At 32.3% G+C, this 72,089-nt stretch overlaps 3 protein-coding genes across 4 annotated transcripts; all 3 read left to right on the forward strand.

The window, feature by feature from the left end:
- The first annotated feature begins 46,104 nt into the window (after positions 1 to 46,104).
- On the forward strand, positions 46,105 to 48,701 carry LOC118435352. Its single transcript, XM_035851334.1, has 2 exons — positions 46,105 to 48,571; positions 48,636 to 48,701. The coding sequence occupies exon 1, from the start codon at positions 46,390 to 46,392 to the stop codon at positions 48,355 to 48,357; it is 1,968 nt and encodes a 655-aa protein (XP_035707227.1). The 5' UTR covers positions 46,105 to 46,389; the 3' UTR covers positions 48,358 to 48,571; positions 48,636 to 48,701.
- LOC118435263 lies at positions 48,499 to 49,809 on the forward strand. Its single transcript, XM_035850990.1, has 6 exons — positions 48,499 to 48,571; positions 48,636 to 48,845; positions 48,933 to 49,253; positions 49,331 to 49,545; positions 49,659 to 49,744; positions 49,788 to 49,809. Exons 1-6 carry the CDS (start codon positions 48,499 to 48,501, stop codon positions 49,807 to 49,809), a joined length of 927 nt encoding a protein of 308 aa, XP_035706883.1.
- A 16,271-nt stretch (positions 49,810 to 66,080) lies between these two features.
- On the forward strand, positions 66,081 to 68,493 carry LOC110848873. 2 transcript variants are annotated; one of them, XM_022096211.2, is made up of 5 exons: positions 66,081 to 66,131; positions 66,189 to 66,258; positions 66,339 to 66,397; positions 66,845 to 67,405; positions 67,798 to 68,493. In XM_022096211.2, exons 4-5 carry the CDS (start codon positions 66,860 to 66,862, stop codon positions 68,419 to 68,421), a joined length of 1,170 nt encoding a protein of 389 aa, XP_021951903.1. In that variant the 5' UTR covers positions 66,081 to 66,131; positions 66,189 to 66,258; positions 66,339 to 66,397; positions 66,845 to 66,859; the 3' UTR covers positions 68,422 to 68,493. The 2 variants fall into 2 exon arrangements, with proteins under 2 accessions (XP_021951903.1, XP_021951904.1); XM_022096212.2 differs by having other exon boundaries at positions 66,350 to 66,397.
- The last annotated feature ends 3,596 nt before the right edge of the window (positions 68,494 to 72,089 follow it).

The raw sequence follows: 72,089 nt of genomic DNA on the forward strand, positions 1-72,089 counted from the left end.
CCGGATTATTTACCGGTAAAAATAAATTATTAATTTTCCAACCTACGCTATAGATAAATCGTCCCATTTTGACTCGTCCAAAGTCCCATTTGCTACTTCATTCGGCGGGACTTCGTTAATAGCAAGAGCACCTAATTTGACAATTCCCGAGTAAAATAGGATAGCAGCGCCTAAAATGATTAAAGAATAATAAATTTGTGCAACTTAAAAATTTAAAATTTTCTTGATATCAAAATTAATTTGAAAATATTTAAAATTTTCCATTTTACATTTTAAATACTAAAACTTAAGTTAGTTTATTTTTATTTAAAAAAATAACTTGTTGGAGCGACTTCGAAGATTTTAGATAATTTAAAACTTTAAGAATTTTTCAACTTAAATTTAATGTTAATTTAAAATTTTAAAATTTAAAGCTTAAAAGTCCTTATTTTTTATTTCCTGAAAAATTTGAAACTGCTAGAGTCATAGCGCATTGAAGATTGTGTATCTTTTTTTTACCAGCTACCGTTTCGCGTCCCATGTTGACCAATTTCTCGGTCGCGGCGGCCGTAACGTTCGGCGAAGGCGGGCCCATAGATCGACCAATATTTTTTGCAGAAGCGGCTGCCTTAGTGATTTCGTCATTGACTTCTTTAACAGTTGCGGCTTCGTCTTTGTACACAATTTCGGCGCCCGACATGACCGCCATGGCTTGCGTGAGGGCGCCAATAACGGCGCCGGTAAATCGTTTGTCCGCGTCGGTAGCTTCGAGGAGGTCGCACCTACAAAAAAGTAGAATTTTTGTGTGAAAATTTAAAAAATTCTGAAAATATTGAGCGCATTCACGTCTATCTTCGCATATCTCACAAATTGAGCATTGCAACATGACTTGTCTAGTTTTGCGAGACATGCGAGATTTTGCAAAACCTTTGCTGGAAAACCATTGTTTTTTTTTGTAAATTTACCCATCAATTGGGCATATTTTTATTTCGCAAAATTATTTCGCAAAGTCATCCTCACCATCACCAGCAAGAGAAATTACAGAAATCCAAAAAAATAATATCAAAATATGTGTTTTTAGTAGATTGGCGAGATTTGCGAAGTCGTTTTGTGAGAATCTCTTCACGACATGAATATTTTGATCTTCGCAAGTTTGCTAAATGAGCATACCCCGGACAAATATTTTTTTATCCTACCCTACTCGTGTTGAGCTCAACATGAGTAGGGTAGGATAAAAAAATATTTGCCCGGGGTATGTAAATGAGTTGGGTTGCGCAATAAAACGTTGTCGTGAGTACGCCCATTTTGTAAAATTTGATATCTTTTTTGTTCAGAATTTTGTTTCCAAAATTTGAATCTTGTACAATTCAGAGGGAATAGAGTATATTTTAAATTTTGGAAATTACTAAAATATTTTTTTTAATTACCTTCCAAGTTTAGGGTTAATCACTGATCTACCCAAATGAATTTGGAAATTTTGGAAATTATGAAAATATTTTTAAAAAAAAAAATTGTAGCCCTACTTGCCATTGTTGATCTGTCTGCTGATAAATTACTTCAAGTAACTGATAAATTACTTCAAGTAACTGATAAATTACTTCAAGTAACTGATAAATTACTTCAAGTAACTGATAAATTACTTCAAGTAACTGATAAATTACTTCAAGTAACTGATAAATTACTTCAAGTAACTGATAAATTACTTCAAGTAACTGATAAATTACTTCAAGTAACTGATAAATTACTTCAAGTAACTGATAAATTACTTCAAGTAACTGATAAATTACTTCAAGTAACTGATAAATTACTTCAAGTAACTGATAAATTACTTCAAGTAACTGATAAATTACTTCAAGTAACTGATAAATTACTTCAAGTAACTGATAAATTACTTCAAGTAACTGATAAATTACTTCAAGTAACTGATAAATTACTTCAAGTAACTGATAAATTACTTCAAGTAACTGATAAATTACTTCAAGTAACTGATAAATTACTTCAAGTAACTGATAAATTACTTCAAGTAACTGATAAATTACTTCAAGTAACTGATAAATTACTTCAAGTAACTGATAAATTACTTCAAGTAACTGATAAATCAAAAATTGGAAATAAAGCTTTACAAAAAATAATTTCCACTAAAAATTTCAAACTTTACAAAAAATGAGCTTAATAAAATCCAACTTTAAGATGGAATAAGGTCGTCGTAGATTTTTAATCTCACCCAACCCCAATTCAATCAATGTGTTTAAATACAGATTTTTAAAATGACATTAGTTTCATGAGTTTTGAGATAAATATAACTTTTCATACTTTAATATAAAGCTAAATTTTGGTACTATCAAGTTTCATAAAATTCATTTGCCATTTATTTCAGAATAAACTTCCTCAAAAATGAATTTATATTTTTTAATCGATCGTTTTCTAATATCAAAAATTAACTTTACATTAAACTAAGAAAAGTTACATTTATCTAGAAACTCATGAAACTAATGTCATTTTCGAATTTAAAACATATTTAAAAATATAGAATTGGGGTAGAGTAAGATTCAAAATCTATGTCAAATCATCATTCTAACAGGGTTCGGAAAAACCCAGGGTTTTAATCCAAAATTATAAAACCCATGGGTTTTAATGGGTTTTACCATGTTAATTGGGTTTTATTTGGGTTTTAATGGGTTTTATTAGGTTTTAAGTAATCACTTAACAAAAATAATTCGGAATTTGTATCTATTCTGAAATTATTTTTGTTCTATAACACTTGAAATCTGTTATTCTATAGGATGGAGTCAATTGTTGATTTGTTCCGGATTTTCATATATTAGAGTAGTAATGAAATAAACTGCTTAAGTGAAGATAAGGTAACTTAAGTTAACGGCTTCTTACGAATAGGAGATGTATTTGACCTTTAGAATGTAGTTTTAAGGTAAAATTCAATTAAAACCCAATAAAACCCATTAAAACCCAAATAAAACCCGCTTAACATAGTAAAACCCAGTGGGTTTTATTCATTTACAACCCATTAAAACCCAGGTAGGAATACCCTGCATTCTAAACAAATTGGAAAAATTGTATACCGCCTAAAAATCAGAATGTCCCAATTTGTCTAACTAACCAGTAATCAGGACCTCCATCCGGAAATATTCTCCCGATGGGATGCTTATACGGCAAAGTTGGCATGATAACGGGCGGGATATCGCCTCCCAACGTAAAATCTTCGTAGTCCGCGGAATCGTCCGTAACCAATTGGAGGTCCTTCTTGCAAGGAACCATGTTGCTTTTCCCGCACCGAATAAAACCGAAACTTAGCGCTTTGTTCACCCGATTTCCTCTCGGCCACCACGTGTCCCACTCAATTGTAGTGGCGGTAGGATCGACGAGAGATGGTCTAGACAGATTTGAACAAAAATGGGGCATTAGTAGAATATAAATGTTAAATTATGAAGTTATTAATGAATATTGTACATGAGATAAGGCTAAAAATTGGGAACGCGTGAAATTTGAATTTTTGAATTTCTTTTGTTGAAAATTTGAAAAGTATAGAGTAAGATGGAAATTTTGAACTAATTTCTCAATTTTTAGCAGAATCTCGACCAAAAAACTTAGAACTTGGTGTGGCGGGAACTTTGAATTTATTAATTTTTTCCTAGAAAATCTAGCAAAAATCTGAAAACTAGGAACAGCAGGAATTTTGAATCTAATTGCTCTATTTTTAACAGAATATCCTACCAAAAATGACAACTTGTGGCGGGAAGTTTAAACTTATTGATTTCCAGTGTCAAAAAATGTAGTCCATATTTAAAAAATTTAGGTTGAACCAATTTGAAGGTACCGCCAGTAAATCTGGCATTTAGCGGGAAGTTCAAATTTTCTCATTTTCCTACCTGACATAAGCATAAAATATGCGGTACTGACTCCCACCAACATTTTTGAGTACGACGAACGTCTTCTTCTTATTACACTGTGGGAGAAAGTCTTCCCCTTCGCGGAGAACGATAACCCCCTTCCCGCCATCGTTCCCTTTCCGGATGAAAATTGGCGCGCCGTGTTTCTCCGTCTTGTCGTGGCGGTAGATCGAATGGTCGCTCACGACGTCTTGATGGACGAGGAGGTCATCCGCTACGGCGACATCGGTCAAACCCGCGGCAGGTTTTTCGACCAGGGCGATATAATCCTCCGTGTCCGCGGCGGCGGCAAGTTTGAATACGACCAAGAGGAAGATGAAAATCTCCTTCATATTTTTCAGTTTGCTGGAAAAATAATGAGCGGGAATTTTTAAAAATTTGATTGAATGGATTAGGCACTGGCAAATCTTTTAATACATTTTATGTACTTAAATTTTAGAAAACCCATTAAAGCCGTTAAATTTGAAAATTTTGAAAATATCCTGTCATAAAAGTTCGTCATTTTAAATTATTAATTTGACGAGCCTATTTTATCCTACGATAATCTGGGTCGGACCACTAACAATATAGAGCACAATTTTAACTTATTGTTAAAGAAATTTGCAAAAATTTGCAACAAATTTCCTTCCGAACTAAGCCGCAAATCTGGGCAATTCTGGTCAACTTATTTCGGTAGTAAAATCACTCGTTGCATTTGTCATTATTATTTAAGGTGGATATCTACAACAGATCAATTGATTAAGACTTTTTCTAAAATACCCTGGCATCAACTCATCACACAAATATTTAAGTATCATCGACCCATGCGCATAACATAAAGTACGCTTTTTAAGTGTACTGTCTACGGTAAATTATTTTTTAATTGAAAAGTTTTCATAAATTAAGCACTTTAGCCGTGGTTACTTGTGAAGACTACAAATGCAATCTACAAATGATAAATATATTACGATTTTCTAAAAATTCACAAACCGACTTCAAATCTAAACATATTTCATCAACGACTTTGCATCCAAACAAAAAAGTTAAACTTGCAGTTAATTTTTTATATAATTGATACACTCTGAAATTCATGAAATATCAGACGATTTCTTTTAAAAAAAGGTTTGAAAATATAAGCAAATATCATAAATTTCCATAAATTAAATTTTTATAAAAGTTAGACGAGATTCTAACCTAAATTTCATTTTGAACAAGTATTGCTTATTTCTCAAAAAAATATTCGGCTGTACAATTAGCGCTCAAAAATAATCATAATCTACAGCTGATTAATAAATTATTAATTTATCCAAAATTCTCAAACTGTTTTTTTTAATTCCATCCAAACTAAAAAGTTAATTTTTTATATGATGGATAATTTCTTTAAAAAACTTTGGAAAATATAAATAACTATCAACTCTATAAACGATTTTGTATTTCAAGTTCAAACAAATTTTGACATCAATTTCATTATGTATAAATTTCCATAAATTTGTTCAGGTATAAAATTTAAAAAAAAAAACCTTACATCTAAACCTCAGGATAAAATTATCGATTTTCCAAAATTCTTAAACTGGAATCAACTCGTTACATAAATATTTTAGTAACGATTTTTTAACTAATTTTTTATTAATTAGTTTGTAGTTAATTTTTTTATACATTGGATACACTCTTATTTCATAAAATTCATGAAATATCCGACAATTTCACGACAAGAACGTTCGAAACAAATCATTTCCATGAATTATATTTTTTAATTAAAGTTCAAAAACATGTTTTTTTAATTTCGTACATAAATTTCGCAAAAGTTCGGAAGTCAAATTTCCTTAGGAATGTGTATAAAAGTTCGCAAAAGTTTGTAAGCTTACAAACCTTACATAAAAGTTACAAAGGTTACAAGACTTTGACTTAAGTTTTCCGAAATATTCAACAAGTTCTTACCAAAATCCTTTACAAAAGCAGCATTTCTATCTGCATTTTATTTAAATAATACGAGTTTATCCACAAATTTCCCATCGGCGTCAAGTTACTAAAAAAATTTGCAAACACGCAACGATTAAGGATTTTTTTACTCATTAAAATTCTCCAAACGAGTTAAGCTAAATTTACTGCGACACTTTTTTAACACGAAATTCATAAGTATCAGGAAATCTATTGAAAAAAATTAATATGTACATAGCTTTTTTGGGTAAATTTACGAAAAAAAACTTATCAAATTTGTGTGATTTAAGTATGTATGTATAAAAGTTTACAAGGTATAATTTTTGAAGGTAAAATTTATTTGATCGAAATTTATCAGAATAAAATTAAAACTAGACATGCTACATTATAATTGATACGTTTTTATTACAATTTTTGAATTATTATTGAGAATTTCTTTCCAATTTATTTTCAACAATGATTTTGAGCCGATCTGCGTATTACATTACCGGCGTCAAGTTATTCATAAAGTAAGTACGAATTTTGCCGAAAATATTAACTGTCATCAAATCATTACATAAAGTATAATGTTTCACATTAAAATGTATTTACCTGAAATTTACCCAAGTTAAAGTTGAAACAGACATAATAGATCTTTTTTAATTGATATGCTTTCATAAGTTTTTTTTAAATATTATACAAGGTTTTAACACAAACGGTTAATAACGCAAATATTTAAATATTGGAAAAGTTCTTAAAAACTGGTTGAAAATGACTTGGAAAACACAAATTATTTCAGTTTCTAAACTTTGAGTGTGAAATTCATGAAATTTTGATATTCTCGGAAAATTTATTTTTTTAATCACGAAGATTAAGGGTGTAGAATATCGTTTATTTTATTTTATTCTTTAAAAAAATCTCCAAAATCGAAAAATTTGCATAACTTAATTTTTATGAACTAATTCAGCTATCCTAAGCGGTGACAAATACCCGTCTACATTTGACAAGTAAGTTAAGATTTTCTTAAAATTCTCAAACCGGTATCAAATCATGACGTAACGTTTTATCTAAATAACGATGGTTTCCAAGAAATGATGAGATTTTTAAAACATTTTAATATTTTTTGGTGAGATGTTGATTCCATTTTGAGAAAACTGAATTTCTATGCACCTTATTAAACTTCAGGTAAATGGTTACTTCGAATGTGTCTTTTTTAATAGGTTGAATTTTTGATGGTATCAATATTTCCAGAATTTTTTAAAAATCTCGGAAACAAATTTTTACGACATGTTGATGGATTTATTGTAAACTTGTAAATTTGCCACTTTACAAACATCTGGGTTAATTTTGTAAATTATTTAGTAAATATCTAATTTTATAAATCATTGAGAAACAAATACGTTAATTAGAGCTGATTTTTTGGTATCAAAAGTTGATCACGTAACAAAATTTGAACATGATTTTAGTAAAATGCTTTCAAATTTTACAAAATTACAAATGTATGACATGGAATTAAAAATATTGCACTCATTTTATTGGCATTTTTATGTAAAAAATGTCGATCTGGAATCTCTTCAGTTTAGTACATATTAAGTTATTATTAACAATATTTTGTAAATGGCTTGTACTTTTAACATGTTATTGTTATTACACATATATTTCTATGTAACAATTTTTAAATTTCATCCACAAAATACAGAAAAAAGAGAGAAAAACAGAAATACTCGAGAACAGGATCGACAATCATTTCGAACAATTTTTATCAATTATTTTTCAAGAATTACAAATTCAGCTGTTAACCGTGCCTGGGAGAGTGAATTTCTTAAAAATGATCTTTAGGGCTCATTTTTGGAGAGAATGGAAAATGGATCGGTAATTCTGTGGGGACTGGGTTTCTCCATAGAATTACCGATCCGTTTTCCATTCTGTCCAAAAATGAGCCCTAAACATCATTTTTAAGAAATTATTTTTGTGCCTGCGTCCCAGGCAGCTAAGTAAACTGACTAATAAATTACAATCTTTCCAAAATTCTCAAACCGGCGTCAAATCAAATCATTTTAATTACAAACATATTTAAGAAACACTTTTTTTTAATTTCAACCCAACGAAAAAGTAAAAACTGAAGTTATTTTGTTAAATAGACATGTTATATTTTTAATTGATACGCTTTTATCATCATTTGTGAATCATTGTTGAGAATTTCTTTCCAATTTTTTTGGCAATTACCTTAATCCTATCTGCGTATTACATTACGGTTACGAAATTTTAAAATAAATTCTTACCGGCGTCAAGTTACTATTGTGCAAATATTCGCGTTTATGTCAACTCGCTAAAATCTGAGCAAATATTAGTTGAACTACATATGTAACTTTATTGGGGCACTTTTTGCATAAAATTCATGCATATCAGGAAACTTATTGAAGCTATAAATTTGTACCTTTTCAGGGTGAACGTATGAATAAAATTCTCATCTTCAAAAAAGTTTTCCAAATTTCCAAATTTCACGTTATAGTAATCAACGATAAATTCACGAGATTCGAATGAGATTTGAACATGTAAAAGTGAGTGCGCGATATAATCAATCGTGCCACGTATAAAGAAAAAAGCGTGAGGTTTTCTGAAAGTTTTGCGAAAAGTGCGTAAAACTTGGGAACAATTTTAAACTACTGGATTGTTGCGAGGGAATTTTTCGTGTGTTGTCTTATTTGAAATATGTATTGGAGTTCTTAAGGGGGGATCTCAGTGATCTGATACACTCCCACCGCTACCTGACGGGGAGTATGTAACTATGTCCTTCCATAAGCTCCCATGTTATCGTTTTAAAAACTTTCAGCGTCGTCAAAAGACAATAAAATTTCGATTTTTGTGCACCAATCGACGCATATATTTAGTCTCCACGAAGTTACAGAAGTTTTGACTGATACGTAGAGTGTACATTTAAATATGCAACTTTTTCTGATTTTTTTTTCGTGAAAAGAATTATGGTGTGACCATGAAAGCGACTTTAAGGTCAAACTCCAGTAACTTTGGGAGTTGAATATTTTGACACATTTTGCAACAAAAAAATCCGATATTAATGCAAAAATAAAGGTGCTCAAATGTTGTGAAAACTTGGTTTTTAGAAATTACGAAATAAACAGGCCCGTCAATTCCAGATTCCCCAATTTTTGTTATGTTGCAGGTTTTCAATAGCAAAACCCTGGGGTTTTTCTCACCCTGCTCGTTAGGTCAAATACAGTAGGGGATAATTTTGTATACAAAATGCATTATGCAAAGTGAAATGTAACCTATCTATGAAACTCGTAATAATATTAACAATTTTTTCCAAAATTCGCAACTGGCATTAAATAACGTGAGATTGTTTTTCTAATCGCCAAGATTTATCCGAAATTTTGTGTCACATCGGAAAATTTGTGATAAAAATTTATTCAGCTGTATAATTAGCGATCAAAAGTACTCGTAATCTATAGCTGAGCAATTATGAATTATGAATTTTTCCGAAATTATCAGTTACGTAAATACTTACATAAGTAACGTTTTTTTTTCTCTAAATTTCATCCTAAAAAAGGTTAAAACTTTTGTATATAATTTATACACTCTGAAATTCTTTTGATATCCAAAGCCTGTTGGCTATGATGTAATAAATCAATTATTATTACACTCTAAAATTCATTAAATTCATGCAATATCAGACGATTTATTTTTTAAATACTTTGGAAAATATAAAAAACTAACAATTCCATAAATACTTTTTGTATTTAAATTTCAAAAAGATTTTGATCTCCACTTCATTCATACCTGTTCACGTTCATTCATTCGACTGATTATGATAGTGAATGATCGTGAATGAAAATGAATTTCCTGTGATTTGGATGAAAATGAGTGAAAGATTCCGTCATTTCAGATGAATTACTGTGAATGAAAGGATTATTCATTCCTTTAATTTTTCACCCTATGCTTAATACATGGGGCCAAGAGAATAAAGTCGGATGAAGTGAAATGAAATCAGTTTGAAAGAAAATGACTGAATGTGAATGAAAATCTTCAGTTAGAAATCGGGATGACTGACTTTTGAATGAAAATTTAGTTTTTGAACAGGTATGACTTCATTATGAACATTGATTACTAATTTCCCATAAATTTGTTCAGTTGTTCAAAAGACACGTTGGTTATCTAAATCTGTACAATAAATTGGCAATTTTCACAAAAATCTCATACTGGCATCTGCTTATTACATAAATATTTAATTAACGTTAATTTTTATTTTTAAATTTCAATCAAACAAAAAGATTTAAAACTGAGGTTAATTTGTAATGCAATTAATTTCATCCATAAAATGCAGAAAAAAGAGAGAAAAACAGAAATACTCGAGAACAGGATCGACAATCATTTCGAACAATTTTTATCAATTAGTTTTCAAAAATTACAAATTCAGCTGTTAACAATTGCCAAAAATTCATATCTGCACCTGACAAATAAATTATGATCTTTCCAAAATTCTCACACCGGCGTCAAATCAAATCATTTTAATTACAAACATATTTAAAAAACGCTTTTTTAACTTCAACCCAAAGAAAAAGTAAAACCTGAAGTTATTTTTTTATAAAATTGATCGTTTCTTCACGTAATACGATAAAAAATTGAATCAACGCCGTTTTTCAATTTTGCTCAAATTGATCACACTTTTAACATGAAATTTGAAATATTTGAAAATTCTTAAAAAGAAACTCCAAAATGACCTAACGAACCCCTAGCGCAATTTTGCTTAATCAGTAATTTTAAAAATTTTGGTAAAAATCTTTATACCAAAGTATCATTTTTTCAAGTAAAACTTATTTGCCTTGAATTTATCCAAGTCAAAATTAAACTTATGCTATATTTTTTCATTGATTTTAGGTTATCATGATTTTCTGAACTATTTTGAAAAGGAGAGAAATTCTTTTGAAACGAATCGTGTTTTTAAAACGGACCGACCTGATCTGTATTTAAATTTTCTTTCAATGAAATTATAGAGTAAATTTTTACGGGCGTCAAGTATCGCAAATTTTTCTTAATTTTTCTGTTCTGTGGATGAAAATTCATAATCTGAGAGAAAATAACTAACCTAAAATTAATCAACTAATTACGATTTTCCCAAAATTCTGAAAGTGGTATCAAGCCATTACGTAACCTTTTTTTTATTTCGTTCAAAAAATACAGACAAAAGAGAAACAAATGAAATACTCCAAAACAGGAAGGACGATCATTTCGAATAGTTTTCATACATTAGTTTTCACGAGAAAAGTTAACCTTTCGGCTACGGTAGCCGAAAGGTTAACTAATTAACAAGGCTTTCTAATTAGCCACTTTTCTAATTAATTAGCAATTAGTAATTAGTTCCGAAAATTTTGATCTAATTAATTCTTTAATTAGTAATTACTTCTGAACAAGTAAATCTAATTAATTTGTAATTAGCTAATTAATTACTTCTAATTACTCCTAATTAAGTTTAACATGGTGATTATTTTTTATGAATTAATTTTACAACATTTAAGCATGGCTATTATGGCTAATGCTTAAAAACTCGAATAAGTTGTCTTTCAGCGAATGTCAAATGTAGAATTATTTTGAAATTTGAAACAAATTACGCACTAACTGAGATGGCTGTGGTAATTAGAGCTGGCCTTAGTTGTGCCGGTAATCGCTTTATTTGGACAAAATTTACAAGTAGCCGTTACTTTGTCGCCGTCAACTTTTTGAAAAGTATACCATCAATTCACAGTATCAAACAAGTTTTTAAGGTTCTGTGTGAGGGAGTCCATTATATTCAAAGATATATCAAAAACATATTGCTCTCTCGTTTTAATACAAAGGTTTAAAGTTGCAACTAGAGGTGTAAAAAAAACTGAAGTTGATAAAACACACATGGTAAAATTGCTGACGCCAAGAAAATTTTTTAACCAGAAAACGAGAAATGTGCATTAAAAAATTGTGTTTGGAAAAAACCAATTAATTAGTAATTGGTTTGTCGATCATTCTAATTAATTAGTAATTTTAATTAGGCAGTATTCTACTAATTAACTTTAATTAGTAATTAGTAATTAGACAGACATTGCTATTTAATTAGCTAATTAATTAGATTGCCTAATTAATTAGAAAGCCCTGCGGCCACCAAACTGCACACATTTGTGTAGTGAAAGTACATCATGACTACCAAAGTACACATATTTATAGAGTATTTTGTTCACGGCGAAGTGCACAAATATGCACTGGAAGAAATCTGGTATAGTCAAGCAGGTATTGATTTCTAGGTGTTAAACTTGCTACCTTTTGGTATTAAAATTGTACCAGTCAGTAAAAATTTGTTACATTCAAAACAAAAATTTGTCGAATCAACACCGCCGGTGTCAATATATGACTTAACCGCCTTGGTTACAATGTTGAATCCAAGTTATGAAGATTTTGATACCGGACGGAAAAAATTCATTACTACTCGGAATCACAATTGTAACCAAGGCGGTTAAGTCATATATTGACACCGTTTTGTTTTGAGTGTACCGATCTGGTAATGCTTTAATACCGACCTGATATGTTACAGTACTACTCATGAATACTACTCTGGTAGAGTCATATAGATGACTACCGCTTGTTATTATTTAAATACTGAATTTCTAGGAGATCCTCTTTGGCTTCCAACCGTGCACGACGTGTCTCTCTCTCGCTCTGCAACTGGATTCTCTCTCTCCCATCTGGGTCGCGGGTGTGCCAGGGCAAGTCAAGTGTGTCCCAGGCTTTTCGCCCTGTGAGCCTCGTCCACTCACACCCCCCACCTGCGTGCCTGGTGACACCCCCTGCCACACCGTCCCAGCAACGAAAGCTGAGCCATCAGGCGAAGACGGATCTCGCCGGACTCTGTGCACGGGAGGATCTACGCCAGGACTACGAGGACTCTTCCAGGTAGGTCATTGCTTGGTATATCGGGGTAGTGACCGTGGGGGGTGGTTGGTGGAAGAGTGAGGACGGGGTCGTGCATGGCGGTGGGCAGCGTAGTCGGGCCTACGGGGGTCCCATGACCCGGTTGTGCTGTGAGGGGTGAAGGGGCAAGTGGGTAGTGTCACTCGGCCCTGGTCACACTGTGTGACCGTGAAGGGGACACGTAGCCCGTGCCCGAGAGGGTGCTAAGGTAGTTCGTGGTCCGTGGACGCCCCGCCCAACAACCTTCACTCATCATGCTTCCGCCTTCGCGACGCCGTCCTCATTTGGATATCACCATCATCTCTCGAGATCTGCCTATGATCCCTATCGCTCATTTGTCCTACCTCTGGGCCACATTCCCAGAGGTGATAGTGGTTTTCCTGGCTCTACACCATAGCCAGGTTTTCCCACTATTCCTCTGACTACTTTATTTTACTCTATTTACATTTACATATCTAACTCTGTAATCTCTATATTGATGAGGGCTCATGGCCATATCAAATTCTAATAAATTGAATATGAATATACTGAATTTCTAAGAGTGTCAGTACTGTACTGCATAAATTACCCTGACACTAATATTTCTTAAAAAAGAGAGTATTTTTTTGAGTTTTGTGGAAAACTCGATGGTAAAAGGCGGATTTTTATAGATATTTTTTTTCTGAAATTTTGGAATTTTCCCTATCCCGAGCATCGTTAAAAAGTGGATTTTCGCATTTTTCGTCAAAAATTCAATAATTGAAATGTTAAAATTTTAATTGATTCCTGTCGAGTGTACGTAATTATGAAATCAACGTAATCGTACTGAAGGGAAATTTTATTCAAAAATCAGTAGTCCGAGAACTAGACTTTTAAAAACTCTCAACTGGCATCGACCTACACATAAAGTATAAAATACGCTCATTCTATTGTTCTGTAGTTTATTTTAACTTCAAAAATCTATAAATTTTTCATGAATTAAGTAATTTGCATTAGATAATAATACCCTTAAAGAACGATGGGTCTCAAACTGAGCAATAACTTCCATCAAATTCGTAATGTTCAAGTTTTATTTCAAATTTTAAATTGAATTTTCAAATTTTTATTAATAAAGTTCCATGAATTAGTTCCGTCTTCTTTAAGGTAAGGGAATCAATGAATCTATAATTAGTCCATAAACTACAATTTTTTCAAAAATTCTCAAACCGGCATCAAATCTTTAAATTAAAGACTTTAATTAGTTTTTGTAAAACGGATCACAAATAGAAATAAGTACTTACAAATATAAACTTTTTTCGTAAAATATTCTCTTTAATTTTTTACGGGAAAAAACTTTCATTTCGCACTTAATTTAAAAAATTTAAAAAATTTAATATTTTGAAAGAGTTTAAATACCATGCAACATTCAGAAATAAAAACATTGACATTTTTACGTACATACGCTTTTATCCTACATTTTTTTAAATTATTGTTGAGAAATTCTCAAAAAAATACATTACAACAAAACTTGGAGCTTATCTGCGGACAATATTTTCATGTTACGAATGTATAAAAGAAGTTCTTATCGGGGTCAAGTTTAGGATTTTGTAAACCCGCTAAAATTACTAAACTAAACTTATTGATACTTTTAAATATAAGGAAATATATTGAAGCAATAAATTTGTACCTTTTCTGGGTAAATTTATGAATGAAATTCTCATCTTGAACAACAATTTGAGAAATGTTCCAATCCCAAATTTAGCAAGTTATACTAATCTCTGATCAATCTACTCGATTTGGTATGTACGTCAAATAACCAATTGCCAATTGGCTGGCTACATGTAAAGGGTACTTGTCGTCGTACCGAATTTCACAAATGATTTATGAAATAAATATTCCTACAACCATGCCAACTTCTGAAATGTGCACATAAAAATTGAATCCGAAAGTTATGGGTTTTCCGAAGTGTTCGTATAACTTCGGACTTAAACGTTATATGGGCTAAATTTGGGTACTTGATATTACACCGAATTTGCATAACTGACCCACAAGTTCTCTCATCTACAAAACGGCTGATGAGTAAATTACCATTTACTGAACATTTTTAAAACCGGCATCAAGTCATTAATAATAAATATTTAAGTAACGCTGAAAAAAAATGTAATCATAACAAACAGTTTAAACCTGAAGTTAATTTTTTACATAAGCGACACAATCTACCTTCATGACGAAATGTCTAAAAGTTCTCGAAAAAACGTTCAGAAAAGAGACGTAAAGTCTTAAAGTAAAGTCTTTTCATAAAGTATTTTTTAATTAGAGTCTACATTACCTTAATTTCACTAATTATTACACTCTAAGAAATTGGGTGATAGGCGCTATCACCGCGCGAGTGGAAATAGCAAGCGTCACCGTAATGGTGATAAACCTATCACCGATGTTTGTCACCATTAGTGGTGATCGCCACTACCACCGCACCATGGTGGTAGCTTCGCAATACACGTGACTTACAGAGTGGCAAGTTTTTCCTACTCCACGCACCAGAAACAACCAGCCGACAAGCAACGGAGTTGTAATGTAAAATTACTTCGTGTTTAAAAGTTGAAGAGGAAAAAATTAATACCGGCGCAAATAGTTACGAAGAATTTATTAACACAGGTAAGAATTGAAAAGTTAAAATTTAGCGAATTTTGGCCAAGCTAATTTGGTTTAATTTCTAGTTGAAGAAAAATTGGGACGTGGTGCGAGATTCACCTGGACGACAAAGAAGCAGAAGAGATCGACGAGGTAATGTTTCTATTAAATTTAGTTGGTTATTTTTTGTAGCTGCTCATAAGTAATTAACTAATTACTAATATATTAATATATTTTTTTCTAATTGGTCCCGAGTCAATAACTATGGTCATCCGTTGTACTTCAAAAGCATTATTGATTTGTACAACGTCATCTGTGCAAATAAAAAAATTTTGGCAAAGTTTTCCAACTGAAAGGTAAAGTACTTAATAAACTGTAATTTGGGACAAATATACGTCAAGATTAACTAATTTCAAACTTTAATTAGCTTCAGTTAGTGTCGTACACCTCGTCGTAGTGTCTTGCTGGTGCAATTCCACAAATGGCGAGGAACAGGTTTTACATATATAAGTACATATATAAAATATACATATATAAAAACTATCTGTTAAAGGATTTGAATAAAGCAATAAATTGTGAAAAATGTGACATTTTTGTGTGAAGAAACGAAATTATTTTTATTTATATATCACCAGACAGTGACATGGCGAGCTAAATATGGTGGTGGCATATCACCGAACGGTGATAGAAAATATTGATCGTTCCACCACCATCCGGTAGAGGTCTATCACCACGATGGTGATGGCACTTTTTATCACCGCGTGGTGGTAGGTTACCACCATTGCGGTAGAGTCACATATAGTCACCGCTCGGTGACAGTCCGGTGGTAAAATTTCTTAGAGTGTATTATTCCCAAACTAAAATCTCAATTTTCAATATAAATCTACATCGAAAAAATTTATCAAAACAAAACTGTCGCACCTACTAGTTTTTTAAAATAAAATTTTCCTTGAGTACAATCTTTATTTCATAATACACTCAAACTTAAAATTCCTAAGGATATGTAAATTATAAAGTAATTAGCAGTTTTATCCCAAAATTTTTGAAATATTGGACAAGTTCTTAAAAAAATTAAATATCGGAAATGACTTGTCATATCATCCATAAATTATTTCTTTTTGTCAACTTTTAGCTTGAAGTTAATGAAATTTTTATATGTACCATATCAGGAAAATTTCCAGAAACAAGGATAGAAACTAAGATAATTTTGAGAATTATATTTTTAAATTAAAGTCCCCAAAGATTGTTACCTTTTTGGACTTTAATTTAATAAGTCCAAGAAGCCAAAATTTTGGCACATTCAAAACAATTTTTATTTAATTGTTGGACCTGCAGCTGTACTTTACTTAATAGTTAATTGTGCAAAAAACCCTCGTAATAAAAAATTGAATCGACACCGTTTTTTTCCAGTTTTGCTAAAATTATTCACACTTGTAGAGCATGAAATTATAGTGAATTATTAGCAAAATATTTGCTCAATATCGGGAAAATTCTTACAGAGAAACGCTCCGAAATTAGTGATCAACCAACCTACCGAGGTTGAATCGGTAACACGTGAACGCGGATGACCTTCAATTACTGGTTGAACGGCTTGGAGTAGAGGTCTCGAACGTTTTTTATGTGAAAGCCCTTTTCTCGAGCTACAAGTCCACTCTAAGAAATTTTACCACCGGACTGTCACCGAGCGGTGACTATATGTGACTCTACCGCAATGGTGGTAACCTACCACCACGCGGTGATAAAAAGTGCCATCACCATCGTGGTGATAGACCTCTACCGGATGGTGGTGGAACGATCAATATTTTCTATCACCGTTCGGTGATATGCCACCACCATATTTAGCTCGCCATGTCACTGTCTGGTGATATATAAATAAAAATAATTTCGTTTCTTCACACAAAAATGTCACATTTTTCACAATTTATTGCTTTATTCAAATCCTTTAACAGATAGTTTTTATATATGTATATTTTATATATGTACTTATATATGTAAAACCTGTTCCTCGCCATTTGTGGAATTGCACCAGCAAGACACTACGACGAGGTGTACGACACTAACTGAAGCTAATTAAAGTTTGAAATTAGTTAATCTTGACGTATATTTGTCCCAAATTACAGTTTATTAAGTACTTTACCTTTCAGTTGGAAAACTTTGCCAAAATTTTTTTATTTGCACAGATGACGTTGTACAAATCAATAATGCTTTTGAAGTACAACGGATGACCATAGTTATTGACTCGGGACCAATTAGAAAAAAATATATTAATATATTAGTAATTAGTTAATTACTTATGAGCAGCTACAAAAAATAACCAACTAAATTTAATAGAAACATTACCTCGTCGATCTCTTCTGCTTCTTTGTCGTCCAGGTGAATCTCGCACCACGTCCCAATTTTTCTTCAACTAGAAATTAAACCAAATTAGCTTGGCCAAAATTCGCTAAATTTTAACTTTTCAATTCTTACCTGTGTTAATAAATTCTTCGTAACTATTTGCGCCGGTATTAATTTTTTCCTCTTCAACTTTTAAACACGAAGTAATTTTACATTACAACTCCGTTGCTTGTCGGCTGGTTGTTTCTGGTGCGTGGAGTAGGAAAAACTTGCCACTCTGTAAGTCACGTGTATTGCGAAGCTACCACCATGGTGCGGTGGTAGTGGCGATCACCACTAATGGTGACAAACATCGGTGATAGGTTTATCACCATTACGGTGACGCTTGCTATTTCCACTCGCGCGGTGATAGCGCCTATCACCCAATTTCTTAGAGTGTCGGTATCGGCGATTTCAACTTTTGTACACTGATTTGACCATGGCGAGGTCAAGTTTAGACCACTCGTCTCTCAAAACTTTCCAAACTCCGTCAAAAGTTTTTGGGTGGTGGAGAAAAGATTTTATTTCAGATATCCAAAGCCGAAAAAATTCTTGGGACTTACATAGAGTGACTTAATAGGTATCTCACTATTTTGGATGATTGTTATCCCGAGTGTAGTGTTTAAGTCCCTGGGGGTAATCCTGGGTCAATAGGGCGGTGTGCGATGACGCTGCGTCGTGATGAACTATCACTTTTATGGTGTCCTAGCCATATAGTTTTGCAAGATGAATCTCCAAAAGCGGTTTTAAAACAAAGTCAATGAAGTACTTCGCAGTTACCTTCGCTTTTTTTGGAACTTTGATAAGTGGGAGGAGACCACGACCAGATAATGCACCAACCACCATGAACTTGTTGCAAAACTTTTCCGTGTGCGGGATGGCCAATCTTCTGGAATTATTTTCTTCTTTGGTTGTATAGTAAATTTTTCTCTGACCGTTGGTATCTTTAAAGAAAATAATTCTTCATCCAACAACACTAAAAAGTCACTTTTATCTTTTGTCAGGTAATTCATATAAAATTTTTTGCAGGTCAGACGACGATTTTTTTATGCTTCTCGAGTCAGCTGATGGACTCGGATTTTTCTTCGTTTTTGCCTCCACAAAATATTAATTGCTCGTCGCAAACTAGTCTCTGACACTTTAGTTAGACGTGCCACTGCTCTCTGGGGTGGTGGGATGTCCTTAGAGGTCAATAGGTCAATTATCTTAAGCACGGGCCGAATTAGCACTTTTCGGACTCGTGTTTGAGGCATGATGATTGTCCTTTGGTACGAGGTTGTCGTTATTGACCTTCATTTTTAAGTACCTTATGTATCTGGCCTTTCGAAACTCGTTGTCCTTGAGTTTTGAAGTGGTTAATTATGTATGTGTACGAAGAATTAAGTTTGGAAAGTGTTTTTTGGTACCCTCTTACTCTAAGGTCAATGGTCGGGTCATTTTTGAATCTAGAGAGCTAATTTTTTGCTCAGCCCTTGTCAACAATCACATGTCGTTATGCTCAAAATTTGGAACCGAAACTCCAACCCGTTTCTGAGCAATTCAAGATCGACCGCGTTCACGTGTTACCGATTCATCCTGTATTAACGAAATTTGCTTAACTCGCTGAACCTTTTATATCTGCATTTCATTATATTTTTATAAATTTTGGCAAAAATCTTTACCGACATGAACTCACCGCATAAAGTATTTTTGAAAAGTAAAATTTATTTGTCTGAAATTTATTTATGTAAAATTTAAACATTTTTTAATTGATTTTAACTTATCGTAATTTTTCGAATTATTCTAAAAAAGAGAAATTCTTTTAAAAAAATTGTTTTTGATCAAGTTTGCACCTCATCTGGATCATACTTTCAAACTACAAATAACTCTAAATAGTACTAATAGTAGCAGTAATAGTTTTTTTTAGTATATCGTGCTACATATAAAGGCCGTACTCGTGTCAACATCACCATCCCACATCGACAACTTTGGAACAAAAAGTTGCAAATTTTCAAAAATGTTTTTTTTTAATTTTTGTGCGTATCATTCATCTGGAATTTAATATAATGCGTATTAAGGATTTTTTTCAAACTTATCAACTGCCATACATACAGCATAAAATACGCATTGGACTGTAGTTTATTTTTCAGCTTTCAGTGCAAGTTCAAAACGGAAAACTTTTCATAAATTAATTTTTACGAATTATTAATAGGTAGCTATTAATAGATAGATTAAATAGTTGAGCTACCCTCACTTGGAAAAAAATACATCTACAACTAATTAGAAATTACGATTCCCTCAAAATTATCAAATCGGCATCCAGTTTTTGCATGAATTTCATCCAAAAAACTTTTACATAAAACTGTGACTAATTTGTAGCTTTTCCGGATAAATTTAAGAATGCAATTCTCATCTTGAAAAAAGTTTTGTGAAATGTTCCAAATTTCGTAAGTTATATTAATCTGAGCTCAATTAGGAGATTTGGAACATATTATGTGATGTGATGTGACAGGTTTAAAATGGAATTCATCATGAAATTCATTACAAAAATCAAAGATTTTCACTTTTCAAAATTCTCAACTAGCATGCGTAGACGATAAATCATGATTTTTCGGTGCATATATTTATAAAAATCAATAATAAAAACAACGAATTTTCATAACTAAAGTTCCATTAATTAATTAATTAGTTCAGACATCATTGAAAGAGATCAATCTATCTATAGCTCATTAATTAATTACGATGTTCCCAAAATTATTAAACTGCCATCAAGGCATTACTACGGCTTTTTTAAAATCTCATCTTAACAAAAAGTTAAAAACTGCGGCTAATTTGTTATTCAATTGATACGCTCTTATTTCATGGAATTCATAAAATATTAAATAATTTCTTGGACAAAACATTAGAAAATACAAAGAACTAACAATTTAATAATGTATTTAAAGATTCTGATTTCAATTTCATTTTGAACATATACTACTGATTTCCAATAAATGGGTTCAGTTATATAAATAAAAAACCTTATCACCTAAACTTGAAGAAAAATTGTAAATTTTTCAAAAATTCTTAAACCGGCATCAACCTGCTACATAAATATTTACGTAAACATTTTTTTTAAACATCCAAACCAAAAAGTTTAAAACTTCGGTTAATTTTTTTTATATAATTGGTGCACTCTGAAACTCATGAGTTTCATGAAATATTAGATAATTTCTTTATAAAAACGTTGGAAATATAAAAACTAATAATTTCATAAATAATTTTGTATTTAATGTTCAAAAAAAACTTTGATCCCGATTTCATTTTAAACATGTACTATTAATTTTCCATGCATTTATTCAGTTGTATAGTTAAGAATGCATTTATTATCTAAACCTGAGAAGTAAATTAAGAATTTTTCCAAAATTCTCAAACTGGCATCAAGTCACTAACGTTTTTTTAAATTTAAATGCAAACAAAAAAGTGTAAAACTTTGGTTAATTTTTGATATAATTAATGCACTCCTATTTAATGACAAAAACGTTCGAAAATAAAGACAAATATCATTTACATAAATTATTTTGTAATTAAAGTTCAAAAACATTTTGATCTCAACTTCATTACGAACACGTATTATTAATTTCCCATAACTTTGTTCAGTTATAGATATATTTTTAAAATAACTTACCATCTAAACGTAAAGAATTAATTACCAATTGTTCCAAAATTCTCAAACTGGCATCAACTCACTATAATTTTTATCAATTTTATCTATTTCATGAAATTCATGAAATATCTGACAAGTTCATGACAAATACGTTCGAAAATAAAAACAAATATGATTTGCATAAATTATTTCAAGAAGATTTTGATCTTCTCATCTCAACTTCATGCTGAACATCATTGTCATTAATTTCCCCAAAATTTATGCAGCTGTATAATTATCATTCAAACAATTTTATGACCTAATCTGAATAATTACTTATGAATTTTTCCGAAATTTTCGAACTGGAATCAAATAATTACATGAATATAGTAACACTTTTTGTTAAATCTTACCCGAACAGAAAAGGTAAAACTGCGGTTAATTTTGTATACACTTGATGCACTCTCATTTCATGAAATTCATGAAATATTAGACAATTTCTTTTAAAAAGGCTCGAAAATAGAAATAAATATTATTTCCATAAATTATGTTTTAATTAAAGTTCAAAAACATTTTGATCTCAACTTCATTACGAACACGTATAACGTATCATTAATTTCTCAAAAACCCTGAATTTATAGAATTAACGCGTACTAACGCACGTTTCGATTTTTTATCAATATAATATATCCAAACTAAATTTAAAACTCTTGAGAGTAATTTATGAATTGATACAATTTTGTCATAATTTTTTTGAAATATTGGACAGATTCATAAAAAGCCAGGTAGAAATGACTTGTAAAACCTCTCCTCAAATTATTTCTGTCTGTAAGCTTTTTCCATGAAATTCATATAATTTTGATATAATATTAATTCATGGATTTCACATCAAGTTTGTAACTACTTTCCATCCACGCAAAATCAAACCTTTACAGAAATTGAGAATTCTGAGAAACTAAGAGACTGTCAGTCTCAAAGTTCCATGTCAGTCAGCATTATTTGAGGAAACTTGAGACTGACATTAGTGTAGTTTTTAAGAATCTCAATTACTGTAAAAGTTAAATCCTCCTGCGTGGAAGGAGAGTATGTAACTGCGTTAGGTATGTAAGTTTTGTAACGCTCCCTATTCTATTATGGGATTGCGTGTCCTGATTCGCATCCACTTTCGCGGATGCCCCTTTTCTTTGTGATGTTGTGCAAGAAATTTGTAGTAGAAACTCACTTTTTTATAAGAATTATGATTAAATTTATTTACATCAATACCGACTGAAAAATATTGACTTTACAGAAATGCTCGTATTATGAATACGTGGGAGAGCTAATGCTATTATTTTAGTTTTAACTAATTATCTAGACAGGAACTTATTATTAAGTTTCCGAAGATTTAAACCTTGAACTTGATCTTGATGATCACTAAATCTAACCTGCTGATCCTGAATCTAAAACTCCACTTTCCTTCTCTTCTCTCTCTGCTTACTCTATATATACGTGATCACATAAGCCACGCCTACTTGATCACTACCTTTACTTACGCTACATATGCACAAACTACGCCCTCATGATCATGATGACGTAGGCATCATTCTGTGCTCCTCATTCCTATCCTCTCTTCCCCTTCGTGATCTCCTCCTGCACACAATATGGTTTGGACACACATGAGAGGCGAGATACATATGAAAACTACATCTATGTATTTTGAATCCCTTGACCTTTGAAATGCTGATGTCACATTTGCATCAGCGTTCCAAAGGTTGCACTCCCCTCCCCGAACGTTACGTAACAATGGAACCTGTCCACCATGAAGTAACGTTAAGAGAGTTGGACGCCGGGCCAAAGTTAAACTTACTAATCTTATAGCTAGATATATTAATAAAAATTATTTTGATAACCTACTTAATTTTGTACTTCTTATTATTATGTGTAAAAACTATGACACCGCATTTTATATCCTGGAATCTGATATCACTAAAGTACTATTTATCCTACTTGTAACATGTACTATGTATACTACAAGTGTGACGTCATGATGACTACTGTGTATTACATATATATGTAATGAAGTAATACACAAATCAAAATTTCATGAATTTGTATCTAGAGAACTAACCTTGACCGATTATTTTTTCTTTCTAAATATTAATGTACTACTATAGACTTATCATAAATAAATTTACTAGATATTTCCTATGAAAATTTTTGTTCCAAAATTCCTGAACTTTAACATTGGAAAAATGGAAATTTCAAAATTTCCCTACATTTGAACCTTGCCATACGAAATTTTAATGCTACTATATTATCCTATGATTACTTATAGCTAGAATTCATACTTATTGGCTTAACCCAAGATCGATAACCACCATTTTATAACCTTGTATAAAGCTGTACCATGTATACATATGTATATATATGTAATGTAGGGATACAAAATCAAAATTTTATGAATTTTTATCTCTAAAACTATTGGAGCCTTTTGTATTTTTGTCGTTAAATCTTATTATACATCTAAACATCTATCATATATAATTTTTATAACTTATATTTCCGAAAAATTTTCCCACAAAATTCCTAAGTTCTACATTGGAAAATGGGAACTTTCAAAATTTCGAAGAATCTAATGGGGCAATCTAATTTTTTTGTCCAATTTCTCTGGATTTGACCTTGGCTAGTTCGTCACGTCGCCAAGACGCACCCTATTGCGTGGCCACTAGTTAATACCACATTAGAACTACGTTAGCTTTGACCTTGAAGGGCTCATCACCCATCAAGACGCCACCGAACTTCATTCTTTCGAAGATGAGAGAAATTCACCATCAAACATCCTACAAATACCACTCATTATCGAGGACGCTTGTGACCACCGGCTATATTATTATGTCGATCTTTTAAGTAGTCTACGACTACGTCTTGGAGGTGGTGGAAGAGATTGTGAACTATTGTTAGGATCTACTACTGTTTGAAAATTTGAAATTGGACTAAGAATTGGCATTTCTAGAGAAATTACTTCTTGATTATCAGATTGATGTGACTCATTGGTTCTAATTGGACTTAATTTAGGAATACTATGTCTACGATTACTACGACTATTTTTAGGTAAATTAGCATTATTAATTGGTACATCATCACCATATACAGCATCATCATTATTATTAATTGTATCAAGAGTATCCTTATCTGGACAAGAAGATGATGCGTCGACATTGGATTGTTGAGTTGGGGTCGACGTAATTTGTGATGGTTGTGTCAATTGTGGCGATGTCTGAGGCTGACGCGGATGGTATCGTCGTAAAAACTGGATATGGAGTGGAGATTTAACGACGCCATCAGGAAATGTGACTTCATACGTCAGCTCGCCGACACTTTTAGAGATGACTCCCACTCCTGGACGAAAGAGAGGGCAAAGACCAGCCGTTATCCCTTTGTCCTTCTGAGAGAGAGTGGTGTCTCGGATGACTACATGGTCTCCAACTTGGAAATGGTCATCTCTATGGCGTTGGTCATAGTACTTCTTTTGTTTCTCTTTGGCTCGGGTCAGGTTCTGAGTGACAAGAGAAAGAATTTTAAGATACTGATTATGCCTGTCAAATATAATTTCTTGAAATGTTTTTGGAATTGACTTCTTTAAAACTTTTAGTTCAGAGTCAGTGAGGCCGACATTTATATCGAAAGGTAATTTTGGGTCATTATTCAAAAGAATTGAGGCAGGAGTAAAACCTGTAGACTCTTGAATTGACGTGTTAATGGCTAATTGTAGAAAAGGAATCTGTTTTGACCATTTATTATGAGCCTGGTCATCAAGATAAGCTCTAATCATAGTTTTAACTGTTCGATTGGCTCTTTCTGTCAGATTGGATTGTGGGTGATAAATACTAGTAAATTTTTGGGTAACCTTCCATTGATTACACAAAAATTTTAAAATTGTAGACGTAAAATTGGTACCATTGTCACTCACAATCGTCTCTGGCATACCAAATCTACAGAATACCTGTTCTTCCAATATTTTACCGATTACCGCGGCGGAAGTGCTTCGCAGAGGAAACAATTCCACCCACTTACTGAACCCATCAATGATGACTAAAAGATGGGTAAATCCTCCTGGAGAAGACTTGATGTAGGGACCCATGAGATCCATATACAGGGTCGCCCACGGTTTCTCGACTGGCGACGATTGCATCAAACCAGGAGGTTTCCGATTGTCGAATTTCACGCGCTGACAGATGTCACAGGTGGCGATGTAGTCCACAATCTGTTGACGCATGTTTCGGAAAAATGCGCTCTTCTTGAGTCTGTCCATTGTTTTGTCAACGCCCAAGTGACCACTATAGACAGCGTCATGGAAAGTGGCGAGGACCTCAGGTACCAGAGAAGATGGAATGACCGGAACGATGGTGGGAGTTTTGGTATAATAGACCACCCCATTGATCGTCTCAAAGTCAGGGGATGAGTAATGTGTTGTCATCTCCTCTGGACTTCGTCGTTGGTGGCGTTGGATGACTTCACGGGTCAATTTGCACGCCAATTTGAGGGAGCATGCCTGAATTGGTGGGTACATGTACTCCTCGTCTTTGTCAACTTCTGTGGAATCTGTACCTGGATTACGTGATAAAAAATCTGCGACACAGTTATCACGCCCTTTGATATGTTGAATATATGGGGACCATTCTTGCAACTTCCAAGACCATCTCATTAACCTAGCGTTAGTATTTTTCATACTTTCGAGGTATGTGAGGGCTTGGTTGTCCGTCTGGAGAATAAATTCGTGACCATCAAGGTACTCACGAAATTTCTCCAACCCGAAGAGAATACCGTAGCACTCTTGCTCTGCTGTTGAGTAATTACGCTCTGCAGGGGAGAAAGTTTTACTGGCAAAGCTAATCACTTTCTCCTCCCCATATTCGTCTAATTGAGAGATATACGCTCCTACACCGATATTACTGGCGTCTGTTCTCAAAATGAAAGGTTTTCCAGTGATCGGGTGGGCTAATACTATTTCTTTTAAGAAAGCGGCTTTAAGTGCATGAAAAGCCCGTTTTGCGGCGGGTGTTTCATGATAAGCACTTTTGTTTGAGGTCAACTTATAAAGTGGTTCCGCTAAAATGGCCATATGGTCAATAAATCCATGATACCATTGGATCATCCCAAGAAAAGTCTTTAAAAGTTTTCTTGTTGATGGGAATTCAAAATTTTGAATGGCCCTGACCTTTTCAGGGTCCATTTCTATGCCTTTGGAGGACACAATGTGACCTAGGAAGGTTGCGCGATTCTTCCCAAAATGGCATTTTGATTTTTTAAGTGTCAGGCCAGCTTTTCGAAACCGTTCTAAGACAGTCTCGAGATGCTTTTTGTGATCACTAAAGTTTTCACTAAATACGAGGACATGATCTTGATAAATTAACACAAATTCATCGAGACCAGCAAGAAGCTCGTTCATCATCCTCTGATAGGACGCCGCAGCATTCTTGAGTCCGAAGCACATCATGTTAAACTCAAAAAGGCCCCTCTGGGTACAGAATGAGGTGTACTTACGGCTCTTACGATCCATAGGGATCTGCCAGTACCCTTTCTCTGCATCCATTGTACTGATATACTTTGCGTTGGCCGACTTACGGAGAAGGTCATGAACGCGAGGAATGGGAAAACTGTCATTCTCGGTATATCTATTGATGTGTCTCAAATCAACACAAAATCTCCAAGTCCCATCCGTTTTCTCTTTCAAAAGAACAGGACTTGCGTATGGGGAATCTGATGGACGGATCACCCCCAACTTTAGCATTTCGTCAACTTGCCGGTTGATCTCTGCGTGTTTGTGGGGTGCCGTGGGATACGGACGCTGTCTCTTTGGATGCTCCTCCATCATTTTTATTGTGTGTTTGACACCTTTTATTCTCCCTAGTGGGGCATCGACTACGTCGGGAAACTTTTTGATAAGCTCCTTCAGTTGGTCGGATTCGAATTCGCTCACTAATTGTAAATTGCAATTGGATACGTGAACTTTACTAACTGTGAGTGGGGACTTTTGACTTGGAAAGGAGTCTGAAAACCCCCATTTCAGTGACCCTATGTCCAACACTAACCCACAATTATGAAGAAAGTCCATACCCAAGAGCATTTCATTCGAGCTATTCATGACAGCGAAAGTGTGAGTGTATTGACGATCATTTAAATTAAATTTTAAGGTAACCATACCAGTAGGAAGAGACTCAGTACCATCTAGCATGATAACTGGTCCTTCTACCCATTTATTTACAGAAAATCCTTTCCCTAATACTTTCCTAAGCGATTTTAAAGTTACAATTGAAATCGTAGAACCAGTATCCGCTAAGGCATTTAATTTACAGGAGGGAAAAGTAATAGGAAGGATAGGAATTAGTCGGTTGGGATCTTGAATTAGAGGATGAGTAACCACAAATCCGTGGATGGTTACTCCCTCCTCCCGTTTCCCGTCGCATCTTGTGACGATTGTTGACGCTGAGAGTGTTGATCACTCCCTTGACCACAATTCACAAAATGTTGACGACGACGACAATTCTGGGTGGTATGGTTGCTTAAATGGGGACAATATGTACACACTTTCGGTCGACCTTGTTGTCGCTGCTGTTGTGGTTGTTGTTGTTGTTGTTGTTGTCTATTTGAAGGTGGTGGGGACTTCCTTCCAGAATTTGCAGAATTTGTTTGATGAGATTCCACTTTCTTCTCACCTTTTTGCCAGGATTTGTACTTGTTGTGGGACTTCTCTTGTATAGGACGCTCAATTTTTGACGCATAGTTAATGAGATCCACAACCGTTGCAGCACGACTCGCGAGGAGATTTGCTTTCAAGTACGGTAAAGCTCTTTCTGCAATGAAGGTGACAATCTCTGCTTCTTTGTTGTTGGTTGTCATCCGGTACACTTTCCGGTACTGGAGATCCATCTCGAAGGCGAACTTCTGGAACGGTTCGTTGTCATTCTGCCGACGTAAAAGTAACTTCTCTAGTGCAGCATGAAGATCAGAATCCGATGCATACATGGTGATGAAATGTTTTTTAAAATCGTCCCATGTACGAGCGAAAAGTTTGGTGCGTTGCCACCACAATGATTGATTGGGGTCTTGATTGAAGACGGCAGGCAGTGATAGGATCCAATCTTTCCGGAGAAAGCGCTTCCGTTCCATATGATTCTCTAATTCCATGATGAAATTTTCAGCTGAATCAATGTTCGGGTTAAATTTTGGTGGAGGAATATTGCCTACGGAATGAAATAGTACAGGTCCTGACGAAGAAGAACGAGTTTGCATGATTGCATCGGTAGGATTTGTAGGGATTTCTTCCTCTTTGCCATCCATGATTCTGGTGCGAGAAATGCACCACGCTGGAACGGCATCTTCTTTATCTGTTCTTTATCTGTTCATGAATCCAAGTGACCTCGTCTTCAAATGATGACTTCATGTGGTTCTGGAAGTTTCCCATTTCCTTTTCCACAATAGCATAATGGCTTTTTATGCAAGATGCTAAATGGTTCCTGTATCGTCCTATTTGTTCACCGAGGTGCCTAATCTTCTCATCTACATATTCCTGGAAGGGTATATTTGACTGTTGAGGGTACGGGTATTCATAACCAATAAGGCTGGATAGGATCAGGAGAGGGAGAATTATGTAAAGCTGCCTGTTACGATACCAATTGTCCTACCGAGTCATGCCTGTTCTCACAACGAATATCAAATTCCAACAAAAGTTGCTTGACCCTAACTTCTAGGCTATTCACCCGACGCCACAACGAATCTGTATGCTCAAAAAGTTGGGAATTATGATGATTACTGGTTGAAATGAAAATTTGAGCAATTTCAGAAGTTAACGAATCAAAAATGTTACTAATTCTCACAAATTGATTATGATTTTTGTTCTGGATGGTAAACAAGGTCTCGATATCCCTATCCAAATTGCTCATTTGATGACCTAACTTTTTACGACGACGACCCGCATTCATGGATTCGTATCGTGGAATCATCCAGGAAGGTAAGTGAGGCAAAATATACTTTGTTACCAGTTTGTTGATGAAAATACCAATCAAGAGGAGGACCGCGGCGATACCAAACACTTCCATCATGAAGAGAAATCCCCCATACCACCATGATGACGATACGAGGGGCGCTGTTGCCTCTGAGGTCACGTTTCCCTTGAGGTTGGTCAGCCCGGTCATGTCGACGAAGCCGAAGAGTTGAGTCAGCATTCCCATGATGTCGGATGAGGTTGTACCATCCAGGAAGTGGAGTAATATGTAATTTAATACGTAAAACACACTTTCCACTGCCAACGACTCAAAACTGTCACCAACTTCTCCAAACTCACTGTTTATGCCCTTCGCACTTTTTATCGCGAAGGATTTCCAAGTTTACTATTGCACTTTTTATCACTAAGGGTTTCGAAGCACCAATTTGTAACGCTCCCTATTCTATTATGGGATTGCGTGTCCTGATTCACACCCACTTTCGCGGATGCCCCTTTTCTTTGTGATGTTGTGCAAGAAATTTGTAGTAGAAACTCACTTTTTTATAAGAATTATGATTAAATTTATTTACATCAATACCGACTGAAAAATATTGACTTTACAGAAATGCTCGTATTATGAATACGTGGGAGAGCTAATGCTATTATTTTAGTTTTAACTAATTATCTAGACAGGAACTTATTATTAAGTTTCCGAAGATTTAAACCTTGAACTTGATCTTGATGATCACTAAATCTAACCTGCTGATCCTGAATCTAAAACTCCACTTTCCTTCTCTTCTCTCTCTGCTTACTCTATATATACGTGATCACATAAGCCACGCCTACTTGATCACTACCTTTACTTACGCTACATATGCACAAACTACGCCCTCATGATCATGATGACGTAGGCATCATTCTGTGCTCCTCATTCCTATCCTTTCTTCCGCTTCGTGATCTCCTCCTGCACACAATATGGTTTGGACACACATGAGAGGCGAGATACATATGAAAACTACATCTATGTATTTTGAATCCCTTGACCTTTGAAATGCTGATGTCACATTTGCATCAGCGTTCCAAAGGTTGCAGTTTACGCACTTTCGACGTGAGTTGACTTTTAAATTATTTTAAAAATTGTCCCGTACCTATAGACACGTTGATTTTAAGTGAAAAGTCAAATATCAAACACTCGAATTCAGTAGATATTACGAAGCTTTGTTTACGAAACAAAAACTTGCTTTTGAAATTCGCAAAAGTTCGTAAATCAAATATCCTTAATATAGAAATGTGTATAAAAGTTCGTCAGCTTACAAACCTTACGTAAAAGTTACGAAAGTTACAAACGTTAACTTGAGTTTCGCTATTTCAAGTTTTTCGAAATATTAAACAAGTTCTCATCCAAAATCCAAAACGCTCCGCTGGCAGAATTTTGATCTGTATCTTATTTAAATATTTCGAGCTTATCCGAAAATTTACAACCGGCGTCAAGTAACTAAAAATTTTTTGCAAAGGTGCAACGATTCAGCATTTATTTAACTCACTAAAATTCTGCAAACTAAATTTATTGGAACACTTTTTTAACATGAAATTCTTAAGTATCAGGAAATCAATTTTAAAAATATGTATATAGCTTTTCTGGGTAAATTTATACGAACAAAATTTATAAGATTTGCGTATTTTTTCATGTCAAAACAAAAGTTTAAAATTTATCCAAATCTTTTTAAAATAACTTTCCGCCTTCGTCGTTTTATTAAATCATTTTTTGAAACGATAAATTTGCTCTGAAATTTTCAAAATGTGCAACATTTGTAAAAAAATAGGCTGTCATACACATTTCATGCATGTCCTAGCAAAATACGCTTTACATAAATTAGTGCTATTAATGTTACCAAGTTTTCCATCTGCAACTCATTTTCACGTTGCAAATTCTTCCAAAATTCTGGACTGGCATTGAAGTCATCCAAATTTATTTAAAAACAAGTTAAAATATGTTTTTTTGGTAAATTGATGCACTTTTAATACGAAATATGAAAATCGTAAAATGTTGATACGATATTAGGAAATATGAAAGAAGAAGCCTTTTCATAAATTTATTTCACATGCCATGAGTAAAATTAGTAAATTTGAAAATAAATTGATTTCACGAAATTAAAACCTCAATTTTTTTCAAGTCTTCGAAATGTATGTAAAAAGTTAAAATACATTGTTTTTTAAATTGGCACGCTTTTAGCACTCAATTCATAAATATTGTTGTAATGTTAGGAAATGTCAGAAAATAAAGTCTTTATACTAATTTGATATCATATAAGGTGTGTAAAATTAGTAAATTTGAAAATAAATTTCGACGGTCTTACGTATCAAAACGCTGAATTTAAATTTCTCGAAAAATAGGGAAGTTATAAATAAAATAGTTTCATATTTCATACGCATTTTCATAAAATTGTCCTTAAATATTCTTCGTTTAATACAATATTACGCTGATTACAGTATTACAAATTTTTCTAAATTCTTATTTAACTTTATATATTTAACTTCTATCACAGTTTTTGAATTATTGTCGAGAATTTGTTTTCACAATTTTTTCGACCAGGAATTTGAGCTTATCTGCGTATTACATAACATTTACGAATTTGTCAAACAAATTCTTACCGGCGTCAAGTTACTCATTAGAGAAGTGCAAGTTTTGCCGAAAATATTAACTGCTATTAACTTATCACATAAAGTATAATTTTTCAGTTTAGTACGTACTTAGTTCTTATTAATATTTTGTAAATGGCGTGCACCTGTAACATGTTATTACATATATTTAGATAACAATTTTTTTAAATTTCATTAAAAAAACATAAAAAGAGAGAAAAACAGAAATACTCGAAGACAGGATCAACGATCAATCCGGACAATTTTTATCAATTAGTTTTCAAGAATTACAAATTCAGCTGTTAACAATTGCCAAAAGTTTGTATCTGCAACTGACAAATTATGCAATCTTTCTAACATTCTCCAACCGGCGTCAAATCATTACAATTACAAAAATATTTAAGAAACGTTTTTTTTCATTTCAACTTACGAAAAAGTAAAAATTAAAGTTATTTTTATATAATTGATACAATTTCTTGACAGAAACGTTCGAAAACAGAAACAATGATCATTTGCACGAATATTTTTTTTTCAATTAAAGTTCCAAGAGGTTTTGATCCTAAAATCTCATTTTAAAGATGTATTATTAATTTCTTAAAATTCTCATTTAAAATTTGCAAAAAAAATTTGGAAATTTTCATAATTCATTTCTTAATATTCCTGAGGATAATAATTTATCTTGTTTCCACTGGCGTCATCGCATAGTCAGTTCCAAATGAATTTTTATCCACATGTTATCCATAGAAAAATTAAGAAAAATTTCCGACACTTGACGCCGATAAGAATTTCTTTTATAAATTCACAGTATAAAATGTATTTTAAAACCTACTGCAGCTTTTATTGGCAAATTAATGAAGACAATTTTAATTTTGGTAAAAATTGCGAAATTTTCCTAATTTCACACTTTTTAAGTAGCGCAAGCTACTTTATGCGATGACTTAGTTAGTCTGTCCGTCCATCCGTCTGTCCGTCCGTCTGTCAACACGATAACGGGAGAACGGATCGAGATAATCGAAATCGGTTTGCGGCATCGTACATATGACTCCAGGGGGAGGTTCCCCCAAATTTTGGGGTCAATCGGACCACACCCCCTGGCACCCAGGGGGTGTGATCGGGGCAAAATGAGATTTTTATAAAAATTGAACCTATGGATGAAGTAGAGTTGAATTAAGTGTTCCCGAGTTGTGCCACATCCCCCGGGCGCCAGGGGGTGTGGTTGGGGCAAAATGAGATTTTTATAAAATTGAATCCAATATGTAGGACAAGTAAAACAGTAAGATTGATTAATTAATTAATTAAGATTGATTAATTAATTAAGATTGGTTAATTAATTAATTAAGATTGATTAATTAATTAATTAAGATTGATTAATTAAGATTGATAAAACAGTAAAACATGTAAGATGCATGATTTTTCAGAGTGGCTACATATAAATGAGGAAGTTTAAATTATTGTATTATTTTGAAATAATTCAGATTCTGCAATCTATATTTTGTATCGCATTCTCAGCATTATTGCGCTACTTGTGTACCCTGCGTTGCCGCAGTTTTTATTAATTTGCGATCAATCAACGATATTTAGAATATGGAGTCAGGAGTTAGTACACCAAATACTCCATCATGCCTATATCAAGGACGTACTCATCATCTGAGCCAATTTTGCAAAAAAAATTACAACCATGTCAATTTTTGCTGGACAAATCAGCAAATAAAAATTGCTCCCAAAAGTTATCTAAAATGGTTTTTCCGAAATGTTCGTAAACCTTGGGAAAGTTATCTCCTCAATTTGCGAAATTGGCAAAAATTGAAGTGAGCATGGCCAATAATAGATCGTGCTATACATGATTCGTGTCAAGACCGAAATCGCATATCGGACTTGAAGTAACGTAACGTTGTTTTTAAAAAAAATCCTTCTAAACAAGAAATCTAAACCTGAAATTAAACTAAAATTTTTATTTTTAGTTGATGCACTCTCATTTCAATGAAAGTCGCGAAATATTAGACAATTTCTTTACAAAAACGTTCGAAACTAGAAAAAACAATCATTTCCGTAAATTATTTCTAAATTAGAGCTTCGGCAGAATTTGATCTAAGTTTTACTATACAGATGCATTATTAATTTCCCAAAAATTCTCTATTGGCACAATGTAACTTACGATTTTTTTAATCGATAAAATTTATCCAAAGCAAAACTTAAAATTCCTGAGAGTATGTAATCTAAAAAGTAATTAACACTTTTATTCCAAAATTTTCGAAATATTGGACTAGTTCTTTAGAAATCGTGGGGAAATGACTTGTCAAATCTTTCCATATATTATTCCTCTTTGTAAACTTTTAGCTTGAAATTCATGAAATTTTTCTACCATATTAGGAAAATTTCCAGAAACAGGGATACGGATAGAAACTAAGATAACTTTGAGAAACATATTTTTAAATTAAAGTCCAAGAAGATTGTTTTACCTTAAGCCAAAATTTTGGAATATTTACGGCAAATTTTATCAAATTCTTGGACCTGTACCTGCACTTAATTTAATAGCTAATTGTACAAAAAATCTTTATCTTGACCAAACCTGTGATAAAAAATAGAATCAATCCAGTTTTTTATGTTCCAATCACAGCACAACGTACAAAAATTAATTACACTTTTAGCATGCAATTAATGAAATATTTGCTTAATATCGGGAAAATTCTTGAAGAAAAACGCTCCGAAATGACTGATCAATGAATCGGTTTAGGAAATTCGAGCAATGCCAGAAAATGTGTGCACCTGCATTTCATTCCAATTTCAAAAATCTTGACCAAAATCCTAACCGACATCAACTCATTACATTAAGCATCATTTTTTTAAAAGTAAAATTTATTTGCCTTAAATTTATCCAAGTAAAATTTAAACACATGCTATATTTTTGAATTGATTTTAATCTATCATAATTTTTCGAATTGTGCGAAAAAAACAGAATTTGTTCTTAAAAAATTTGTGTTTTTGGAAAATTGGATGTCATTTGTAATTTATTTTTATACTAAGAATTAAGAAATTCTTACCATTCTTACCATTCTTACCATTCTTACCAAGCTCAAGTTATTTCGCAAAAAAATTGCGATCTTGTTTCCAACTCGCTACAATTTTTCTAAACAAGTTGAGGTAAATTTATTGGAAAACTTGTAACATACAATTCATAAAATATCAGGAAATCTATTGAAAAAATGTATCTGTAGATTTTCTAGGCAAATTTATCAAGGGAATTCCCATCTTGAAGCAAGTTATATTCATCTGCGATCAATTCACGAGATTTGGAACATTCAATTTTTAAAAAGTTCAAAATCTATACAGTTTCATAAGTAACTTCCATGACTTAATTCAGCTGTCTGTAGAAAATATTTTATCTGGAACTAAATAAGTAAATTATGATTTTCCGAAAATTGTTAAACTGGCATCGACTTATGATCAAACAATTTCTTGACAGAAACGTTCGAAAATTTTTTCCATTAATTTAATTTCATAGTAAGGTGTATAAAATTAGGAAATTTGAAAATAAATTACGACGTTCCTACGTAATTAAAATACTTAATTTCAATTCCTTTGAAAATAGGGGAGGTATAAACAAAATAATTTCAGGTACCTGTTCATAATTAAAAAAAATTATGCTCCTTGAATTTTTACTGACTTTACTGACTTGTGAGTACAATTTCACAAGTTTTTTGCAAATTTTTTAATAGCATTAACACGATTAGTAGTTATAAATGAATTAAGATTTTCTCAAACCGGCATCAAGTCTACTTCACCTCGCCCATATCAATTGAAAAAAATATCTGTAACTAATGAAAAATTACGAAATTTCCCAAAATTCTTGAACTGGCCTCAAGTCATTACATACGCACTAAAATAACGGATTTGTTTAAATTTCATATCAACAGAAGTTATAACGTGATTAATTTTTTATATGATTGATACACTCTTATTTCATGAAATTCAAGAATTATCAATTTCCCAACAAATACATCCGAAACTAGAAACAATGATCATTTTCTTCAATAAATTATTTCTAAATTAGAGCTTAAGAAAAGTTTGATCTAATTTTCAGTATGAACATGCCTTATTAATTTCCCTAAAAAAATCAATTGGCATCAACGCGTAACGTAACGTAAATTACGATGTTTTTAATCAATAAAATCTATCCAAACAAAACTTAAAATTCCTAAGAGTATGTAATTTATAAAGTAATTAGCACTTTTATCCCAAAATTCTTGAAATATTTGACAAGTTCCTGAAAAAATAGTAGGAAATGACTGGTCAAATCTGTCCACAAATTATTTCTGAATTTGTTCTTGAATGGTGCTCTTTCAACTTCAAAACAACCGTGTATTACAGTACATTTTTTAAAGGGTGCCAATTAAACCACCCAAGGAAAATGTTTTTTTCCAAAGAAAATTAATTTTTTGTTCCAATTCTAGATCTTGCAATTAATTATTTTTTTATTCCAAGATTTTTAGAATAACTTCCAAACAAATAATAAAAATCTCAATTTTTTTCTCATTCTTGGTTTAATTGGCTTATCAAAAATTCAGTGAGTTTTCCTTCTCATCTTCCTCAATAAAAATCTCAATGCCTAGATTTACAATATATATCGTAGATAATTTCAATTAAATTTAATGATGGGATACATTTGTACATATAGTCAAAGCATAGCATGCAAATGTAGGCTTGTCTGATAACCTAATTATTCAACAAAGCTCGAATTATCGATCATTGAATATTTGACTATTTCTTTGGAATGTTTTATATTTTCTTTGCAGAAAAAAATTAACTCGATTGCAGATTTCATGATTGCAGAAAATTATTAATTTTCTTTGGAAGAAAATATTACTTTCTTGGGTACAATAAATTTGACCCTTTTTTAAAAAAACTTCCGACATAGGAAAATTTTCATAAATTAGGTTTTATGAATTAATTCAGCTGTCCTAAGAGTAGGGAGAGAAGTATATCTACATATTTACATCTGATCAAAAAATTACGGCATCGATTCATGCAAGATAGAACATGAGGTATGATTTTCAGTGTATATTTTTTTAAACGTTCCAAAACGTTAATTTTATCAAAAATTATTTTCTATTAATTAAGTAATTCTGCAATACTAACATTAGAAAAAACAAATCTGCAACTGATCATTACTTAAGGGGTGATCTGACACACTCCCACCGCTACCTGACGGGGAGTGTGTAACTATGTCCTCCCATAAGCTCCCATGTTATCGTTTTAAAAACTTTCAGCGTCGTCAAAAGACAATAAAATTTTGATTTTTTTGCACCAATCGACGCGTATATTTAGTCCCCACAAAGTTACTGAAGTTTTAAAGGATACGTGGAGTATACATGGAAAAATGCAACTTTTTCTGCGACTTTAAAGCGACTTTAAGGTCAAACTCCAGTAACTTTGGAAGTTGAATATTTTGACACATTTTGCTACAAAAAAATCCGATATTAATGCAAAAATAAAGGTGCTCAAATGTTTTGAAAACTTGTTTTTTAGAAATGACGCTGAAAGCATGCCCGTCAGCTCCAGTTTCCCCAATTTTTGATAAGTTGTAGGTCCTTAGTAGTAGAACAATGGTCAAATTGGACTTATAGTCGAAATCGACCTGTGTGACCTTGTTTCGGCGTTGAAAGGTTGATAGGTCAAAGGTCACCAATCCCCACAAATGAGGTATCATTGGAAAGGTCTCGGTGAGAGGATTCCAAATATATATACTTTATTGGGTGTATCACCACTCCCTCATGTTCCAGAAGCAGAAGAATGAAAATCTTCAATTCTCCACAATTTAACACAGCAATTGGGGAGTTAACATACAATAGATGGGCGAAAACTCATAAATATTCTTGTCGCTCTGGAAATTCAGGGAGTGGTCATACACCCAATAAAGTATATATATTCGGAATCCTCTCGTCGAGACCTTTCCAATGATACCTCACTTGATAATAAATCCCATTTACAGTTTCGAAAAATTAATTTTAAAATAAAATGAAAATTGTATGAGTTGAACGCCAAGTGACTAGTGAAAATTTTTAATATTATTAAAATCTAAACCTCGCTCTTACGCGTCCTTAATTAAGATTATTCCCGAAATCTTCGAAACGGCATGAAGTCATTAAAAAAATGATCATTACTTAAGTTGCGCTTTTTTAATTTCATCCTAATAAAAAAGTTCAGACTATGGTATGTAATTGATACTCTTATTTCACGAAATATGAGAGATTCTTTTTCAAAAAACGTTCGAAAATAGAATCAAAAACCATTTCCAGGAATTGGTTTAAATTACATAAACCCTTAAACTATTCTGACCTCAATGTAATATTGATTTCCCAAAAGAACACGATGTTAAAACTTGAAACTTCTGAGTGTGCAATTTATTATTTACGCTTTTTTTAATTGATTAACACTTTTATAAAAAAAATTGAATTATTGGACATATATATTGAAATTTGAAATAATATTTCAAATTTCAATGTATTACGGATTCTTAAAAAACGTTGGGAAATGACTTCGTCAAATCTCTCTATATAGTTAGTATAGTATTTATTGATATATGGCCAGCAGCCCTCATCAACATTAAATATTACAGAGTTAGATATGTAAATGTGAATGTAATCGTAAATGTAATGTAGAGAGTAGTCAGAGGAATAGTGGGAAAACCTAGCTAGGATGGAGAGCTAGGAAAACCACTATCACCTCTGGGAATGTGGCCCAGAGGTCCATTCGGCTCTGACTACATCACCCAGGCAGGACAAATGAGCGATAGGGATCATAGGCAGATCCCGAGAGATGATGGTGATATCCAAATGAGGACGGCGTCGCGAAGGCGGAAGCATGATGAGTGAAGGTTGTTGGGCGGGGCGTCCACGGACCACAAAATACCCTAGAGCCCTTTCGGGCTCGGGCTAAGTGTCCCCATATGGCCTCAGCCGGGGCCGATCGACACTACCCACTTGCCCCTTCATCCCTTACAGCACAACCGGGTCATGGGACCCCCGTAGCCCCGACTACGCTGCCCACCGCCATGCACGACCCCGCTCCCACTCTTCCACCAACCACCCCCCATGGTCACCACCCCGACATATCAAACAATGACCTACCTGGGGGAGTCCTCCTGGCGTAGATCCTCCCGTGCACTGAGTCCGGCGAGATCCGTCTTCGCCTGATGGCTCAGCTTGTCGTTGCTGGGACGGGTGTGGCAGGGGGTGTTACCAGGCACGCAGGTGGGGGGGTGTGAGTGGACGAGGCTCACATGGCGAAATGGCCTTGGGACACACTTTACTAGCCCTGGCACACCCGCGACCCAGATGGAAGAGGATCCAGTTGCAGAGCGAGAGAGAGACACGTCGTGCACGGTTGGATGCCAAAGAGGAACTCAAATCTCTCTATATACAAATAATTTCTATTTGTAAACTTTTAGATGAAATTTGGGCGCCGTCAACCGTGTTAGCAAATTTCCTTAAAAAATCTTAATCCATCAAATCATCTGAAATTCATTTGATACACTTTTACAACAAAAGTCCATGCTATATCAGCAAAAAAACAAAAATTTTAGCATATTTTGAAAAAAAATCGTATCGAGCTGCTATTAAAAAAAGAAATAAGAACCTGTGCCTCATTTGAGAAAACGAATATTGTCAAAAATCCTAATCGGGTTCCAATCACAGCATAACGTAAAAAAATCATTATTTTCAAAATTTTCAAAATCTTAGCGAAGTGACAAACTAAACTAAAATGACATAACCAATCACTTACAAAGTTTATCGTCACAAGACCTTTATTTCACTTAAGTTTTACAAACTTTGACAAAAATCTTAACCGGTATCCACATATTACATAAAGTAAAATATATTTGCCCGAAATTTATCCGAGTAAAATTATAACTGGACATGTTATATTTTTAATTGATACGCTATTATCATAATTTTTGAATTATTGTTGAGAATTTCTTTCCAATTTTTTTGCAAATCAATTTTTTTTGCAAAAATCAATCACTATGATTCTATCTGCGTATTACACTACAGTTACGAATTTTTAAAACAAATTCTTACCGGCGTTAAGTTACTACTGTGCAAATAATCGGTCGCTTTAAAACTTTAGCAAATATTAAGTTGAACTACATAACTTTACTTTTCGCATAAAATGCATGCATATCAGGAAACATCAATAAATTTGTACCTTTTCCGGATGAATTTATGAATAAAAATCTCATCTTAAAAAAAGTTTTCCAATTTCCCAAATTTCGTAGTAGTAGTTTCGTAGTTTAAAATTGATCACACTTTTAGCATGAAATTAGTGAAATATTTGTTTAATATTGGGAAAATTCTAAAAAAGAAATAACTTATCAATCCACCATTTTACTAAATTCGCCTAATGCATCATGAATCACTCGTATGTATACATTTCATTTTTATTTTATAACTTTTGACAAAAATCTTTACCGACATCAACTCATTGCATAAAGTATCATTTTTTAAAGTAAAATTTATTTGTCTGAAATTTATGCAAATAAAATTTAAACATATGTATATTTCCAAATTGATTTTAACTTATATTTTTTTGAATTATTCTAAAAAAAGAGGTCTTTTAAAAAATTGTTTTCATGAAAAACTGGGCTACATCTGTACCTTTTTTTCATACTACGAATTTATAAAAGAAATTCTTACCGGCGTCAAGTTACTACGCAAATAACATTTGACAAATATGTTTATGTCAACTCGCTAAAATTTTAGCAAACAAGTTGAGCAGTATTTTTTGGTGCATTTTTTAATATAATATTGATAAATATCAGGGACCTTACTGGAACAATAAATTTGTAGCTTTTCCGGGTAAATTTTTGAACAAAATTCTCATCTTGAAAACAAATTTTCCAAATATTTCAAGTTATCTATATTAATCTGCGCTCAATTCACGAGATTGGAACGAGATTTGGAACATAATCAATCAACTCAAAATAATCAATCGTGCCACACATAAAGGACGTAATGTACCAAATTTCGTAAATAATCTTCCAAATGATGTAACGATCTCAATTTTTGCAGTGTAAATCTATCTATACACAAAAAGTTGCATTCAAAAGTTTCCTGAAATCGGTTTTCCCAGATGGTTTTTCGTAAAACTTACGAGATTTGAGAAAGTTGAAGTATGTCCAGTAATAGATCGTGCCATATGAATGAAGGCCATACTCAATTCAATACGGCGATCAGCACATCAACAAATTTGCAACAAAAAGATGCAAATTTGCATTAATTTTTTCTTAATTTTTCTCTGGCTAAGTATTCATCTGAAACTTAATATGTTAAGAACTTTTTCAAAATTCTCAACTGTCATGACCCATGCACATAACATAAAGTACACTTTTTAAGTGTACTGTACACAGTAAGATTAAAAACATCGAAAAGCTTTCAAGAAGTAGTTTTCATAAATTAAGCAATTTATTTAGCCGTCATAACTTGTAGAAACTACGCATATTATCCAAAACTAATATAAATGTACATGCAGTAGAATTATTTTTTCGTGCCACCTCGTTCGAAATTTTTAAGTTCTTAAATTCAGAAAATAACTCGTACATTCGTATATTCGTTTTTACATGGATTACCATGTACGTAATCCATATGAGATTTATACTTTTAAAACAGAATTAATCATAAAATTCACCAGAAAAAAATCACTTTTCAAAATTCTCAACTAGCATATACCCATTCGTAGAACATAAAGAATGATTTTTCAGTGCATGTATAAATTTTATAAAATTTTATAAAATTTATAAACAACAATGAAAGTGACGAATTTTCATAATTAAGTTTAGACATCATTGGCAGATGTAAGAGTCATCTTGAACTAATCAACTTCTTACGCTTTTCCCAAAATTCTTAAACTGGCTTCAAGGCATTACTACAGCTTTTTTTTGATTTCATCTTAACTTCTTTCGTACTATTTTTTGATAAAATTTCCCTTAAGTACGATTTTGATTTCATAACTACACAACCAATTAAAATTTCAACAAGTTTACAATTTTTTAGTTTTTCACAAAAAACACGAACAATCCACTTTTTAACATTGGTTGGTACAGGGAAAATTCAAAAATTCGAGAAGAAAAATATCGAGAAAAAACACTTTTTACCATCGAATTTTCCACAAAATGTGAAACAAATGTTCACCTGTATCTCATTTCAATCTTACAAATTTTAGTAAAAATCTTAACCGACATCCACCCACCATGAAATATAATTTTGCCAACTAAAATTTATTCACCAGAAATTTACCGAGGAAAAATTAAAATAGGCAAATTATATTTCTTAATTGGTACGTTTTTATTTTAAATTTTTTGAACTATTGTTACGAAACTCTTAACAATTTTTTGCCAGTTCCCAAGCTTGATCTGCCCCTTTATCTAAAGTTGCGAATTACAAAAATAAATTCTCCCCGGCGTTAAGTTGCTTCACAAAAATTCTTGATTTTATCGGCTCGCTAAAATTTTTCTAAACAAGTTGAGCTAAATTTAGTGCTACACTTTTAATATAAATATCAGCAAATTTATTGCAAAAATACGTATTCAGATTTTCTGGATAAATCTACAAATAAAATTCTCATCTTAAAAAAACAATTTGCGAAATGTTTCCAAATTTCAAAAGTTATCTTAATCTGCGACCAATTCATGAAATTTGGCAATTAGGAGTGAATACAAATACAATTAATCAATTAGGCTAGTTCTTAATGGAGTCCTACGTTAGATTATTTTCTATTCAAAGATTCACTACTCTAATTGAATTTTGTTTTTGTGATGTTATGAATTTTCCATGGAAAAATTTTAGAAAAATTTAAAATTTGACACAACACTTTATCAGATTGGTTAAATTTTACCCAATTGTTGTGTCATCCTTTGTTTTTCATCAAGCTTGGGCAAATTTTACGTTTTATTATTATTTAGAGTAAAAGATTCTCAACCATGCAGCATCAAATCCTAAATTTATGATCAGACATTTTCAAAAAAGTTGCAAATTTCATATATGAAATTTGCAAAAGAACCGATCTCGCAATGCGAAGAGGAGAAAACGCGCCACAAAGTTGACAAATTTATTTCTCCTCTTCGGATCATAGCTGTTTAAAAAAATTTTGATCATTCAAAAGTTCAGTCATCCCGATTTCTGACTGAAGATTTTCATTTTTTGTACTTTAATGATAAACACTTTTTTGAAAATGTCTGATCATAAATTTAGGATTTGATGCTGCATGGTTGAGAATCTTGTACTCTAAATAATAATAAAACGTAAAATTTGCCCAAGCTTGATGAAAAACAAAGGATGACACAACAATTGGGTAAAATTTAACCAATCTGATAAAGTGTTGTGTCAAATTTTAAATTTTTCTAAAATTTTTCCATGGAAAATTCACAACATCACAAAAACAAAATTCAATTAGAGTAGTGAATCTTTGAATAGAAAATAATCTATAGATTATTTAATTAATATATTAATTAAATTTGTGATTAATTGACACCAATTTGCTCAAAATCTGATAACGCATTCTGAGACCTGCATCATGTGAGATTGCTTAATTTATTGGGACACATTTAGCCCCAAATATGCGAGAGTTCATAAGAAAAAATCCAACTTGATCATTCCTCCGTACTTAGGTTTTGTCGAAATTATGTGAAATTTTAACTTAAAAATAATATTAAAAGATGAATGTTTACATGACTACAACTGATTACAAATTTACAAATTTCTATTGTAAATTCTATTCTAACCTTGATAAGTTTTTTAAATAAAATTATAAACTTTACAAAAAATTACAAATGAGCTATCGATCCCACTACACGACACGGCTTCTAATTTACAATTTCCATTTTGTGGGTAAAAATATTTCTAAATTTGTCAAAATTTAACGCCATACCAAAATCATGGGGAAATTCAAATAATTAATAATATTACAAGATAAAACACAATCTCAGGAAAATTGGGAAAATTCACCAATTTATATTGAGCTTTATGTATAAGGATTTTATATAATTGCGAACTTTACAAAAAATTACAAAAGAGGCGTCGACCCTACTACATGATACAACTTCCCAAATTATTTACAGGATTCTAAGAAAATCAAAGAATTTCCATTTTTACCATAAAAGTATTTCCAAATTTTACCAACAATATTAAAAGATGAATCTCTGCATGACTGAAAGTTATTACAAATTTATTTTAAGCTCGATAAGTTTTTTTAACTCCATTTCGAAATTATGAGGAAATTAAACTATTACATAATAATAAAAGATCCGGGTGCTGTTCAGGAAAGTGACCAATTTACTTTATAAGGATTTTATATAATTACGGACTTTACAAAATACAAATAAGAAAAAAAATACAAATGAGGTATCGGTCCAATAAAATACTTCCAAACATGGCTTACATGGCTTCCAAATTACTAGTAGCATATTTTTTATTACAAAATTCTAAGCATATTTACCCTAAAAACATTTCCAAATTTTGTCATACTTTTACTCCAGATCGAAATCATGGGGAAATTTGACTACTAAATAAAATTAAAGGGGAAGAGACTGGAAGTTGAGTTTTCTCACTCCGCCTGAAAAAAGTCGGCCGTTTTTTGAACTTTGACCTCAAATATTTTGAGTAACTCTCACCATCGCACAAACTGCCTGAAGAAACGTTAGTTGTATTGGCTTGGACCACCTAATTTTAAAATTTAAGCCAAATCGGAGGGTTACACTTCACACCATCGCATTGTAAGTTTATTCTGAACGTGCAATTCAGGAAATGTGTCAGGCAGGAAAGTAAAACACTCGGAAATGAGTTTGCAAACATTCTTGGCAAGAATATTTAACTATAAAGTGCAAGAATTTCTTGCACGTTATTGTGCAGGGTGGTTTAAATGTCAGGTTACAATGGGAAATTTTCAATGGGAAACATTCGTAAATTTCCATTAGTTACGGATTTGGGATTGAGATTTTTATTAATTTTTATCAAAACTTATGGAACACTGATGACAAAATTCTTAAAATATTGAATTTCAGAGGCAAAATTTCGGTAACTAATGGAAATTTACGAGTTTTTCCCATTGAAAAATTCCCTTGTAACCTGACATTTAAAACACCCTGTATTAAATTTGCGCAGGATCTCTAACTCACTTTCCCATAAGAAACCGCAAATCTTCGATTAATTACAAAATTCATAATTTTCCCAAAGTTCTTACTTGGCATCGAATCATGACATAAATCACAATTTTTTTCCAGACGCTTAAATTTATGCGATGATCCTCCGATTTGGTTGAAATTTTTAAATTATGTGGTCCAAGTTAATACAACCAACGTTTCTTGAGGCAGTTTATGCGATCCTTGGATAGTCAAAATATTTGAGGTCAAAGTTGTAAAATTTTGTACGATTTTTCCCTTCGAATGGAAGTTGGGTAGGTTTGCTTCCTCCGCTTGGTAAAAATCTCCCATTTTTTCAAAATTTGATCAGAAAAGTTATGGCAAGTTTTGTCACTGCTGATTAAAACTATGTGCAATGTTTAACAGTAAAAGTTATGAAGCATATTTTTAAAAAATAAGTAAAAACATGTAAAAAATTTAACTTGAAATTGCCAAAAGACGAATCTGAGCATACATTTAATTTCTCGACACTTTTCAATTTCATACTCGACATGACACTATTCCGATTTTTTTAAAGGTACTCGAAGTGATTCGAAAGTTAAAATTGTGACTACTTACTAAATTGGTACATATTTAGCCTGAAATTTTTCCAAAATTCGCAATTGGCATCGAATAAAGTTTTTTTAAGTTGGAAAAATTTTATTGTGGCAAGAATAAAACAGAATTTAAAATTTAATTGGAGGTATTAAGAGTTTGCATCGTCAGCATGCAGAGTTAGCAATAACACGAAGTTTGCAAAAAAATGGGGTTGAAAATTAATTTTCTAACTTAGGATCTCCTAGGATAGTTAGCAGAAATATTTCCAAAATTATGTTGCAAACTCGAAATGAATACACTCAAATTCAAAAATTTATTATAATTTCATATTTATGAAAAGATACCATGTCACAAAATTTCAAAGTTTCATAATTTTCCACTCACTAGGCCATTAAACTGAAATATCTGAAATTCATTCAGATATGAGAGCGGTGTTTTCAAGAAATTGCCCAGCCTGCACCGACCGAGTTAAACACGTGTTATATTGGTGTCCCCGGTGTAAATCCCGTGTTGGGTGCATTATTCGTATAAATATTTTTTTAAACACGAAATTAATTCGTGAAAAAAGACCGAATTTTACACCGCATCTTCAAAACGAATTTTCTCGATTAAAACACGTGAAATACTCGAGTATGCTAATAACCCGAGACTCGTGTCATAATCGCGAGAAATACACGAACTTTACCAGTGTTTTTGCACATGCGAAACTAAACACTGTCCCTTTGCTATTGAGGTGGGAGAATTATTTTGTTGCATGTCTCACATAATAAAACCAAAAAGTATGGACAAGACACGATCTAGAAAATTATTTCGCAAAGCAAGACAAGGAACGTCGGATTTTTCCTTACTTTCTGAAAGTGGTGATCGAAAAAATCAGACAACGCCAAAGCCACACCCAAAAACTTCTCATCCTGAGGCCGCAACTCCGCAGTTCGATTCGATTTCTGGGGCAGATGACCTGTACTCTTCGGACTACTCTGATAGTCATATCTTCACAGAGTCAGATTCTAGTGATAGTGATTGTGATAAGACTGATACCAGCAGTTGTACAAGTGATTTAAGAACATGGGCAGTTAAACATAATATTACTTTCTCTGCTTTGAGTGATCTGCTGGATATTTTAAAACGACGTCCTGGCTTCGATTTACCAAGCGATCCAAGGACACTATTACGTACGCCAAGAACTTGTGCTATTGAAAAGGTTGAACCGGGCGAGTATGTACATTTTGAGTGGATTTCATTAATAGAAAAATTACTTAAAGGTGCACAGTGCACAACCAACATTCAAATTAATATTGACGGAATTCCTCTCTATAAAAGCAGTGCCAGACAATTTTGGCCAATTTTAGCGAATATTGTAGAATTTAATGAAGTTATTGTAATAGGCATTTATTCTGGTCTGGGAAAGCCCGCAAATATTAACGATTTTTTGAGTAGATTTGTCAACCAATTCATTAGATTAGAACAGTCATTAGTTTTGAAATTTAAAATATCTGCAATTGTGTGTGATGTGCCTGCAAGATCATTTATTTTAGGGACAAAGTGTCATAGTGGTTACAGTTCTTGCGGAAAGTGCGACATAAAAGGCGAATATTTGGATAATCGGGTAACATTTCCTCCGGGAAATTATAATTTAAGAAATAACGAATCTTTTCGATCAAAATTTGACCAGGCTCATCATAATCAGGACTCTATAATAGAATTACTTCCTATAGATTTAGTAGAAGATGTGCCGGTTGATTTTATGCATCTTGTATGTTTAGGAGTGACGAGAAAGTTATTGTTTTTATGGTCGAAAGGAAAAAAGTGTACAGGGCGCTTGCGACCTCATCAAATTGACCAATTATCCATTAATTTGTTAAATATCAAGAAGTCAATACCAAAGGAATTTGCACGAAAACCGCGTCCAATTAGGGATGTAGATCATTGGAAGGCAACCGAATTTAGGCAGTTTATTTTATACACTGGTCCTGTAGTGTTGAAAAAAATTCTTCCTCTGCCATTTTACCAACATTTCTTATGTTTTCACATTGCAATTGCAATTCTTGCCAATCCTAACACCTATCTCAGCAAAAATAATTACGCAGGGGAACTATTAGAATATTTTGTGAATAACTTTGGTTCATTGTATGGAAAGAAATATTACAGTCATAATTTGCACAGTTTATTGCATTTATCTCGAGATTGCAGTCGACACGGTCCTCTTGACCGCTTTAGTGCGTTTCCATTTGAGAATAAACTACAACAAATAAAGAGATTGGTCAGATCTCCATCTTACCCCTTGCAACAAGTTTGCCGGCGGTTGATGGAAAGAGAAGAAGTTGAGTTGGCTGACCACGTTGAAAAATATGAACAACTAAAATTTTGCCAGGTTGAAACTAATTCAAGTGAGAGATCTGAGTGTTTTAGAGTGTGCAAATTTACCAATTTTGAACTATCAGACAAACCAGGAAATAATATTTGCAAGTTAAAAGACGGAAGTGTTATAAAAATCCACTATTTTGTTCGATCTTCTCCTCCAGAAATAATTGGGAAAAAGTTTAAAAGAAGCGAAGATTTTTTTCACTCTCCGTGTCCATCATCTTTAATTGGTGTGCAAATTGTGAAAGAATTGAGTAATATAAGAAGATTTGACCTTAATTTAGTTGAAACAAAGTGTGTACTTCTTCCACTGGAAACAGAATTAATTTGTTATCCTCTAATTCACAGTGCAATCCAGTGACTTTTTACCATGCGATTTTCTATAGTAAATTTTATTGAAACTAACGAGATAGAGATTATCCCAATAAATTGGTTGTCACCATCAAGAGATAAATGCTGGTGGCCGCCGTTTAAATCTACCGAACGCCAATTGAAGGCCGCTATGGGTGGAGACAATCCAAGTAAACAATGGTTATCATTCGACGTGAAGGTTGTTGGAGGAGGTAAAATATTTGGTGAGTCTCCTTTTTTATTGTAGTCGTGAAAAATATTTACAAAATAAATTTATTTTCTATTCAGAATCATACCAACAAGCCAAGAGTCAGCTTGGCAAAGCCTTGGATGAAACCGAACCGGAATTTGAAATTGATTTCGAAGTGACAGGTCGTGGGCAACGTCACAAGAAAAGTCAGCGTCAGGAAGAGTCAAGCGATTCGGAGAGAGAGGATGGACTTACTAAAATACCATCAAAGCCGAATTTTCCAATTCCGCCCCCACCACAATATTTTGGTTAGTCATCATAATGTGAAATCATATAATTTGTTGCTCCGTCTGCTTATTCTGTTATGTATAATTGCACATTCTACTGGTATTTAGCTTTAGTTGGAGGTATATCGCAACGTTCAGACCGTCAAGATGACCATGAATCAGGCAGCTCTATTCATCTACCGCGTCACTCACCACCAGTAAGTGATTCCCATTCACAGCAAGAAAATGAGGAAATTACTTCCAGGTCAGCAAATTCATTGACCTTTAACAAACTCCACTCCCCATCACCACATGGTCAAATGAGAGACCTCTCCCCAAATAACATGCTGCGTCAACATTGTACCGGTGAATTGGTCAATGTTTCGAGCAACCATAGCGTGGAGATCGACACGCAGGTCGAGATAAATCAGGAAATCTCTGCAAATATAGGTAAGAAATTTATTATTTGAATAACGCGACTCGACACGGTCTTATTAAGCTAAAGATTTGTAAATATTTTTCTGCAGAATTTCAAAACTGGATGGTTAGACAAATGAATGTTGTGAAAGCCCAATTGCGACAACTACAAGAATGTGTGGACGCCTTGCTCAATAGCTGCAATTTGAACGGACAGGGTGGTGGTCAAAGTTTAAATACGTTGCCAGCTGGATTATTACCTGTGGATTGCGATTCCGACTTAAAAAAACTCGAAGATTTTGCGACGGAATCCAGGAACACATTGGTAGAATATTACGTGCAACACATTTGATAATTACTTTGATAAGTAATAAATGCATCGCTGCTGGTGTTAGTGCTAATGATACAGTATTAATTATTTATGTATTTATTTTTCAGATTCGAGAACTGCAGAGGGGCCTAGGTGCGACAAAGACGGCACAAAAGGCTACTCAGCGGATACTGTCGAAATTGTTGACGGATACGTATGCGTCTTCATATAACTGGATTGGTTCGAGAGGAGAAAAGACAGCTTTTTCGAAGTCTTTGATGACACACATTATTTTTGGTAGTTTTCATGAATATGTTACTACTTTAGTGTGTAAGATAAATTTTTGTAACTGGTCACTCTTTTTCAGAAGCGATTCATGGAATCCCGAAATTGAGCGACGCTGGCGACGACGAGATTTCAAACGCTATTAAAGATTGGCTAAAGAATTCCAATAAACGTATTGAATCTGACAGGTACGAAGACAGCAGGATTTATTTATATGTAATTTTAAAATTAAGAATTGTAAACATTTTCAACTGCTTAAGCAGGAAACGCTTGGCAAAATCCAATGCAAATCATCCATCCGTCATTGCTGGATTCAACTCCGACGATTAATTTATACTCTATAAATTTTAATTTACTTTTGGTACCTTCTAAATTCATCTTCATTTAATTGTCTAAATTTGTAGAATAATATAGAAGTTATAAAGAAATAAAAATCGTGAACGTAAATTTTCATGTTGTAATACGTGTTTTTTTGGGGTAAATCTCGTGGCTAAATACGTGTTTTTTTGGGGTAAATCTCGTGGCTAAATACGTGTTTTTTTGGGGTAAATCTCGTGGCTAAATACGTGTTTTTTTGGGGTAAATCTCGTGGCTAAATACGTGTTTTTTTGGGGTAAATCTCGTGGCTAAATACGTGTTTTTTTGGGGTAAATCTCGTGGCTAAATACGTGTTTTTTTGGGGTAAATCTCGTGGCTAAATACGTGTTTTACTGGGGTAAATCTCGTCGATGTGGTGTGAAACTCGTTCTTGGAACACGTGTAAAGAACGAGTTAGATACGTTAAAAAGAGCGACACTTGCCCCCAGTTTAACACCAGCTCTCTACCAGTTTCATACGTGTTTAACACGAATACTGGGGTCACCAAACTCGTTCAAAACTCATGTTAATCTCGTGTTTGTGCAGGCTGGGTGATTTGATCAAGAATTTTTGATTTTGATTTGATCAATTTACGGCTTTCGTGCTGGTATTCGAGTTGTTTAAATTTGTTCAAACAAAAGTTAAAACTAAGGATGGAGATCCCCAAGCATATGTTCTCTGATTTTGAGCAAATTAGTATCAATTAATCATAAATTCAATTAGTATGGAATTTTCAAATGACACGATTTCCCAATTGGCACGTTTGGCGGAGATATTTGCATCCGAAGAGGAGAAATAAATTTGCGACGTGTAAAATTTGTCAACTTTTTTTGAGAAAAAATCAAACTAAATTATTCCGTTTGAGCGTTCCTCCGTTTTAAATTATGAAAATTTATAAAAGTGATTACAGATTTATATAAAGCTCGGTAAGGTTAAAAAAATACAATTATGAACTTTACGAAAAATTACAAATGAGCTGTCCATCCAACTACACGGCACGGCTACCAAATTATTTATAGGGTTTGAAAGAAATCCTACAATTTTCATTTTTTCGGTAAAAATATTTCCAAATTTTGCTAAACCTTAACTCCATTTCGAAATTTGGGTAAATTTTGCTAAAAACTAACATTAAAAGATAAAACATACCCACATGGGAAAATTTACAAATTTTGAATTTATATCAAGGTTTGTAAGGCTGTTATATAATTGCGAATTACAAATGAGGTGTCGATTCAACCAAATACACGACACGGCTTCCAATTTACTAATAGAATTTTTTTACCCCACAATTTCCAAGCCCTAAAAACATTTCCAAATTTTGTCATACTTTTACTCCTGATCGAAATCATGGGGAAATTTGACTACTAAATAAAATTTAAAGATGCGTACTTACGCTGATAGAGTTTACAAATTTGTATTAAGGTCGATAAATTTTTATAAAATTACCAACTTTACAAAAAATTGCAGATAAACTATAACTCCAACTGAACAGCTTCCAATTAACTTTGAGCATTTTAAAAAATCCAACAATTTCAATTTTTTTTGTTAAACGTAAATTTTGGCATACTTATACTCCATACAGAAATTATGGGGAAATTTAAGTAACGAATAATAATAAAAGATATGGCACTTAATCTGCAAATTAGAATTTACGAAGTTTTCAGCGAAAAAACTTGTAGAAAAATCTTGTTAATTTTATCACCTAAAAAATTCTCGATTTTGTCAACTCGCTACAATTTTTCTTAACAAGCTTAGCCAAGTTTCAAACTGCGATTCATTTTACATACGGATATACTCATATTTCTTGAAATATCCGACAATTTCCTTTAAAAAACGCTAAAAAAAATAAAATCAAAGATCATTCCCTTTCAGTTTTATCATACTTTTATCATTTTTCAAAAATTAAGGCAAGTTCTTTTACCAAACCCGTCGGAAATACTAATACCTTGATAGACATCTCCAAAAATTATGTCATCCTTATTTTTACACGTTTTGACATTTTTGAAATCTCAAACAATTCGATCTTTCATTACGAAATCGGATTAGGCGATGTCTAAGAAAACGCGGAGAAAATTAGAACAATACCGTTTCTATAAAGCATTTCGTATCTAAAATTGATTTCAAAATTTTCAAAATTTTCAAGAGGAATCAAATGATCAGAGTCTGATCAAGGTAAAAAAAGCTGAAATATTTTATTCACTTATTCCTATGAAAAATTTATATGATAAATTAATTCTTGGAAATAGACGGTTCCAACAAACCAACAAAAATTTAAATCTAATGTTTACAAACAAGTGTATTACGAACGTTTTCATAATTCTATACTGGCATGAAACCTCAAGTTGTAAAAGTATATAAAAGTTGAATTATTTGTGCGGTTGCCTTATTTAAGATTTCAACATCTTAAAATAAACGTTCGGAAATTAACTCGTATAATTCATGTGATCCATATGAAATTTATACACTATTAGAAAGAAATTCGTCCGAAATTCATTAGAAATTCATCACAAACAAATTAGCATATTTAGAAAAAAAAACCTTTGGACAAATTTATTAGAGAAGAAAATTCACCTGCACCTCATTTTGGAAGCACGAATTTTGCTAAAAATCTTAACCGATATCAACTCATTACAAAATGCAAATGTAGTTGCCTTAAATTTATCCAAGTAAAAGACGAAACACATATTACATTTTTAATTGACACGCTTTATTAATTCAACAAAATCATAACAAAAACCTTAGTGACACAGATATCCATCATCTTAACCTTAATAACATTACGAATTTATAAGAAAAATTCCCCACCGGCGTCAAGTTCGAAAAATTTCCCACCTGCGTCAAGTTCGAAAAATTTCCCACCTGCGTCAAGTTCGAAAATATAAACGATTGTTTCGCCTCTCTAAAACATTTTCAAACAAGTTGAGCAAAATTTTTATTGGTACACTTTTATCTTAAAATTCATAGATACCAGGAAATCTATTGCGAAAATACATCTGTAGATTTTTTGGGCAAATCTATAAACGAAATTCTCATCTTGAGACCAGCAATATTAATCTGCGATTAACTCACGAAATTTCGAACGTAGGAACAAGTACGCCAAGTACAATTGTACTACATATAAAGTACGTAATATCACAGCACTCAATTTCAAAATCTATAAATTTTCATAAATTAATTCACCTGTCGTTAGAAAAGCTAGCATCTTTAAATAATCAATAAATTACGATTTTCTCAACATTCTCAAACCGGCATTAGGTCAAAACAAATTTGGAATAATTTTTTCAAAATTTCGAAAAAAGTTAAAACTCTAGAAAACTGTAGTAAAACTTCGCTTTCATATGATTGGTAAAGTGTACAATTTTGATACATTCTTATTTCATGACAATCTTAAATCATGTATCAGATAATTTCTTGAAAAAAATGTTCGAAAATTGAAAAAAGCGATAATTTTCAAATTAAAGTTCAACAAGATTTTTCACTTTGCATTATTAATTTCCCAACAATTCTCAATTAGCATCAATTCAAAATGCAAATTCACAACTGGCATCGATCCATGAATAATGTAAAGTAAGATTTTTCATTGTATATATTTTTTTTAATCGAAAAGTTTTCACAAATTAGTTGTGATGAACTAATTCAGCGTGTTTTCAACTGTGGGATACGAAAAAATCTACAACTTACACTATAGATTATGATTTTCGCAAAAATTCGCAAACCGCCCTCAAATTTATACATAGATAGTTCAGCAACGTTTTCTTTTAAATTTCGTCCAAACGAAACAGAAACAGAAACATTTGATAATCAATCTCCTTAAATTATTTTTTAATTAAACTTCAACAACTTTTTGATCTTAATTTAACTATGGCTTATTAATTACTCGATAATTCTCAATTAACATCGACTCGTGAGTATAAGGTGACGTATAATTTTTCAGTGTAGTATAATTTAAAATTACAAATTTTTACAGAAACGCAAAATCGAAAATTTTTCATACATTCTGAATTGATTCCGATGAAGTACGATGCTACCTACACGTGATGAATGAATTATGAATTTTTCTAAAATTCTCAAATTGGCACCAAGTCGTTACATGCATATTTACATAACGCTTCTTATCATTCATTAATAAATATTTGCGTAAGGTTTCTTAAAAATTTCATCTAGTTTCATTTCAGTGTGTATACATATTTAATATATTTTTGAAAAAAGATCAATAAATGTTCATAACTTCATTATCCTGAATTAATTCAGACTTCAAAAAAAACTATCGTCAGGTGATTACTTAATTACGAATTTTTCTAAAATTCTCGAACTGGCAACAGGTCATTGCATAAATATTTACGTAACACTTCGTAAGTTCATCTCGTTTCATTTCAGTGTGCTATATTTGCTCTAATTAAAAAAAAAAGATAAAAAATTTCTTGGAGAACTTTAAAAAAATCTAAAAATTTAATTTAAAAAAATCTAATGTAAAAAAATTTATAAAAATGTAAAAAAAATTTATCTCATTAAACATTTCCATATCTAAAACAGATAAATAAATTATGAATTTTTCAAAAACTCTCAAACTGGCATCAAGTCGTTAAGAAAAAGCAAAAATGCGGTTAATTTTTATATAATTGATACGCTCTGGTTTCACGAAATTCACGAAATACCAAGCAATTTCTTGACAGAAACGGTCGAAAATATAAATAATGACAATTTCCATAAATTATTTTTAACCTTACTTCATGAAGTTAATAAAATCTCGATTTCACTATTTAGGTATTTACAATTTCTACAAAAATTCTCAATTGGCATCAACGTCCCACACACATTATGATTTTCTTTTCAAGTCAATAAAATTTATCTAAATTTATCCTAACGAAACTTAATGAATAAATTCACACCAACCTTCGTAACTCCGTAACCACGTAAACTTACGAAGATCAGCTTATGAAGGAAAAAATGGCTTTTATGTACATACGTAAGATTTTGTAACTTCCTACGCAGCAAAAATTAGCTTCGAGATTTTTCAAAATTTCGTCAAAAGGTTGGCATGTTTAGTAACTTTAAACTTTACGTGGCTACGGGCTTACGAACTTAAGAACATATCTATCTATTATCCATGAATTACGATTTTCCAAAAATTCTCAAACCGGCATTAAGTCATCTATTTTTCAGTATTGAGTACGAGGCATCCAGTTAAGTAACGTTTTTTTTTAAATTTAATCAGAGCAGTTTAAAACCGGAATTAATTTTTGTATATAATTTATACACTTTACTTTTCATAAAATTCACGAAATATAGGACAATTTTTCGGCAGAAACATTCGAAAAAAGAAAAAACGATCACTTGGTTAAATAATTTCTTATTAATTAAATTTCAAGAGAATTTGTATATCTAATTTTGATTAAGACATTTTAATTCCTCCAAAAATTACTCAATTGGCATCAACGTGTAACACAAATTACGATTTAATTCCTCCAAAAATTACTCAATTGGCATCAACGTGTAACACAAATTACGATTTTTTAATCGATTAAATTTATCGAATCAAACGTTCGGATAGTTTATGAATTAAATAATATTTTTATCCAATTTTTTTGAAATATTGGTCAAATTCTTAAGAAACGTTCGGGAATGACTTCAAATCAAATCTCTCCACAAATTATTTTTGTTTGTAAACTTATGTGATGATATGCAAGTATGAAAGGGGTTTTTGAAAACTTTTAACTGGCATCGACCCATGCATAGTACAATTTCTCAATGGGCTGTAGTGTGGTATAGTTATAAAAATTTTTAATAGTGATGAATTTTCATAAATAATAATATTTCATAAATAATTTTCATAAACATTCCATGAATTTTCTCAAAATTATGTATCAAAATTTAATCAAATTAATTCAAATTGTACACCCCATTTTTCCAATTACTAAAATTGATCAAACATTTAGCAGGAAATTAGTGAAATATTCATGTAATATCGTGCAAATACTGAAGAGCTCAGAAATGAGGCAAGCAACAGCTTAGCGAATTTTTGTCTATTTATGTAATCAGGCACAGATGTTTTATTTCATCGCAATTCTACAAATTTTTTTAACAAAAATGTTAATCGATATCTACTCATTTGATAAGTTCTTATTTTATAAGTTGAAATTTATTTGCCTGATATTTATTCCTGTGATATTTAAAACAGACATGCCGTATTTTCTTAATTGGTACACTTTTATTTTAAATGTTTTCAATTCCTTGTTACCCTCAACAAACCTACAGCTTATTTTAATAATACGAATTTATAGAAGATATTAGGGGTTTACAATCGACTTATTTTGGTTTTCCCACAAATTATAAGTCATTTCTATAAATCAATTATAAGTGGGTGAGGTTTGAATGCTCCACTTTTTTTTAAATTTTATGTTGTATGCAATTCAGGCGACCGAATTGCATTAAACGTCGAAATCATTGCAAAAACAAACATAGTAGCTTTAAAAAGACCTAAAACTTCAACAATAGGTACAACCTTTGAATTCTTGCCTAATATATAAATTACATGATATTTATGAAGTGGAATGATTGAAAATTTAATCTTCACTCTCATTTGAACTCCCCATTTTAAATATTTCACTGCACTATCGTAATTAAACCAATTTCAATTATGCACTATTTTAAATAACTTGAATACGGACTAAAACTCGATTGAAAAATAACTTATTGAGCAGCAAGTGCCCTGCAGCAAATTTGAGTGAGTGAAATTTCAACGGCAGCTGATGCTCAAAACAAGCGAAATAAGTGTCTTATTCCAGAAAAAAGTCAATCCAGGAGACTTATTTTCCGATCACTTATAAGTGAAATACTAGCTACTGCGCATGCTCGCGCAGTGTCACTTATAAGTGAAAACGACTTATAAGTGGTCGGTACACTTATAAGTCAACATTTTGTAAACACCTATTCCTACCAGCGCCAAGTTACTTCAATAAAATTCATGATTTTGTCAACTCGCTAAAATTTTTCTACACAGGTTCAGCTAAATTTACTGGTTCATTTTTAACATAAAATTCATAAATAACCACCAAATCCATTGTAAAACTAATATGTTGATTGATTTCCTGGGTAAATTTACGAACAAAAATTTCATCTTGACAAAAGTTACGTTAATCAGCGATCAATTCATGAGATTTTGAAGTCAGGATTTAGTATGCCAAATAATTAATCGGGCCACGTGTAAAGTATGTACTTTCATTATTCTCAATTTAGTAAATATTTGTAATTTGAAACAAAGTTGCAAGGAATAAATCCAAATCATGTAATTTTTTTCTCGGTACATCTGCATAAAAAAATGCATCCAACATTTTTCTCAAATGGTTTTTCTGAAATGTGTGTAAAACTTACATATAATGTAAAGTACGATATTTCAGTGCACTGTAATGTATTTTTTAAATCTAAAAAATCGAAAAATTTGCATAACGTAGTTTTCATGAATTAATTCAGCTGTCAAAAATTGCCACAGGTTCGGATCTACCGTTGATAAATAATTACGCTTTTTGTCGAAATTTACAATTTGGCATGATATCATTACATTGAGGGTATTCATTATTTCTTCGTATCCGTAGTATCGTAAAATAGTTTACGAAGATAAAACAAGGGGTCAGCTTTCGTAAAAATCGTAAGCGTAGTAACGCGATTTTCGATGACAAAATCTTACGACGCTTACAAAATCTCGTAAGCTTCGTAAATTATTTTACGATACGAAGAATACTAAGGATACGAAGAAATAATGAATACCCTCATTGATATTTAAGTAAGTAACTGTTAGGTATATGTATGCCTACGTAGATATGTATATGTAATTAGTTATGAATCTGTACTCACTCCTGCTTTAACTCTCTTCCAATAAATACTCTCCTCTGTCTCCTCTCACTGTGTACCACTTATTTATGTATAATCATATATACATAACATTGGTGGACCGTCGAGTACTTTCTTTCGCTCCTCCCACTCACAATGGATTTTAAAATTTTCAAAATTCTTCGCAAGACATATCACCTACCAAATTTGCTACGACTGCGACGACTAAGCAGCTTGACCACCGCCCCTTAGAGCTTGTCATTTTGCTTCCGATAGGGAAACTTCCCAAATCTCTCTTCTCAAAACCTTGCGTAAACTGTGTGATTTTCCTGTGAAACTTTTTTTTGTGAATTTTCGTCATCTGGTCTGTAAATTGGATTATCCTCCCGGATGCTATCAGGTCTGTAAATTGGTTCTAAACCACCCTGCAAATCTTCCCCCATTCTTAAAATTTCTAAATCTCCAGTCCAACATTTACATTTCATAATTCGAGCAAATATGCAAAATTCAAAATTCCGTTATTTGTTTTAAACACGTCAAAAAATATATGCAAAATTGTCCTTCAAAATTGTTAAAAAATCGTAAAAATATTGTAAAAAAAAATTCCGTTTAATTTCTGAAAAATTTTGATCAAAATTCGTTCAAAATTTATCAAAATTTCTGCAAAATATTTGCAAAAATGTCATTTTTATTCATTTCGTCTGGAAAATTGTCCCAATTCTTTATCAAATTTTGTTGCAAAAATGTAATCTGATTCACCTTGTCTCAAAATTCTGCTGAACTTTTATGCTCGATCTGCGTTGTCACCACTTTCCCAGGCTGAGAATGAAATATAACGCCTTGAGATTAATGTTTGTAATGAGCAACGTCTACATATTATTTGCGTGTTCAAGTATGGAAATCCACATTGTACATAGTTCCCCTTTTTTAACGAGTCACGGTTATGGGTCACCCACACAAAACCCTGCGTCTTCGAGTTGTCCGGTTATGGGTCACCCAGAGAAAACCCTCACAAGTCTGCGTATTTATGTATCTCCGATGTCCCGATGGACCACATACCACGACCATAAAAATGTATTTTTCTTTGTTCATCGTTTTGTCCCAATCTGCAAGTTTTATATGAGTCAACCACCACCACGCCTGAGATGACACAATTCCACCACCGATTGCGAGCCATACCTTCTTCTCAAGTTCCAGCCCTGCAAAATTACTGCGTCATTCGATATGTGTATTAAATTGTTCAATGTTATTCATGCAAAATCTTTGTTCATGTTTGTTTTCCGGAGTCATTTCATATTTCATTTTTCCATGAATTTTTCCTATGTATGTCCCAAACCATCTAAATTTCTACTTCAAATTGTGACTACTGAAATTTTTAGTTTGCAAACCTACACTCTTTCAGACTATTTTTCAGGAGAAAAATTTTTTCGTGAGAGGGTAGTGTTAGGTATATGTATGCCTATGTAGATATGTATATGTAATCAGTTATGAATCTGTACATCACTCCAGCTTTAACTCTCTACTAATAAATACTCTCCTCTGTCTCCTCTCACTGTGTACCACTTATTTATGTATAATCATATATACATAACATAACGGTTTTTAAAATTTCATCCACCCAAAAATGTAAAAATTGCAGTTAACTTTTTACATGATTGACATAAATTACATGAAATATTCAACAGTTCCTTAAAAAAAATGTTCGAAATTACGAGAATTTCCACAAATCATTTTTTTAAATTTAACTTCATGCAAACCTTTACCCAATCTCTATTATTAATGTTTATTATTAAATTCCCAAAATTTCTCAAGTGGCATCTACCCGATATAAAATTACAATTTTTTCAAATAAAATTTATTAAAACGACCTTAACAACTTCTGACGATGAAAGTTACTAATTTATGAATTGATTAGTACTTTTATCATAATTTTGTGTGGATCTTGACATAGTTTGACATTTAACAAAATTTCAATTTGATATTACATTCCTATTACAACAAATTTGGATCAGGTGATTTAAAAAACGGTGAGAAAGTATGAAAAATGCCAAAAATCCACATTGCATTAATGGTTACACAAAAATATTCCTTAATTGATTCGTTTTTATCTTAAATTTTTTGAATTATTGGAAAACGTCTTTCTTAAAAACGTTAAATTTACGGCAAATTTACAATAAAAAGTTGTAAACTGCTGTCAAAGTTGGATTAATCTGCTCAAATTTAATTGTACCCTGAATAATTTTTGCAAGTTTCCGAAACACCACTTCCTTCACTCTCTCTAGGTTTGAAAAACTTTTCGAAATCCTACAAAATTTATACACCTTACAAAAGCTCACCTGACTTGCAGACATTTTCTTAATGCCAAACCAAAAAGTTAACCTTTATGGAAATCTTTTCTAAATCCATTTTTGTCTCCTTTCTGCTGAATCATTTTTTAGGATGATAAATTGACGTTAAATTTTGCAACCTTTAAAAAATCAAGCCGTTACCGGCATTGTGTGTCCTCAACAAATACGCTCACGAAGTGAAACTAGATCTTTTAGTTAGTAATTAATTACTGTAACAAAACTTTCAATCTGCACCCAACTCATTTTCATAGTGCAAATTTGATCAGGATTATTTGTTTAAATAACTACTTAATTACTGCTCAAGTTACAATTGATCTAATTTTTATTATAAACAAATATTGTTAATTTCCCAAAAATTCTCAATTGGTATCAACGCGCAACACACCCTACGATTTTTTTAATCGATTAAATTTATCCAATCACAACTTCGGAGAGTATTTATGTAGGTTATGAATTAATTAACATTTTTATCCAAAAACCGTCAACCGTACTCGTGTCAACACATTGGCAAATTTGCCACAAAATGCTTGAAATTTTCGTAAGTTATTTCTTAGTTTTTTTGTCGATAAGAAGGATTCATCTCGAACTTATTTTACACATATTAAGCACTTTTTCAAAATTCTCATCGACCCATGAGCATAACATAACGTTGGATTTTTCACTGTACCGTTGTATATTTTTAAAAACAGCTTAAAAAACGATAAATCGTCATTAATTAATTTTCATGAGCCTTACAACTGTTAAACAAATTACGATTTTCTCAAAAATTCCCAAATAAAAACAAAACAGTTCAAAACTGCAGTTATTTTTTTCCAGACAAAAATTTCCAGACAAAAACGTTCGAAAACGACCATTTCCATGAATTATTATTTTTTAATTGAAGTTCAAGAGTTCAAGAAAATTTAACTTCAATTTCATTATGTATGTATTATTAATTTTTGTAAAGTTTAGCACGACCAAGGTATGTAAAACATACATTTTGAAATCCTACAACGCTTACACACTTTACAAACGATCACTTTTATCAAAATATTTTTCTATTTCTAAACCTATTTCTGTCTCCTTTCTGGTTAATCAAATCATCACGAATTGAAAGCAGAACTTTTAATTAATTAGCAATTAATTAATTCAACGAAACCTTAAATCTTCAAGCAATTCGTACTAACATTGCCATTTTTTCCGATATCCTGGACTGGCATCGAATCTTTTCAAGTCGTCAAAATTTATTTAAAACAAGTTAAAATATGTTTTTTTTACTAATTGATGCAATTTTAACACGAAATTCATAAAATGTTGACATGGTATTAGGAAATATGAAAAAGAGTCTTTCAAGGGAAATTCTTAATCAAGATCTTAATCAAGGTCTAATCACAGTGGAATAAATCTCTATTTTCTAATTCGCTAAAATTGGTCACACGTTTAGCATGAAATCAGTGAAATATCAGGAAAATTAGTGAAGAGAAACGCTCGGATATGATCTAACCACTTACAATGTTTAAGAGACATGTTTTCGAATTTTTAATTCTTTTCTAAAATTTGAAAAATTTTGAGAGTTTTTAAAACAATTTGAAATTCAATTAATTCAGCTGGCCTAACCATGAAGAAAAACCGAGGCTACAACGAATTTCATAAATTATGATTTTCCCAGAATTCTTAAAATGGCATCGACTCGTTAAAATAACGCTTTTTATAAGACTTGAACTGCAGTCTTACCGTAAGACTGCAGTTAATCATTAAATTACGAATTTTTCTAAAATTCTCGAACTGACATCTAGTCGTTACACACATATTTACGTAATGCTTTTTTAAAATTTCATCTCATTTCATTTCAGTATGCTTTATTTGGTATAATTTTTTTAATCGAAAATTTTCATAAAATAATTCTCCTGAACTCATTAAAAAGGAGGAAAAATTATATCTGCGTGTGTTAAATGCATAACGATTTTTTTTCTAAAATTCTTAAACTGGCATCTAGTCGTTACACACATGCGTTTTTTAAAACTGCATCCAAACGAAAAAGCAAAAATTGCGGCTATTTTTTTGTATAATTGATACACTCTTATTCCATAAAATTTAAATGATTGACATGAGTTTCTTCAAATATTCAACAGTTCCTTGAAAAGAAAAGAAAAGAAAAGAAAATTATTTATTCATTTGCCAATTTAACGAATCTACAGTGCAAACATTTTTTTTATTAATTTCTCAAAATTTCTCAATTGGCATCACCCCTTAACGTACGATATATAAATTATATATGATTTTTTAACATTTTATTTAACGGAAATTAAATATTTCTGACGATGAAATTAATTTATGAATTGATTGGAACTTTTATCTTTTGGACAAATTCTTAAAAAAACCTTGGAAATGCCTCACTTCAGATTTATTTTGACATGGTTTACCATTTTATAAAATTTCAATTTGATATTTGATTCCTTTTACGACGAATTCAAATTAGGGAATTTCTAAAAGACGGTGAGCTACAATGCTACAAATCCACATTGCATTAACGGTTAAACAACAAATTTTTTAAAAATTAAATCGCTTTTATCTTAAATTTTTTGAAATATTGGAAAACGTCTTTCTTAAAAAAGTTAAATTTACAACAAAATGCTGCAAATTGTGGCCAATGTTGGATTAATCTGCTCAAATTTAACGGTATCGTGAATGAGTATGCATGTCCATAACTAATTTTTGCATGTATGGAAATCCTTCCTCACTTCCTCCGGGATGACTGTCTCTCCAGTTTTGAAAAACTTTTCGAAACTACTTAATTTACTTTACAAATTATACACTTCATTTTTTAAATGTCAAAACAGAAATTCAAGCTTATTGAAATCTTTGCCAAATTCATTTCTGTCTCCTTTCTGTTGAATCATTTTTAAGGTGATAAATTCACAACAAATTTTGCAAAATGTGAAGTCATTGTAAAAAAAGCTGTTTACCTACATGACGTGTCCTCACCAAATACGCTCACAAAGTGAAACTAACAATGCGATGGTGTGATGTGTAACCTACGGATTTGTGCGATGGTCAGAATTTGGCAAAATATTTGAGGTTAAAGTTGAAAAATGTGCAATTTTTAGCACGGGAAGAGAATGGATGTTGAGTAATTATCCGCTTCATCCGCCTAGTAAAAATCGCACATTCTTCAGCTTTGCCCTCAAATATTCTGGCAAATTCTGACCATCGCACAAACTGCCTCAAGAAACGTTGGTTGTATTGGCATGGACCAAATAATTTCAAAATTTCAACCAAATCGGAGGGTTACACTTCACACCATCGCATTGACAGCATTTTTCCACGAATTAGTAAATAATTAATGTAAGCAAACTTTCCATCTACCTTCAACTTATTTACCCTGTACAAATTGTTTCAAAATATTGGACTGACGTCGAATATATTCAACTCGTCAAAATTTATTTAAAAACAACTTAAAATATTTTTGTGCAAATTGATGCATTTTCAACACGAAATTCATAAAATGTTGACATTGTATTAGGAAATATGAAAAAGGAATCTTTTCATAAATTTATTTCATAATAAGGTACGTACCATTAGTAATAAATCAAAATTTTGGACCGGCATCAGCATCTTTTCAGCAAGTCGTCAAAATTTATATGCAAAATGCAAAATATTTTTTTTTGCAAATTGATACACTTTAATACGAAACTCATAAAATGTTGATATGATGTTGGGCAATATCTTTACCGACATCAACTCATTATATTAAGTATTTTTTTAAAGTTAATTTGTCTGAAACTTATCCATGTAAAATATAAACTCGACATGCTACATTTTTTGATTGGTACGCTTTTATTATAATTTTTGAATTATTCATACGAAAAATGTAAGTAACTTTTTATTTATTTTTAGTGACACGTTACGCTTATCTGTAACTTGTTTTCAAACTACGAATTTATGGAAGAAATTTTTACCGGCGTCAAATTATTATTAGGAACTTTTTATAAAGGCGTATTTAAAGTTTAAAATTTATTTCCCACAGAACATCTGAAAATTTGAGATTTTCTTTTGGACATCAATGTCCAACATGAATTACGATTTTTTGAAATCAATAAAATTTATACAAACAAAAAAACTTAAGACTCATGAGAGTAATTTATGAACGATAGATTTTTATGATAATTTTTTTGAAATATTGGACAAGTTCTTAAACAAAAGGTTCGGAAATGACTTGGAAAATCTCTCCACAAATATTTCTCTGGTTGGAATTAGTTCAAATTTTGAACTTCAAAATTATAAGCCTTTGAATCTATCTGAAATTCATTTGACATTTGACACACCTTTTTAAATAAAATATTCATGCAATACCAGAAAAAAAATTAGCATATTAAAAAAAATTGTTGATAAAGTAGGATCTTGCGCCTAATTTTAGAACTACGTATTTTCTCAAAAATCTTAATCAGGGTCTTATCACAGGGCAAAATTGAACATATCCCTATTAAAAAAAAAACACTTTTAGCATAAAATCAGTGAAATATCAGGAAAATTAGTAAGGAGAGATGCCCGGAAATGATCTAACCAAACCAACCACTTAACTTAACGAACTTTGAATCTGCACTTCATTCCAATTTTACATTTTTTTTTGTAAAACTCTAAACCGACGTCAACCCATTACATAAAACATAATTTCTTAAATTAATATTTACTCACCTGAAATTTATCTGAGCAAAGGATAAAACAGGTATGCTATATTTATTAATTGATACGCTGTTATCCAAAATTTCTTGGACTATTCTCGAGAAATTCTTACAACTAATTTTACCAGGTCATCTAGCAAATCTGGACCATATCTTAATTTTACGAATATATCAGAGATATTCTTACCGGCGTAAAGTTAAGTTACTGCGCAAAAATTCGTGATTTTGTCAACTCGCTAAAAGTTTCGCTAAATTAAGTCCAACAAGATTTTTACCTTGGAGGCAAAATTTTGACATATTTACAACAAATTTTGGATTATTCTTGGACCTGTACCTGCACTTCATGTCATAGTTAATTGTGCAGAAAATCTTTATCGAGACCAAATCGTGATAAAAAAATAGAAGAACCAAGGCCGTTTTTTCCAGCTTTGCTATAATAATTGATCACACTTATAGCACGAAATTAGTAAAATATTTGGTTAAAATTGGAAAAATTCTTGGAGAGAAACGATCCAAAGTGACTCATCAACCAATCACTTTATGAAATTTGCCTAATCCTGGAAGCCATTTGTACCTGCATTTTATTTTAATTTTATAATCTTGACAAAAATCTTTACGGACATCAACTAATTACATACAGTATCATTTTTTAAACTAAGATTTATTTGCCTGAAGTTTATCCCAGTAAAATTTAAGCATGTGCTATATTTTTAATTAATTTTAGCTTATCATAATGTTTTGAATTATTCTAAAAAACGGTAAGTCATAAGTAAGTCAATTTATGAAATAAATATTTGATACCTACGCGTACGAGAAAACGACGCCTGGAATATCTGTAGTCAACGCATGAATTATTGAAGTTGAATTTCACCATATTTCATCAACCCAACATGACAAGGTGAGGACATAAACGACCAGCACACCTTTATATACTTGAAAGTATATTAAATAATAAAATAATGTACTGGATACGGACGTGACAAGTTTCAACTTTTGAACTCATAAGAGTAGCGATTACATCATTGAAGGTTAAATCGCTTGAGTTGAACGACAATGCTTCATATCGTGTATGCGTGTATCGATCGACTTATGTAACATTTCAGCTGATCAGTCATTGCATTTGGTAAGTATTTAATATTCCTTTTGTCTGAATTATTGTAATGTAGACGTCGTGTTACAGATTGGACAGCTTACACTTTTCTGTGAATTCACCAGATTTGACTGTAATTAAATTTCCATTAACCCACAAGGTAAGCCATGTGCATTTACTATTTATTTATGTGCAGGACTGTTGAAAATGTAAAATTATTGACACATTTATTTACTGCAGTTTCTATCTAGAAATAACACATTCATCTTGTGTGGCATAGGATTAGCAAGAGCCAACCGGTAAAGGGATAACGTAAATGTGACTAAAAATGTGGCCAGAGATGCAAGATTTAGTCTCCTTCTTATGTATCGCTATTTTTAAAATTAGATCCGATTCTTCAATCATCAAAGCAATCATCAATTCAAAAATCAATCAAAAAATCATTCAATTTCCCTAATTTTAGACACCTAATTGAATAATTTGAACGCCAAAAATGAATAAAATAAATTGGTGTTAATTAACATATTAATTTGGCTAATGTGATCGCAGATCGGAGCTAATTTTTAAAAAAATAGCGATACATAAGAAGAAGACTAAATCCTGCATGCATGGCCAGAATAAAATATTCATTCAAATTTCGAATATTGAATGAATAATTTATTCATTCATCATTAAATGAATGAATGTGAACATGTATTATTCTGATAAAGGAGCTTATTGAATTCGAAATATTATTAAAATACTAGGCCGTCAATATATAAATGGAGCATCCACCCGTCCCATTGTCCTCCGAGGGCGTCACACCTTCTTGGCTTTCCCAACTTTTGCGAACTAAAATATCCACCCATGACTTTCAAAAAGAAACCAACATTCAATCCGGCTCTGGATTTCTCAGCAGCATGGTTCGTGTGACCTGTAAATCTGAAGACGGGCAGAATTTCAACCTAATTGTCAAACTCCTCCCGGAGGACAGCACCATGTTGGAACTTACAGTTTCCGAAGAGTTTGACAAAACGGAAGTCAACTTTTACAAGCAAGTTGTAACCGACTTGGTTAACATCCTGCCAGATTTGAACCAATATTTGTGCCATTCTTACTATGAACACGTTCAACATGCAGATGAAGAGAAACATTTAAAATATACATCCGTCCTGGTCATGGAAGACTTGAAACCACGAGGCTATTATACCATCAACTTTGCTGGGGAAGAGTCAAAGCAACAATTTGAACAAGTGTTGGAATTTATGGCAAAGTTTCACTTTGCCGGGATGGTGCTGGAGACCAAGAAGAATGCCAAGTTGTGCCAGGTCAGTCAGGGAAAAATAGTAATATTTAGGTGAAGAAGAGCTAAATTTAGGTTCGGCTTTGTTTAGTTGATCCGGAGCTAAATTTAGCTCCTCAAGCTCAATTTAGCTCTGAAAAAGAGCTAAATTTAACTGAAAACTCGGCAAAATTTAGCTTGGTCAGACTTTGAAATGACCTTTATTATGCACCGACGGTTGCTTTTGTCAATTTATGTAAATTAAGCATATTTCACTTAACAAATAAGCAATGGCCCAGCTTAGTGTGATCTGATACTCTGAATAATTCGGACCTAGATTTAGGTTCTCTTCACCTAAATCTTACCCATGAAATACCAATATCTACCAGTGAAGCTACATCAGTCATCCATGAATCTTACCCTCTTTCCCTCCTTCAGGTATACAACTTTCTTCAAGGAGTATCAGATTCAGGACCTTCAATGTTTTACGAAATGTCGAAAGCCGGCTTTGTCGAAATAATTCAGCTTTTATCCGATCACGCATCACCACCCCCGGTGATTGAAGCTTACCGAAAAATGGCCCCACATTCTGATACTATCATTAAAAAAGTACAAGAAGCCAGCAAAGAGTTTGCTTGTTTGATTCACGGGGATTTATGGTCCAACAATTGTCTTTTCAATGATGACCCCCAATTCCACACCAAAATCATCGACTGGCAACTGCTGGGTTATAAGGATCCTAATTATGATGTTGCAGTCACAATAGTTTCCAGCATTCCGGTGAAACAATTGACTAAAGAAAAGGTCACGGAGAGTCTGAAGCATTACTACGAGACGTTTCTGGCTGAATGTGCAAAATCTGGTGGAAATCTGAGAACACGGGACTGGGATCAATTTTGCAAATTCTTTTACACTTGGGGCATGTCGTACACGATGCTTTGGTTCCTCATGGCGAGTGATCCGTTCTCCTTGAATGTTCCACGACTTGTAAAAATTTACGAGTTTTTGATTTTGGAAGCGAATGTTCATGAATTTTTATTGAGCCAAGTGGAGGAGGTGTAATGTCCGAGCAGTGTCAATTTTTTGTACATATTATTCAGATTTTTGGAATAAATCACTGTATATTACTGTTAATTACTGTTAATTACTTTCTGTAGTGAGTTAGTGCGGATAATCGTAATCGAATCATAATTGTGCTTGATCAAATGTACAGATAAATGTGGGACAAATGTAAATTCAATTATGTGGCATGGCGCAAGCATGTTTAATCAAATGTGAAGCATACAAATTCCGAGGAGAGGAGGCCTATTAACAGACAATTTCATTTCTAAAAGGGGTTTGTGAATATTTTGAGTGCTAATTCTGTGTCCGATAAGTGGGTAGGATTTTCTAAAAACTGTTTTAGCTTGTCCCAACAGTCTTCGAGCTCTTGGTTTATTGATTTCCCAGAAATTAATAATTGACATCAATGGATAACACGATTTTTTGAGTCAATCAAATTTATTTTAAAAATTTATATTTATCCAAACAAAACTTTAAGCTCTTGAGAATATGTAATTTATGAATTGATTCACACTTTTATCCACAATTTTTTGAAATCCGGGACAAGTTATTAAAATAAACAAGTTCAGAAATGTCAAATTTCTCCCCAAATTACTTCCATTTGTAAACTTACAGCATGAAATTTTGATATCATATTGGAAAATTTATGGAATCCATCTGAAATTCATCTGGTACACTTTTAATAATAGATCAGGCGTACTCGTTTCAACACGCCATCACACATTCACAAATTTGCAACAATATGTTTTTGCAACAAGGCAAAATGTTTTAAATTTTCATAAATTATTTCTTTTCTGCGAATAAGAATTCATCTGGTACTTGTTTTAATACGTGTTAAAGATTTTGTCAAAATTCCAAATTGTCATCGACCCATGCATGAAACATGAAGTACAGCTTTTCAGTGTACTACTGTGGGGAAGAAAAGTATGAGTGAGATTTGACGGGTGCATTGATGTGGTGGTCGCGTAGTACAAAGGAGTACGTCTGGGGCTATGCCGGAATATGTCTTCTTCGATGGAGACCGGGGTCACCAAGTTTTTGCACTATACCGTTATTTCTCATTCCTACACTACTATTACTTTGTAGCAACTTTAAGGTTCCAAAATCGAAAATGATTTTGAAATTAATTATTATGATTAATTTAATTAATTTAATTAATTAAAATAAATAAATACATTTAATTAATCATGATTAATTAATTTCACATATTAATTTTCATAAATTAATTCAGTTGCCCTACTCACTCAAGTATTGAGAAAAGACCTGTAACTGATGATACAAACAATTACGATTTTCTCAAAATTCTCAAACCGGCATCAAACATATATAAGTGACGCTTTTTTAATTTCATTCTAACAAAAAAGTTTAAAACTATGGTTAATCTTTTAGGTAATGAAATTCAGGAAGTATGAAACAATTTCTTGACAAACATATTCGAAAATTGGAAAAAAGAGATTTCCATAAACTATTTTTAAAGTAAAGTTTAAGATTTTTCTGATCTTAATTTCACTATGCATTACTAATTTCTTCAGGACTCTCGAATGGCAAAAACACAAATTTCTTTCTAATTTTTTGTGCAAATAAAATCCCACCTGCAACTTTTTGTGACACGCAATGAAAACTTTTTCAAAATTCTCAGCATGCACATGAAAGCGGGTTTTTCAATATACGGAAGTAGATACATTTTTTAATAAGCTCGAAAATTGACAAATTAATTTTCAGGAATTAATTCGGCTGTCCTACAACATGAGCCTAGAAAATCACGTAATATGATCAATCAATTACGATTTTCTCATAATTTCCAAACTGGCATCAAGTCAATACAAGTACATATTTAAGTGACCTTTTTTAATATTGTTAAGAAATTTCGTTTAAAAAAGCATAATCCATCTGAAACACCTTATTAAAACAGTATTCATGACATATACGAAGAAAGCCAAATTTTTCGGATATTTACAAAGAGCTGTAGATCAATTACTTTGGGAAGAAATTGGACATCTACATACCTCGTTTTAGAACCAAAAATCTTAAAATCGTGGCTTAAAGTATTTACTTCACTGATTTTGTTCAACTAAAATTTGCGTCATATTTTTAATTGATACACTTTTGTCATAATTTCAATTTGTATAATTTCAAAATAATTTAATTTTTTGAAATCAAGTTCTTAAAAGAAGTGTTCAACAACAATGGGATTTAATCTGCACGTTAATAAATGTTTCAAATTTACACAAAAAAATCCTACCGGCGTCAAGTTGCACTGCACAAAAAAAACAACGTAAGTCATGATTTTGTCAAATCGTTAAAAGTTTTCAAGTCAAAAGTTGAACCATTTTTTTTTATTGGTGCATTTATAACGTAAAATTACTGCAGTACATTTTAAAAAATCCCAAATACCTAGAAAAAAAATCCATCAATTAGTTTTCATGGATTAATTCAGCTATCGCCACAAAAAAACATGTATATAGAGAAAAATTATTATTTCGTTATTTATTATAGCGTGGAACCCTATTAGGCGAAGACTTTTGTCTGTCTGTCTGTCAGCAGGATTGCGACTGAGATCGGTTTGCGGAAGAATACGTATGACCTCAGGAGGAGGATCTTATCAACTTTTGGGATCAATCGAACCCCCCTTGAAGTCAGCGGGTGGGGTCACATATTTTTCGGGGGAATTACTAGTTTCGCCCTATTGCTACATTTGGTTTGCGACGGTTTATTTTGTAAAAGCTTACAAAATTATTTTGCTAAACACACGGATTTTACAAGTTACCAAGGACTGCGTGAATTTTCTCCATAAATTATTTTCTGCATAGGCAAAACTTATCTATAGCTGAAGAATAAATTACAATTTTCCCAAAAAACAGAAGTTTTCAAACCGCGGTTACTTTTGACATAATTGATGAGTGTTTATATACACTCTTATTTCACGAAATTATCGAAACATCATAAAGTTTCCTGAAAAATTGTTCGAAATTGAACGTGCTGTATATTTATAAAAATCTATAAAATTTATGAATTGATGTATATTTATCTGATTTTATTTAGAAATATTCCCCAAAATAGTGAACATATTTAATTCGGTTTTACAAGGAAGAAACAACCAATTAGAGTTTCTCAACGGGTTCGGGTTGTTATCGGGTTTCGGGTCGTTATCGGGTCGGATTCGGATCGCTCTCCAAACAAATCCGATTATCGGGTATATATCGGATACAAGTATCAGGTTTGGGTTTCGGATGAAGGATTTCGAACCCGTTGAGAAATACTGCAAACAACATCTCTAATCTGACAATTACTAAACGTCTCGAACTTTTATTCCTAATTATTTACTGGCATCAAACCATAACATTAAGCAGGATTTCTCACCTGGTAAAAATGTATTTGTTATTAGCGAATGAATAAATCTATTAAATTCAAACCTTTTAAATAGCATTTCCTATTTTATTCTTTTTATATAAACAATGTTACCTTCAGAAATATAAATGGAAGCTTAATTCATAAATTAATTGTTAAGTTGTCATTTCGCGAAGCTTTTCAATATTTCCAGGGTTCACTTACCTCGCATGAAACCTAAATATTCTCTCAAATATCTCAAATTGATCTAAACAAACCAAAAATACTTTAAGACTGGCTCAGATTAGGCAATTCCTCTAAAAAAGCGTTACCCAATGATA

This window comes from Folsomia candida, unplaced genomic scaffold, assembly GCF_002217175.1.
Source record: "Folsomia candida strain VU population unplaced genomic scaffold, ASM221717v1 Fcan01_Sc004, whole genome shotgun sequence".
In the NCBI taxonomy this organism is placed as follows: Eukaryota; Metazoa; Arthropoda; class Collembola; order Entomobryomorpha; family Isotomidae; genus Folsomia; species Folsomia candida.

Bases quoted from the DNA above. Each gene is read 5' to 3' on its own strand.
- LOC118435352 (XM_035851334.1), top strand. From the start codon at position 46,390: ATGTCTCACATAATAAAACCAAAAAGTATGGACAAGACACGATCTAGA.
- LOC118435263 (XM_035850990.1), top strand. From the start codon at position 48,499: ATGGGTGGAGACAATCCAAGTAAACAATGGTTATCATTCGACGTGAAG. The intron at 48,846-48,932 runs GTTAGTCATCAT...ACTGGTATTTAG, and splicing joins GCCCCCACCACAATATTTTG to CTTTAGTTGGAGGTATATCG. The intron at 49,546-49,658 runs GTAGAATATTAC...TTTATTTTTCAG, and splicing joins CGGAATCCAGGAACACATTG to ATTCGAGAACTGCAGAGGGG.
- LOC110848873 (XM_022096211.2), top strand. From the start codon at position 66,860: ATGGAGCATCCACCCGTCCCATTGTCCTCCGAGGGCGTCACACCTTCT. The intron at 67,406-67,797 runs GTCAGTCAGGGA...TCCCTCCTTCAG, and splicing joins AGAATGCCAAGTTGTGCCAG to GTATACAACTTTCTTCAAGG.